The sequence below is a fragment of the Hevea brasiliensis genome, chromosome 17 (genome assembly GCF_030052815.1).
Source record: "Hevea brasiliensis isolate MT/VB/25A 57/8 chromosome 17, ASM3005281v1, whole genome shotgun sequence".
Taxonomy (NCBI): domain Eukaryota; kingdom Viridiplantae; phylum Streptophyta; class Magnoliopsida; order Malpighiales; family Euphorbiaceae; genus Hevea; species Hevea brasiliensis.
The window spans coordinates 42,192,530-42,264,618 of NC_079509.1; the positions used below are offsets into that span (position 1 = coordinate 42,192,530).

At 33.7% G+C, this 72,089-nt stretch overlaps 3 protein-coding genes and 1 long non-coding RNA gene across 7 annotated transcripts; 3 read left to right on the plus strand and 1 right to left on the minus strand.

Annotated features, from left to right (window-relative positions):
* Nucleotides 1-1,542: 1,542 nt before the first annotated feature.
* Nucleotides 1,543-3,347, minus strand: LOC131175527 (uncharacterized). Its single transcript, XR_009145714.1, has 3 exons — nucleotides 3,268-3,347; nucleotides 2,467-2,523; nucleotides 1,543-1,893 (listed from the first exon to the last, which is right to left on the minus strand). It is a non-coding gene; the product is annotated as an uncharacterized LOC131175527 (long non-coding RNA).
* A 9,648-nt stretch (nucleotides 3,348-12,995) lies between these two features.
* LOC110649716 (leucine aminopeptidase 1) lies at nucleotides 12,996-19,309 on the plus strand. Of its 4 annotated transcripts, XM_058139314.1 has the most exons (13): nucleotides 13,029-13,061; nucleotides 13,168-13,292; nucleotides 13,774-14,188; nucleotides 14,295-14,489; nucleotides 15,072-15,297; nucleotides 15,648-15,774; nucleotides 16,187-16,282; nucleotides 17,069-17,146; nucleotides 17,545-17,605; nucleotides 18,096-18,283; nucleotides 18,466-18,491; nucleotides 18,587-18,785; nucleotides 18,909-19,083. In XM_058139314.1, the coding sequence occupies exons 2-12, from the start codon at nucleotides 13,227-13,229 to the stop codon at nucleotides 18,741-18,743; spliced, it is 1,635 nt and encodes a 544-aa protein (XP_057995297.1). In that variant the 5' UTR covers nucleotides 13,029-13,061; nucleotides 13,168-13,226; the 3' UTR covers nucleotides 18,744-18,785; nucleotides 18,909-19,083. The 4 variants fall into 4 exon arrangements, 3 of the variants coding, with proteins under 3 accessions (XP_021660095.2, XP_021660096.2, XP_057995297.1); XM_021804403.2 differs by having other exon boundaries at nucleotides 12,996-13,292; XR_009145470.1 differs by having other exon boundaries at nucleotides 12,997-13,292; nucleotides 18,466-18,490; nucleotides 18,605-18,785.
* A 1,578-nt stretch (nucleotides 19,310-20,887) lies between these two features.
* Nucleotides 20,888-31,878, plus strand: LOC110649719 (uncharacterized). Its single transcript, XM_021804406.2, has 7 exons — nucleotides 20,888-21,270; nucleotides 21,563-21,604; nucleotides 22,302-22,384; nucleotides 22,492-22,593; nucleotides 22,722-22,936; nucleotides 31,140-31,234; nucleotides 31,311-31,878. Exons 1-7 carry the CDS (start codon nucleotides 21,129-21,131, stop codon nucleotides 31,565-31,567), a joined length of 936 nt encoding a protein of 311 aa, XP_021660098.2. The 5' UTR covers nucleotides 20,888-21,128; the 3' UTR covers nucleotides 31,568-31,878.
* Nucleotides 31,879-60,849: 28,971 nt separating this feature from the next.
* Nucleotides 60,850-65,394, plus strand: LOC110649718 (uncharacterized). Its single transcript, XM_021804405.2, has 5 exons — nucleotides 60,850-62,301; nucleotides 63,600-63,657; nucleotides 63,756-63,839; nucleotides 64,001-64,142; nucleotides 64,834-65,394. Exons 1-5 carry the CDS (start codon nucleotides 61,806-61,808, stop codon nucleotides 65,197-65,199), a joined length of 1,146 nt encoding a protein of 381 aa, XP_021660097.1. The 5' UTR covers nucleotides 60,850-61,805; the 3' UTR covers nucleotides 65,200-65,394.
* The last annotated feature ends 6,695 nt before the right edge of the window (nucleotides 65,395-72,089 follow it).

A 72,089-nucleotide genomic window follows, 5' to 3' on the forward strand; every position in this document is an offset into this window, starting at 1 on the left:
TTTTTAATCGAAATTAGGCACTCGATAATTAAGAAAACTTAGGTTTCGTGTTTACCTACGCTAATTCTGGTGCTTGAAACGCGTTCGGGGCATTTAGAAATGATGGGGTAGCTTATATCCTCAACCCAATTCTGAAGTATTATTAGCAGCCTATCTGCTCAACTTGAAATTACAGACCCAAGCAACTGTCGAATTTTTTTATACGAGGGTACCTACACGAAGCCCACAATGCCAGGACTTAGAAAAAATATTTACTGAATTAATTAAGCTCAATTTAAGCTCGGAAAAATAATATGAAGTTCATGGGACCCACCGAAATTTCGGTGTCAGAAAATTTTAAAATTTATATTCTCATGAAGCTCTTGTCGTGTAGAGCACGCCGATACTCTCAGATTTCCCGTGAGGTTTCCATTTTGGGAGAAATTTAATCCAAAAGTCTAAATGGAATAAAATTTCTTGAGCAAAAAATAGACAAAATACTTGATGAAAATGGGTGATCCTAGTGTCTATGGAAAGCTCTCAATGAGTAGAAGGTGTTTGGGACAAGATCCGATCCAATTGGTGGCCGGATCGATCAAATTTTGGCTGGAAAGTTGAAGGGTCCTGCTGCACACATAAGGGAGAAAAAGGCAACTTTTTTGGCGATCTGAAGAGCAGCCGGTGACGGGGAAGGGTGGAGGTGGTACGCCGGTATGTGGGGGAGGGCTGGGTGGCGGCAACCTGCGGTAGGGAGGAGAGAGAGAGAGAAATCGCGAGGGAGAGGGAGGGAGTGCAGGCGTGACACGACAAGGAAGAAGAAAAAGAAAAGGCTGGTCCGATTCGATCAGTCCGACCCAGTTCGGTTCGATTCGGTCGGTCCGATTTAGGATACCTAAAATTAAATTTTTACTCTGCTCTAAGACAAAAAATGAGGCCCAAAAATTTCGAAAAATTTTCAAAAAAGTCAAATATATTTTTAGAGTCAAAATATATTTTTAGTTTTGCAACGTAGTTTTAAAATTAATTTTTAAAAATTAACAAAATTTATTGACTTTGAAAAATCAAACTCAATTTCCAAATTCGAAAAATTCCAAATAAATTTCTAAAACTTTAACATAATAAAATATTAATATTTACATATAAAATAAGTATTTTTAAAAATTAGGGGTGTTACAAGAAAAATCCACAAAATCACTAGAATTTACGCTATTCTTTTTTCTTTTTCTAAATCTTTATTGTATTAGCAATATTGCACATTTCTCAACACATTATTATTACAATTTGTTATTTTCATTTTATCTTTTTAACTTTTTATAATTATAATAATCTCATCATTCTGTCATTTAATTTAATAATTATTTTTTAAAATTCAGATAACTTTATAAGTATTTTTATAAAAGTTATTAAATTTTTATTTTTTTTATAAAATTTATTAAATTTTAATTTGATTTCATAAAAATTATTATGATCAGAAATGTCACGACCCAACCTATGGGCCGGACCGGTACTAGGACCTGGGCCGGCATAAAGCCCCCGAGGCCCGTAGTAAGCCTTACTGTTCTCAAATCCATAACCAAGGCCCAAAAACTTAGGCCCAACATGTACATAAAATTAAATAAAATAAAATATTTTTATTCGGATCAACCCAACCCGATAGCCATCAAAAACTGAAATAAGGGGAGCCTCGCTCAACCCTGTTACCTCATTTACAAACTGTTTAAATACCATATAAATCTTCATTTATTAATCTCAAAATTTTAAATTAACACAATTTCTAACAAGGTATACACTATTACTAACACATGCGGAGTTCTAGATTTTAAATTTAGAAAAGATAGTAAAACAATTAAATAATCGACGTTAAACCTGCGAGGAAGAAAACAGGTTGCTCTGTAAAATAACTCCTCCTGTGGCCTGGAAAAATATTGAACAGGAGTGAGCGTTCGACTCAGAGAGTAAAATATCAATTTTAACTATAATCTCTATAACTATCTAAAGCTAATGCACCTTGTAGAGTGAAATGCAACATCAGCAATAATTTCACATCATAGCAGCAAAAAGGTAATTTGGAGCACTCACACACCCAGTAATATCAATCATAATATATGAGAGCTGATCCCCTATACAGCTCTCTTAAATCCAACCTGGTGCCAACGAAGAACTCAGCTCGGACTTCCACTTAATAACCAAATCGGGGTCCCAGCGAAGAACTCAAGCTGCGTCTACCCCGAACGACCGGGTCCCAGCGAAGATCTCAAGCCGCGTTTACCCGTCCTATCCATAGTCCACACCACATCACACGCACGCCAACCCATGCACACTGCTCTAAATTACCACAATAACATCCATGGCACTTTAACAGTTATGAATGCAACATAAATCGTGCCTAGAGTTTAACTACATAGATATATGCATATAAGTGATGCATGGGCATGCTTGAACATATAATAATATCGAAATTACAATTAAAATTAATATTTTACTCACAGTACACCGATGACTATTGTGGCTGCTCGATGCAGAAAAATAGCTGACCTCGATCACCTAATAATTAAATTATAAATTATTAGTACCAAGTTAGAATAAAACTCTAAAGAGGCAATAGGCAGCCTAATTTATGCCGGAAATCCGGCAGAGTTTTTCTTATACCTAGGACCTATCCAACCTGCAAAAAAGGCTCAAATAACACTTCTAGATTCTCAATTTTTCACAATCACATCTCATCAATATTACATGGCCCCTCCTGGGCCCTCCAATTCAGATAATACTCAAAATCTTAAAAATTATATTTTAGTCCCTATAATTGATATTTTGCAAAAATCCACTCAAACAAGCTCTAAAAATTCTAAGATTTCGCCCCGCGGTCCCTAATAATATTATAAGACTATTGCAAAATGAATTGTAATTTTCTAATCACCCATGAATATTTTATTCAAGAATTTTACTTGATTCCATAAGTTTCCAACATCTAATATATTCTTAATTCAACCCAATTCAATATTCACATATTTAAACCTCCATCCTCAAGCTTCAACCAATTATATAAAATTTAAATATCTTAATTTCAAATAATTTTATATGCCCATATGCTAAAAATCTAACTAAAATCCATCTATATTTCTCAAAAATATTCTACAATCACTCAAAAATTCAACTAACGCCATAGAATATCTCCAAATAATTTTACTTTCATCATATATTTTTCTTAGAATTTTTCTCCAATTTTTTCTGTTTAAGAAACACTGTATTTCTGCTCCACAGACAGAGAAATAATAAAAATAGTCTTACCCAAAGTTTATCTGTGTCTCAAAAATTCCAAAAATTTATGAGGAAGCCTCTGGAAGTTGAATCATCTCCATAGCCCACCGAGCTACCGCTTGAACCCATCACACACGGCGGTGGGCCGGTCGCCCGTCATTTTGACCATTGGATCGATATCACTCATATCTTTCTCCTCCTCCTCCTCTCCATATATGTCTCGATCCGTCGTCGATCCATCCGATCTCCAGATCGATCCGAAAAAAAAAAAAAAAAAAAACCTCTCTCCTCTCTCCCTCATTCTCTCCATCCCCCTCCAAAAAAATGTAAAAAAAAAAAAGAAAAAAAAAAAAAAAACAACGCACAATGACCGACGATCGGCCGACGCGATGGATGAGCCCGATGAAGCGCGCCAAGCCCAGCCCCTCCGCGCGCTCTCTCTTCTCTCTCTCTCTCTCCTTGCCGCTCGTGGTGCCGCGCTCTCGCTGGGGTGGGGGGGGGGGGCCGGGAGCCCCGAGGTGCGAAAGAAAGAAGAAGAAGAAGAGAAGAAGAAGAGAGAGGAGAGGAGAGGAAGAGAGGGGGGGAGGGGAGGGTTTTTTTTTTTTTTTTTTTTTTTTTTTTTTTTTTTTTTTTTTTTTTTTTTTTTTTTTTTTTTTAATTTTTTTTTTTATTTTTTTTTTTTTTTTTTTTTTTTTTTTTAAATTAAAAAAAAAAAATCAAAAAAAATAAAAAATAAATAAATATAAAAAAAATAAGAGAAGATTAGATTTATTTTTAAATTATTTATTTATATTTTATTATTTTTCAAAATATTATATTCTTCATTATTTATTATTTATTTATATATTTTTCATTCTATATATTATTCTCTACTATTCTCATCTTTCTCATCTCTTTTTCATCTCTCTCTTTTTTTTTATTTTTTCTTCATTTCTTTTTTTTCATTTTTTTCATTTTCTTTTTCTTCTCAATTTCTCATAACTTTCATTTTTTTTTCATTTAACTTTTTTTTTTCTTTTTTTTTTTTCTTTTCTTTCTTTTTTTCTACATGTCTCTTTTGTTTTATTTTTTTTTTTTTGTTTTAATAATCTAATATGTGTTCTATATTGTCCCTGATCCTTATTTATCTTTATCCCTGCTTATTATTTCCTCTCTTGCTTCTTCATCTCTCTTCTTTCTATTCTTTTCACACTTCTCCCTATTCTTCCTCCTTTAGTCTAACTCTCTTAATCTTCATTAATTTCTATTCTTTTTCTTCTCCTTCTTGTGTTTTATCATCCTACTATCCATCTTATCCCAATCCTCTATGTATCTTCATGGTAGTGTTGTCGTCATAATTATTAATTCATCAATCAACAAAACTCTTCTATTCTCTTCTCAAAGTCTCTTAATAATCCAACTATCAATTAAATCTTCTTCTATCCAATTTTAATTCTCTCTTTCTTTAATAATCTATATTCTTTCCTATCTTTCTTTCTAGTATCTTTAATTCTCACATTGTAATCTATTATCAGGCCACTCACTATATCCTATCTCCTATCATCTCATAACTTATTTTTTACATCCCTTTAGTGTGTTCTTTATTACTTTATCTCCTTTCTCCTCATCATATCAATCCCTCTCTTTCTTTTTATTTTCTTTCTCTCTTTTCTTTTTTCCTTTTTTTTTTTTTCCATTTTTTTTTTTTTTTTTCTTTTTTTTTTTTTTTTATTACTTTCTTTATTTTTCTTTTTCATTTTTTTTTTATTCTTTCTTTCCATCATTCATTTTCTTCTTTTTTTATTTTTATATTTATTTTTTATATATTTATTTATATTATTATTATTCCTATTATTAGTATTTACTATTTTTATTCTATTCTCTTTTTCTTTCTTTCTTCTTAATTACTTATAATTATTATATCTTTTTTCTTTTTTTTTCCTTTCTTTTCTTTCCTTCCCCCACATCCCTCATTCCCCTCAGCCCTCAATTAGGAATATCGGATGAATAGGATATATCAGCCTACAAAAAAAGGATCCCAATTAAAAAAATAAATCATGTGTAAATAATAAAATACTTCAAATAAAAAAAATAATATAATATATCATTTCATATAATTCAATATATCTTCCTATATATTTCCATACTCCAAATTAACTTTTTCCACATTTCACATTAACTTTTATTAAAACTACTTAAAAAAAACTCAAAACTAAAAATATAAAAAAATAAATAGTAAACTCAAGTTTAACTACCTCACTCTAACTACTACTATCTCTACTTCTTCTAACTACTCACTACTCTAATCGTCCTTTCATTATCATACTATATCATGAAATTTTTTATTTTCATCTATCAAGAAATTTTTTCTCTCCTCTCTGCCTCCTCTCCTCTCAAATAACTTTCACTCTCAACCAAAAAAACCCAAAAAACTTAAAAAAAAAAAAAAAAAAAAAAATAAAAAAACAAAACTAAAAAATTAATTAATTTATAATTTATTTTTTTTTTTTTTTTCTAATTTTTTTATTTATTTTTTTTCTTTTTTTTCTTACTTATAATTCATCATCTCATCTATTTTGTCCTCTTACTATCTATAATTTCTTATATTTTATTATTAATTATTATTTATTTATTTATTATTCATTAATTATTTATTATATTCTATATTATATTTATTTGTTTCCTTTCTTTATATATATTTTTTATTCTTTCATTTTTAATTTTTTAATTTTCTCTTTGATTTTCACTCTTACTTTTTTATTCTTTTGATTCTATCTTTACTTCTATTTTTGATTTTATTTTGTTCTTTGAACTTTCTTCACTTTTATCGTTTCCGCTCTCTCTTCATCTTGATCACACTAGTCTCACTTTGCTGATTCACATGAAAGTCTTTCCATTAACTAATTTATATGAAATTCAAAATACCTATAAACCTATTCACTATATCTATAATTCTCTAAACTATTATACTATCTATAATCTTTTATTTCATTTTCTTTCCATCTTCATCTTTATCATTACTTTTCTTTTTTTTTCTTTTACTTATTCTTACTCTTTTATTCATTAATTTCTTTTTTCTTTACTTTTTTTAGAATCTCCAATATCATCACTTCACTTCTTGTCTTCACATCTTATTTATTATTATTTCATGCTTCACTTTTGAACTAGAATCAAAAAAGAAGAATCAGTAGAAATATAGACTATCAGATCCACTTAGATAGATGAAGAATATCTAATCAATGATCATATGATGCCATCTATAATTATCACACTAGCATCACTATCATATATATCATATATCATTTTACTTATTACTTCTACTCATTCATTCATTATTTCCTTTCATTCTCCATTTCCCCTACTTCTTTCTTTCTATCCTACTTTTCACTTTATTCTACTTTATTTTATATATTATTTTTTTTTATTTCTTTTTTTTTTTTTCTTTTTTTTGTATTCCTCATTCTTTTCCTTCTTCTTCCTTCTTCTTAATCTTTCTTCTTCTATCTCTTTCATTTCTTCTTCATTACTATTCTTTTATCTTATACCACTTTACTTACTTTTAGTCCCTATATACATTACTATTTAGTTAGTTATATTATTATTTTATACTAGCTATCATACTTCAATTTCATTCCTTTTATTTATTCTTTATTTTATCTTATCCATTTTATTTTCTTTATTTTTATTATTATTTTTATATTATATTATTTTTTTTATTTATCTATAATTTATTTATTTTTATTTATATCTACTTATTTTATAATTATTATTTTTTTTATTTTTTTTTATTTATTAAATTTATTATTTATTTCTTTATATAAATATTATTATTTTTTTTATTTTTATTATTTTAATATATTATTTTTATTATTATTATTATTTATTTATTTTATTTATTATTTATATTATTTATTATTATTATTATTATTATTATTATTAATATTATTATTATTATTATTAATATTATTTATATTTTTATTTTTTTATTTATTATTATTTTTATTATTATTATATTACAAAATTATCCAATTTAATAGATTTATTATAACAAAAACATCATCTCCAATTCATATTTTTTCCATCCTTATGATCCTAATATATGATTCCTATATATAAACTACTCCCCTCCTCCTCCCTACTTATACTACTCTCATTATCACTACTCTACACTTCCTATCATTATCAAGACTTATTTTAACCTTCAACATCTCACCTAACGAAGATATACTTCTACCCCATACCAAACTACCTCTACTACTACTACTTGCCAAAACCACAACACTACACTACTCTCTTATCATACTGCAAACACCTTAAAGCGTCGTTTCACAGGCTATGAACATCATCCATAGCATCCTGTCTCCCTTAGGAGAGAAAAATCGTACCCTGCACCCTGTTGCTATACAAGAAAGATACTATTTTTCACTAAACTTCAGGCAAAAGGCCCATTACCATGCCAAAACTCTCTAAGACCCTATATCAAAGACCAAATGGCCTCACCCTATAGGTGTTACCTTTAATTTATAACTATACTGAAACCGCTAGTCTTTCAGCAATTCCTACTGTAACTATAGCTCATGTTATGGTAACTGAGTCATGGACTCTAGTTATCACCCAACTGTGATCTTTCAATATTCTAACTCTAGACCCCTAACCAGGAGTTTCCAACTCCTCTGCAGATATAAAACTTTGTTCTGGCATAACTGTACCAAAATAGAAGCCATTCGCAAACACCCTCATTATGGAGCACCACGGGTATGCATGCAGCTCTACACAATAATCTCATATCGGTACTGTAATCTGCAGCTTACAGAGCAGACATCGAGAACATTGTATAGTTACTACGATACGTCCTAACAGACTAGGTCTCCTAATTTCTTATCTCTCTTGAATCTTCCATTATCATAAACTTATTATGACTGGGTCATCCACTGATGACTGCCAGCAGTGGTACCCTCATCCTTATCTAGGGCAACTGTACTTTCAAGACTCACCTTATGTATTCATGCCTTGCACGAAATGGGCACACCATTTAACCCATACTGACAGAAACATAGCATTTCTTGGAGTACGTATCCTCATGATGGACCTCACATGTCTACTAACTCTATTTCACATTTCTATGTACTCCACGAAAATCAAGACACTAATTGAGAAACTTTTATATTTCCCGAGGTATAACGCAGAATCTAGAAACAAAGAATTACAGAAAAAGATGAAACAGAATCCTATACTCCGCATGTAACATCCTAACAAGACTCCTTTTACACTCCCAATTATATTATTTCCCATGAATCTAGAGCCTAAGCTCTGATACCAACTTTGTCACGACCCAACCTATGGGCCGGACCTGTACTAGGACCTGGGCCGGCATAAAGCCCCCGAGGTCTGTAGTAAGCCTTACTGTTCTCAAATCCATAACCAAGGCCCAAAAACTTAGGCCCAACATGTACATAAAATTAAATAAAATAAAATATTTTTATTCGGATCAACCCAACCCGATAGCCATCAAAAACTGAAATAAGGGGAGCCTCGCTCAACCCTGTTACCTCATTTACAAACTGTTTAAATACCATACAAATCTTCATTTATTAATCTCAAAATTTTAAATTAACACAATTTCTAACAAGGTCTATACTATTACTAACACATGCGGAGTTCTAGATTTTAAATTTAGAAAAGATAGTAAAACAATTAAATAATCGACGTTAAACCTGCGAGGAAAAAAACAGGTTGCTTTGTAAAATAACTCCTCCTGTGACCTGAAAAAATATTGAACAGGAGTGAGCGTTCGACTCAGAGAGTAAAATATCAATTTTAACTATAATCTCTATAACTATCTAAAGCTAATGCACCCTATAGAGTGAAATGCAACATCAGTAATAATTTCACATCATAGCAGCAAAAAGATAATTTAGAGCACTCACACACCCAGTAATATCAATCATAATATATGGGAGCTGATTCCCTATACAGCTCTTTTAAATCCAACCTGGTGCCAGCGAAGAACTCAGCTCGGACTTCCACTTAATAACCAAATCGGGGTCCCAGCGAAGAACTCAAGCCGTGTCTACCCCAAAGGACCGGGTCCCAGCGAAGATCTCAAGCCGTGTCTACCCGTCCTATCCATAGTCCACACCACATCACACGCACGCCAACGCACGCACACTGCTCCAAATTACCACAACAACATCCATGACACTTTAACAGTTATGAATGCAATATAAATCGTGCCTAGAGTTTAACTACATAGATATATGCATATAAGTGATGCATGGGCATGCTTGAACATATAATAATATCGAAATTACAATTAAAATTAATATTTTACTCACAGTACACCGATGACTATTTGTGGCTGCTGGATGTAGAAAAATAGCTGACCTTGATCACCTAATAATTAAATTATAAATTATTAGTACCAAGTTAGAATAAAACTCTAAAGAGGCAATAGACAGCCTAATTTATGTCCGAAATCCGGCAGAGTTTCCCTTATACCTGGGACCTACCCAACCTGTAAAAAGGCTCAAATAACACTTCTAGATTCTCAATTTTTCACAATCACATCTCAACAATATCACATGGCCCCTCCTGGGCCCTCCAATTCAGATAATACTCAAAATCTTAAAAATTACGTTTTAGTCCCTATAATTGATATTTTGCAAAAATCCACTCAAACAAGCTCTAAAAATTCTAAGATTTCGCCCCGCGGTCCCTAATAATATTATAAGACTATTGCAAAATGAATTGTAATTTTCTAATCACCCATGAATATTTTATTCAAGAATTTTACTCGATTCCATAAGTTTCCAACATCTAATATATTCTTAATTCAACCCAATTCAATATTCACATATTTAAACCTCCATCCTCAAGCTTCAACCAATTATATAAATTTAAATATCTTAATTTCAAATAATCTTATATGCCCATATGCTAAAAATCTAACTAAAATCCATCTATATTTCTCAAAAATATTCTACAATCACTCAAAAATTCAACTAACACCATAGAATATCTCCAAATAAATTTACTTTCATCATATATTTTTCTTAGAATTTTTTTTCAATTTTTCCTGTTTAAGAAACACTGTATTTCTGCTCCACAGACAGAGAAATAATAAAAATAGTCTTACTCGAAGTTTATCTGTGTCTCAAAAATTCCAAAAATTTATGAGAAAGCCTCTGGAAGTTGAATCATCTCCATAGCCCACCGGAGCCACCGTCGGAACCACCGCGCAAGGTGGCTGGCGGCCAGTCGCCGGCGACATTTGCCAGATCTGATCATACCATCATGGTCCTCTCCTCTTCCTCAGTCTATATGTAGTCTCGGATCGTCGATCCAATGGTTGGATCATCCTAGATCTGACGAAAAAGCTTGAAAACCCCGAAACTTCTCTCCTTCATATCTCACTCATTCGACCTCCATTTGCTGCAAAATTGGTATCAAAAGAAAGCTCTCGGAACAAGCTTTCCAACGCCACCTGAATCGCCTCGATTGGAAGTCGGATGAAGCCGGAATCATGCCGGAAAGCCGCTGCCCACTGTGCGCGCGTTTTCTCTCTCTTCTCCCTCCCTTGCCGCCGTTTCTGGTGGCTCTTGCCATCGCCGAAGGGTCGCCGGCCGGTCACCAGAGAAAGAAAGAAGAAGAAGAGAGGGGAGGAGAGGAGAGAAGAGAAAAAATTGGGGGGGGGGGGTCCTCCTCCTGTTTTTTTTTTTGAACCCTTTTTTTTTAAATGTTCGGCAGTGACAGTGGAAATCCACTGTCACACGCCAAACTCAAATCTTTTTTGTTTTTTTTTTTCTGGGTTGTTACAAGAAATTGAAGGCTTTTTTTGTTAACCTGTTGACTTGTCAATTATTTTACAAATAAAGTTATCAAACTTGTGATTGTTGGTGGAAAAGAAATAGAAAAAAGAAAAGAATTTGATAGCAGAAAAAGTAACTAGATGCATTATATATATATATATATATATATATATATATATATATATATATATATATATATATATATTAAATAAAATAAATTAATTTTATTTATAAAATAATTAATAGATTAGTTAATTAATTTAAAAACTTTTAATTTTCAATTAAATTTTTGTAAAATTAAAATATAATAAATTTTATAAAATAAATTAAAGTCTAATAATTTTTATTGGAACGGTAAATCACCTATGACATTTAGAGGGTATTTGGTTCATCTATTGAATGCAGCTGATAGACACTTAAACAGGTGAATTAGAGTATTTAGGGCCTGTTTGGTTTAACTGTTTAATACAATCGATAATCGCTACGATAGTCATATCGTTAATCGATGGCTAATAATTGTAGCCGATGGTGATAATCGTAATCGATGATAATCGATTTATGCTAAGTGTTTGGTAAAACTATATTTAGCTATTGCTGTTGATATATGAAATGACTAATAAGAGTATATATTATATAATTTATTTTATTATTAAAATAAATCTAAAATTACAAATTTATTATATTATATTATTTATTTTATTATTAAATTAAACATATAATTATTAAATTAATATATTATATAATATATTATATTATTAAAATAAATATATAATTATTAATCTATTATATTGTATTATTTATTTTATTATTGAAATAAGAAAATAATTAATTTTTTTAAAAAATAATTAAATAACTTTAAAAATATAGATAAAATAATAAAGTAATTATTATTGTTGGTAAAAAAATTTATTATTAATTTTAAGTTTTTAGATATAAATAAACATTTTATATTTTATGTTATTAATAAAATAATATTTTAACAAAATTGAAATACGTTAATTAAAATATTAAAATTATAAATAAAAAATATAAAAGTATTAATACTATTAATTTTTGAGTTAAATAAAAACGGATGGTATGGTCTAAATAAAAAATAAACTCAAATAAATTACTAAAAATAAAACTGATACAAACTACAGCTGATGGGTATTATATCAACTACCCATCAGTTATCAGCTTGATTTTTTTACGTTTACGCTCTAGTTCACCTATTTTGGTGTCTATCAGCTATCAGTTGTATTTTTAGAACTGTTTCTCGTCCGCTGATAATTTATTTGATTTTATTTTTTTATTTTGACCATATTATCTTCTTTCATTTAATTTAAAAATTAATATTATTAATACTTTTATCTTTTTTATTTATAATTTTAATATCTTAATTAACGTATTTCAATATTATTAAAATATTTTTTATTAATAACATAAAATATAAAATATTTATTTATATCAAAAAACTTGAAATTAATTATAAGTTTTTTATTTATCAACCATAATAATTATTTTATTATTTTATCTATATTTTTAAAGTTATTTAATTATTTTTTAAAAAATTTAATTATTTTTTTATTTTAATAATAAAATAAATAATATAATATAATAAATTAATAATTATATATTTATTTTATAATATAATAAATAATATAATATATTAATTTAATAATAAAATAAATAATATAATATAATAAATTTATAATTTTATATTTATTTTAATAATAAATAAATTATGTGATATATATCTTTATTAATTACTTTATATATTAATATTAATAATTAAATATAATTTTATAAAATACTTAAATGATTAGCAGCTATATCTAACAGCTACCTTAAACAGTCCCTTGATTTAAGCTAACAATATTGATTCGGTTGAATTATTTATAATTATTTTGTCTAATCTGTTGGATTTGAAATGGAATGGCGACCGTAAATGCACAAGTCATGACTCACTAACCCAAAACAATTCTCATATCTGAGGGTTCACTATAAATAGATTAGAGACTCCCACACCCAAAAATGGCAGCCGTAGTATCATCCTTGGCCGCCTCCATTTCTTCTTTTCTAGTTCCTCCTTTTCCTTCTTCTTCTTCTTCCTTATTTTTCACAAAATTCAGGTCAGCACCATTTCTTAGATTCTCTTTTGCAGTTGCACCCCTGTGTTATCGTAGCGGAGGAGGAGTAGGAGGAGGAGGAGCGGGGAAGCTCATGGCTCACTCTTTAGCTCGTGCCACTCTTGGCCTTACACAGCCAGCCAACGTCGATGTCCCCAAGGTCCCCCTACCTTTGTGAAAGGAACCCACTTACTTTTTTTAGAGTATTATGGGTTAGGATGTTTAAATTTTTTTAATTTTTGGATAATGGGTTCATCTTTTTTCCAAGTCATCTGTAGATTTGATTATGTATATAGGCATTTACGTGCTACAGATTGATGGTTTTATCGCTTTGTTTAATTTGCATTTGCTGACAATCGTTTTGTTGTTAATTTTGTTTTTAGACATATCAAGTTGTAGTTCTGATCTAATGTAATTGGCTGTTAGGCTAAATTCCTAATCATCTGTTTTTTGTCGGTGAATTTCTCCCTTTTTTTTTTCTTTATGCATTTATGATTTACATGGTCATCAATGTATGTGTATTATGTGGTATTTTTCATGTTAAACTGAGCTTTAATTGACGATTTATCTTATTTGAGTTTAGCTTGTGTGATTGTTTCTACTTTTTTGAATACTAAAAGTGTTTTCATAATGCTCCATAGATTTCTTTTGCTGCGAAAGATGTTGGTGCGGTGGAATGGAAAGGAGATATACTTGCAGTGGGTGTTACTGAGAAAGATATGGCCAAGGATGAGAGCACAAAGTTTGAGAACTCACTTCTCAAGAAGCTAGATGCCCATTTGGGTGGTCTCTTAAGTGAAGCCTCTTCTGAGGAGGATTTCACAGGAAAAGCTGGTCAATCAATTGTTCTTAGACTTCCAGGTCTTGGTTCTAAAAGGGTTAGCTTAATTGGTCTTGGACAGTCTGCTTCAACCACCTTGGCTTTCCTCAATTTTGGTGAGGCCATTGCTGCTACTGCAAAGTCTGCTCAAGCCAGTGATGTTGCTATAGTGCTTGCCTCATCAGAAAGTATCGCAAATGAATCAAAGCTTAATACTGCTTCGGCAATAGCATCTGGTACTCATTTGATGATTTAATGGCGTAATAATTGTTTAGTGATGAGTGATTTCATTAGCAATTACTGCTAATTTATGTGGATTGTGGAATGGTTAAAATTTTGTAGGAACAGTGCTGGGGATATATGAAGATAACAGGTATAAGTCAGAGTCAAAGAAATCAGTGCTTAAATCTGTGGATATTCTTGGTCTTGGAACTGGCCATGAAATAGAGAAGAAACTCAAATATGCTGAAGATGTTTCTTCTGCTGTAATCTTTGGAAAAGAGCTTGTGAATTCACCTGCCAATGTACTCACCCCTGGTTCGTATAAGTTAAATCGCCTTTACTATTGGGCGAATTTAAAAAACCCTGTTAATTTGGTAAACTTAACACATGAATTGTTGCTTTTAAAAAATTGAATTAAATGATCCTCGATTTTTACATTTCACTGCACTTTAGTATTTCAATTAAAATATCATATACTTTAATACCTAGAATGTTATTCAAACAGCATTTTAGTGCATCAGTTTTAAAATAAAACGGCTTTTTAATCCTCAAAATTTAGTGGGCAAGGAAATAAAATGTTATTTCATCTAAAATGGTGAGGGACTAAAATGCTATTTAACTTAAAGGTGAGAGACTGAAATGTAATGGAAGGACTAAACGTATATTTTTTAAAAATTGAAGGACTATTTAATTCATTTTGAAAACATAAGGATACAAGTGTAAATTTTGCTTAATATCAAGGTTTTTTTTTAAAATTTTTTATTTATCCTTTTCTTCATAATGCTTTTGTATATCATCTATTTGTATGTTTCATATATGGTGTGATTTGATGGTTTTGACGTTTAATTGCATGCAAAGTTTTTATGTTTAATTCTGTGTTGCTCTTTCACATTTCAGCGGTACTAGCAGAAGAAGCTTCAAAGATTGCTTCCACATATAGCGATGTTATTTCTGCTACCATCTTGAATGCAGAGCAATGCAAAGAATTAAAAATGGGGTCTTATCTGGGTGTTGCTGCGGCTTCTGCAAATCCCCCTCATTTCATCCATTTGTGTTATAAGCCTCCAAGTGGACCTGTTAAAACCAAGTTGGCCTTAGTGGGAAAAGGGTTGACTTTTGACAGGTGATAATATATTTCCAACCTGCAACATTTTCTACTAAAGTAAACTGGTGATTACCTGCTAGAACTTCCAAATTCGAAGTCTGACCCTCTAGTCATTTATGGAGTCATGGTTACTGTTATGATATATCTTGACTTTGACCTGTCAATGAGGGTGCTTCTGTTCTCACCATGTGCATTCTATATTGCTGTGTAATGGATGTGTTTTGATACATTGTCTTCCACATTCCAAATTTCCAATTGCTTTGTCTATGTCTCAAGTGTATTGGAAGTAGTACTTTCATTTGATGCTTTAAATTGTTTCAGCTTTGTGTCTTTAGAGATCATTAGTTATTTATCTTTTATGTTTTCAGTGGTGGCTACAACATCAAGACAGGACCTGGATGTTCAATTGAGCTCATGAAATTTGATATGGGAGGTTCTGCAGCAGTTCTAGGAGCAGCAAAAGCCATTGGTCAGATTAAACCTGCTGGGGTAGAGGTAATATGTTTGTGCTCCCTCTTCGCATCCCTAATCATTGTTACAAGGCATTTACTTGGTGATCTATTTGAGAGTTCTTTTCTTTCCTCCTGTGTACTAAATTTTTTCCCCGTTCGTGACACAATTACATCAAGTGGCATGATGGAACTAGAGTTGAATAAACGTAGGCCTTTTTGTCTTTGAGAATGAAAATAAAATGAGTGAAAAGGGGCTATAGAGGAAATAACTAATTTTTTCTTTGTGGGGCAGTATAATATTCTTGTGATTATCTTTGGATAATTGTGCCATATTGTGAATTGTAGAAAGTTTGTAGTGGCCATGGCCCTCCACAAGTAGGTGTGTTTGCCTGTCCTTCTTTCCCCTGATGACTAGGAACTGCTACTAAAAATTTGTTGTAATTTTGTATTTCCAGGTTCATTTCATTGTTGCGGCTTGTGAGAATATGATTAGTGGAACAGGCATGAGGCCAGGAGACATAGTCACAGCCTCAAATGGAAAGACAATTGAGGTACCCTATTCCCCCCAAAAAAACAAAGGCTTTAAATCAACTTGTGGGAGGCTTTGTTTATTTGATTGAGCTGTTATATTTTATGGACAAAACATGCATTTAGGATTTCCAGAACTTTTCACTTAAGCTCCTCTTTATTTTTCCTTTTAAGGAATGGTAACTTGTTTCTTTAAATTCCTTATGTCCTGCACTGTTGCGGTATTTTCTCTCAAGTATCATTTCAGCGTGTCATACCTTATTGTTGAGTGTGGAGCTAGCAATTGTCCTTGTTTTGAAATATTAGGTTCAGTTAGACTTGTCCAAATACCACAAACTTGCTATCCACCAATTTAACCTGGTTACGATCTGTCCTTATAAGCGTTGTGAAGTTTTCTATCATGACCAGCGCTATAATAGGATCTTTTTTCTTGCAACAGAAAGGTTTGTAAACCATTTGTGTTAACTTGACAGATTTGCCTTATCTGTTAATGGCAACAATGGAACAAATGTTGCTGTTCTGATTTTCTTGTCCTCTTCATGTTGATTCTTTTAGGTTAGGTAATTGCTTTTGTTGTTTATAAGGTGTTCCAGCATTTTTACTTTGATACTGTCAATGCACCTCGAGAAAGCTAAGTTCCATCTTTTTATAAGTTATTTTGTACATTTAATTAGAAAAATCAAAATTTTATGTGAAATAGCATAGAACTCGTTTCTCACATGAACTGTATATGGCTGGGTACCTCTCAGGATTCTTCATCAACAGAACATAATAATATTGATATATGTTGTTGGATGTACCTGTTGCAGGTCAATAACACTGATGCTGAAGGCAGGCTTACACTTGCAGATGCCTTAGTTTATGCGTGTAACCAGGGCGTAGAGAAGGTATGCTAGTGGCAACTGGCAAGGATGGTTGCAGATTTCTTTTTGCTGTTTTTAGTTATTTTTTATTCTGAATTAACTTATAAAATTTATGTCTACATTCTTGGAATGGTTATGTAGAAGATACATTTAGTGGACTGAAGCTTTTGAATTTTTTTTATAAGCCTGATATGTTAAACATTTTGGTTGATATTTGATTGGAAACTGCAAATAGTAGCTATATTCTGTAATCTATAGTATTGCCATCCATGATGAGGATATAGCCTGCTTGCCTTCTGATTATGAATTGATTGTCTCGTTTTTATTTGGAAGAGACTGCTCCTTTTTATTTGGAAGAGACTGCTCCTTGTATATATTTTTACTTTGAATTTAAAATTTGTGCTAACACCATTATTTTGCAGATAGTTGACCTGGCTACATTAACTGGTGCCTGTGTAGTTGCTCTTGGTCCTTCAATTGCAGGTACAAAAACATTTCATGATTATGCCGGTGATTGGAGTCTAAAGGGATCAAGCTTTGAGAATTTCTTTTTCCTCTTATCCCTTTTTTAATTTATTTTATTTTTATTTTTTTGGGTGGGGAGGAGGGGGTGTTTTGGGGGAGGTGTGGAAAGCATGGAACAAATATCCATGGCTGTGATCATATTTTAAGAGGTCCAGAGCTAAGGTCTGTTGAATGTCTTCAAATTAAGGGGGGATAAAAAACCCCAAATTGGAAAAAGGAAAAGTTGAGTTTGGAGCCATGTTGAATAAGTGTGGTCATGCATTTTTAGGCCATTCAATTTCTAGAACAGTATAAAATATATAAATATCATATCTGTGTCTTTTGGCCATTACAAGGTGGCAAATGTTGCCCATGGCATTTGTGGTATAAGTATTCATAAAACTGCTAAACTCTTTCAGAGTTTTGAGTATTTAATTGCCATTTTAATCAAGAGAAAACAATTTCTTAGGTGTCTTCACACCTAGTGATGCCTTGGCAAAGGAGGTTTTAACTGCAGCAGAGGTCAGTGGAGAGAAACTTTGGAGGATGCCATTAGAGGAAAGTTACTGGGAGTCCATGAAGTCGGGAGTGGCTGATATGGTCAACACTGGTGGTCGTCAAGGCGGTGCTATTACAGCAGCTCTGTTTTTGAAACAGGTAACTGAGCATATCAATATATTGTATGTGATAATAGCCATCTTTTTCATACATCGTCTTTATAAACTATCTACTACTTGCGTTGCATGGACACAATTATTCTGGTTTCTTGTGTGGGTATGTGTTTTAAGTATTGGACTCATCTGTATTCTGAAAATTTCCTATTATTTTGGATTGCCCAGCAAAAATTTGAAGATGTCAGATGCAGGTACTTCAATGTTGTTAATAATCTACTAAAATAGTGAATTTTTAAGGACTGCATATTGCTTTGAGGGGTTTCTCCATTTTTTTCATTTTGGTTAGGGGGAAATGGGGTTTGGGGCATGGGAGATTTGGAGGTTATGCATTCACCATGGTGGACTGTGCCACGAGACCAACTCTTGGTAAATCATCCAGAACCTCATGGAAGGCTGAAAAATTTTACCAACCAGTGATGAATAATCACTTACTGAGGCTTTAGTTAAGGAGCCAGATGCCTATTTTCAGCTTTAACATCTTAAAAGTAAATAAATCCAAATGCTACTATGTATTATCTTTTTGATAATCTTTTTATTCTCCCATATCCAAAATGCTTTCCTTACAAAATGCACTGCAAAAACCTGAAATTTTATCTGTAATTTTGCAGTTTGTTGATGAGAAGGTTCAGTGGATGCACATTGACTTGGCTGGTCCAGTGTGGAACGAGAAGAAGCGCACTGCAACAGGATTTGGCATTTCAACTCTTGTGGAGTGGGTCTTGCAAAATTCTTCTTAGATGCAACGAACAGTGTCAGGATCCTATTGGAGAAAAGACTAAAAGGAGACTGTGGCTATCATGTGGGTTGTTAGGTGCTGTGAAAAAGAAATGGAGAAGAGGTGGCAGTCTTATGGTTAGTAATTGAGCCTGGAAATTTTCAAAATCTGTCCCTGTACGTTAGTTTCTTTAATAATGAAATGGCTTTCTAGGGTGTTTGGTGGTAATATTAAATTCTCCTGTTGTGCTACTAATTCTTTAGCTATGTAAATTAGAGGTTTGAGGTGTGCAAATGGTCAGTTTGGTTTATGATAAATTGAATCCACAATGCCAAAAATAATCTCTCAACTCTTGACTTCAAAAGTGACTAGGGTTTCAAATTCAAACCAAATTGACACTAAAAAAAATATATACAAATTGTGCAACTCATTTCACAATCTCTAGGCAATGAAGGGGAAACATAAATCTACAAATCATTTCACAATTTGCACGCGGTAAAGGGTGAAATTTTTAGCCCTAATTTCGGTAACTACAGAGACGATGTCAAAGGCGCAGAGGTGAAATGCAATTCTCGCCTTCTCGCGATGGTGGATGGCTGGATGCTCTCATCTGCTCTCTGGCTTTGGCAAACAAGCAAGGAAGGAAGTTTTGATGAAGTCAGTTTCGACGGAGGAAATTTTGGGATGGGCTGGGCTTGAGATTGAGGAAAGGCCGCGCTTAAAAAAGCAAGGCGTAGAATAGGCTGGGCTTAGGAAATTTTGGGCTAGTAAAATGATTGAAAAATAGTATTTTGGGCAAATTAGCTCCAAATTATAAAGTAAAAAAAAATAGTTATAAGTTAATATTATAAATAAAATTATAAAAATAACTATAAATATATTAATTAATAAAAAATTTGATTATTTTGGTTGATTTGAATATAAATTAAGAATAACTGAATTAACAATGAAAATAAAAAAATTTTAAAAAATAGTGACAATACTGCCCCATTTCTTCCTCACTTGAAAAAGAAAAAGACCTGATTGGACCGCACGTTCTAGGATTCTCAGGTGGTGACTGGCGATCGTGCTGTGGTACTTCCACAATTCAAGGCATCTTTTTGTTTGTTTGTTTGTTTTTTTTTTTTTTTTAATCTTAAACTAGAAGATACAAATTTAATTTTTATTTTTTTTTATAATTATGTAAAATTTATTTTTTTTATAATAAAAAAAATCTATTTTTTATGAGAGAGAATATTATTTTTTAATATATTAAATATATTTAATAATTAATTAAATTTAAAATTTTAATAAAATTATAATAATTTTATTAAAATCTTTTATTTTATATAAATATTATGTATATATACTCTGCACGAGTTCCCTAAAAATCAGCCTTTGAGCACGGTCATCGCATACAGGTGACTCAATTTGACTCACACCTCATAAAATTCAGCTTCTTTTTTTTTTTTTTTTTTTTTTTTTTTTTTTTTTTTTAAATTTAAAGCACATATAAAATGCTCAAGAACAAAACTTAACATATTAATAAAATCGTGATAATTATCAAGATCTCTCACTACGCGCGCTTAGACACACTCAACAGCTAATATAATTGCGAAGTTCCTTTGACTTGGCATTTGCAAGGCAAAAACCTAACTTGCAATCCTAAAAGAAATTATTATTTAAAATCTTAATTTAAATAAATTTAATTATTTAATTTCTTATTTTATAAAATATATTAATCAATTTTTATATATTTATTCTATTTATTTCTAATCATTTAATTATTTTTAATATTAATTTAAATTTTATTTTTAATATATTTTAAAATAAAATAATTAATTTCACTGAAAAAAAATTTTAAATAATAATTTTCCCTCAATGAAATGTTATGAGTCAAGGAAAAATGGTTACAGTGCACTGCTGCAATTATAGTACCAGCCGTAGAACACTGAAATCCAATAAATCAAACACATCTCTAAGCTCCCAAGAATGGAATCTACTAAGCTTATTATTTACTATTAGCTCTTTTCATCTGTAATCGTGTTTTGGTTGGTTTGTTGAAGAGAAAAAGGAAAAGGAAAAGAAGCTGAGTGAGCAAGCTTTATTTTTTCATTTTTGCTTGTGAAAAACAATGAGTGTTTCTTTGACTGTCATGACCTTTAATCTTCATGAAGATCAGCCTGAAGATAGCCCTAATTCTTGGGAGAAGAGGAGAGATTTATGTATAAGTGTTATCACCAGTTACTCACCTTTGATCCTTTGTACTCAGCAAGGTTTGCTTTACCCATCTGTCTGTTCTGATCTTGTTTCTAGTTGCTTTTTCCTTCAAATGTTTGATCTGGGTCTCTCTTAATTTGTGTTTTGGAGATGGGTTCTTCTTTTCTGCTCTTTTCTGGGGATTCCTTAAGCTCGATTTTGGGTTAGGATTATATTTATTGTTTGTTTGTTTTTGTTTGCTAGTGTTTACTTCTTCTTATTTATGTGAGTGTATTCTGATTGATGTGAGTAGTTTCTGTTGTTGTTTCTTGTTCATGATTTCTGCCTTTTATTTTGTTGGTGATTCAGGTGTGAAATCGCAATTGGATTATCTTCAGCAGGGCTTGCCAGGTAAATTTCTCTAATAATTCATCAGTCTTCTTCTTGCGTACTGATAATTAAGAAGTTTCTTACTGCATTCTGTTGCCAGTCAAATCTAGTTTAAGAAAGATTCTGTTCATGTATTCAACTCCCGATGTCGGTGACATGAGCTTAAGGTGCAAATCAGATGTTCATAGTAAATACCTTTTCTGTTTTGGGAATACAATGATGATCTTATATACTTTTCTAACTCCTGTCAAAATGATCATATTCATTTATCAACTACAATAAGGAATCATTTAACTTCCCTTGGTAACCAAATGCCTTATTCATCAGGTGGTTACTGTGATTTGCGAGTAAAACTTTGGGGCTGTTGCTTGATGCAATGATATATGAGGTGAAAGCTTGCCCTCAAAGTTCCTAAGGTATATGCTTGTGGGCATTCAGAAGAGCTATCCATATTGTATAGCTCATCCAATAGACAAATTAAAAAATGAATTGGGGCATTGTCACTTGTATTTTGTTTTCAAAGCTAAGTAATATTTGAGTTTGATTACCATATATTGCTTGATATCATTAGAGATTGAAATTGAGTTTCACTTTTCCAATTATAAGATTATTTGTGTACTTGTGCTTGTATTGTGGTTTTTCAGTAAAAGCACTCTCTTGCTCTCATGAACCTTGAAATTGAGCATTGCTTCTTTATTTTATTTTAATTTTTTTTCAGGCTATGATCAATTTGGAATATCAAGAAAAGGATCTCAAGACACTTCAGATGAACACTGCACAATCTTCTATGACAAGGAGAAGGTATGAAATCAGTTCCTTTCTGATGTGGCTGAGCATTCACCTTGTGTTTTGTATAAGATTTTCAGGCAATTTGAGCTTTCTTCATGTACTTTGGTTTTTCAATGAAGGTAGAGCTACTAGAAGGTGGAACATTTTGGTTATCAGATTCACCCTCTGTCCCCGGAAGCATGTCGTGGGGTGCGGCAGTTCCATGTATTGCAACATGGGCTATATCCTTTGAAGTTACAACTACTAGTTTTCCAAATATTATATCATTTGTCTGCTGAGTTCTCCTGCCCTAAGTTTTGCGTTTGTGGATTGTTTTAAATATGACTTGTTTCTTTGACATGATGTCCACACATTCCAATTTAAAGGGGTTGAGCCGCCAGGATTTTCATTTCAGATAGTGAATACAAACATGGATGAGTTCAGTCCTCGGGCCCGTAGAAGAAGTGCTTTACTCACTTGGCAACATATTGCATCCTTACCTCCAAGCTTGCCAGTTGTGTACTGTGGAGGATTTAACACGCAAAAGGAATCAACTACAGGACGTTTTCTTCTTGGGAGATCAAGGTACCTTTTGGAACATGGTAATGATGTATACATTGAGATCAAGGGCATTCAATTCTCTGATGTTTTAATTGTTCTCTTGTCATAGTTATATTGTCCTTGTTTAAGGCCCCATATTCTTGTCTCAAGTTTGAACATTTTTCTCAAAACTTCTACCATTAATCAATTAGCTGAAATGACAAAATAATTTCTTTGTTGTCTTTTCCCAAGAATGAGATGCTTGTGTTTGCAAAACTGTCATGATTAATGATAGAATTTACAATTTGAACTCCATTTTCTTTTCCTGCTGCTAGTGGTTTTATTTTTTATTTTTAATTTTATGCTTTTTGGCTCAAGAGAGGGAGCAGAAATAGGGATAATAATTTTAGTTCAGAAACTGGACATAACTGCCTTAGTAACTCAAAATTCAAACTGCAGTTCTTTGGTGGTTCTCTTTCTCTCTCTCTCTCTCTCTCTCTCTCTCAAATCCTGCTTGTTTGTTACCTGAACTGCAGCAGCAGTTTATTGACATACTGCTGCCGACTATTATCAACCTAGCTAGTTCTTTATAGCAGAGGATAGATTGATATATTTATGATGTTAATTTAAGCCAACCTTTCCCCTTCTTCCTAGGAAAACTATAAAGGGAAAAAACGTGCTTGATTTACAAGAGCAAACAATCTACAACCTGTGTGAAATACATATTATTAAATATATATGTGACTGATGATTTTATCTCAGTCCCTTAGTTTTTTAATTTTTCTTAGAAATGCTGATGGCCGTATGGTTTCTGTTTGTCACTAGGTCACAAAATTTGGAAAACTACTGTGAATCAACTCTTTGTACCTAATGAGGCTGAAACTGAGAAAGGAAATATTTGATGTTGGTCTCTGAAAAGCTGTAGTATTTTTGGATATGCTATCTTTGTTTTTGTTTTATTGATTCTTGTTTCTATTCCAAAAATGAGAAATTGGCTTGGGCTTTGAATTTTTTGGTTGGAAAGCCTAGACTGGGAGTTAAAAATCAGTCTTGAGATTTTTAGAGGACTTGTATAATGAAGTTGAATAGCGTTAGTACTGTTAATGTGGTAGAAAACTGATATGTATTTCATCAATAACAGGTACAAATTTATATACAATTATTCCTAAATTCAATCTCTATCCTAAAATTAAGTTAATTCCAATTTATTTCCTATCTTACAACAATTTTCTGTTCCATAACAAGTACCATTGTCAATGATGTAAAACAAAAAGAATTTTTTTTTTTTCTTTTTTTTTGGGGGGGGTCGTGTGTTGGTGAGTGCTGTTGTTTCATGTTGTCTTTCTATTGAGCTTTGGGCAAGGGAAAATTGGTTGATGGTGAATTCAACTTTACTTGGAAGATCATTTGGAAGACGAAATTCCTTCCAAGGCATTTCTCTTTTGCACAGAAAGCAACAGTCAGAGGATTCTAGCTATTAATTGATAATCTCCAGAAGGAAAGAAAGATTGTAAAAATCTTATCTAAAGAAAGTGCTGAACTATTGGCCACCTCTTATTGTTCTGTAGCCACCTCAAGAAAGTTTTGAGAGTTGGCTTGCTAATGCATGTTTGAATAATTACATGGGAATTTAAATGGAAAAGGAAGTGTGCTTGGTGGGTACCTATGCTTTTGCATGGACAAATAATATGTTACCTCGACCCTCCAGACATTTTTTTAGGTTGTGTGAAGCGGCAGAAAGATGAGGACATTTGAAGGAGAGAAGGTGATGCAACATTGGAAGAGAATTAAAATTAGGAATTGTAGTCATTGTAGAATTAGGAAATTTAAAGTTTTATGATTTAGGAATTTTATTATTATTAGATTAAGTATTTTATTTAGGAAGTTTGTTTAATTTAGTATTCCTAATTAGTTTCAATCAGGGTTAGTTGATATACATACACTATAAATACCAATGGCTAGGCATTTATTATTTAACTTTGAATATTATGATTATTACAAAGATTAATAAGAGTTATTGAGAATTTGTTTCTCTTCCTTAAATCTTGAAAACTTTTTGCTCTTGATTTTGGTTTCTTTCTGGTTTTATATCAATTTGGTATCAAAGCCTTCAAAACTCTTCCCTTCCATAATTTTCCTTTGAATCTGCCATAGTTTTTGTCTAGATAAAAAAGGAAAAAAAAAATCCTTGTGAAAATAAGACAAGCCTTTGCACAAGACACCCTAGCCCAATTGTTCCCTCTACCCTACCTCATCAAGCCCTTGTAAGTCCTTGCCTTTGTGTTAGTAGAAAGAGATGATTCTCATTGATTTCAATTAATCTGTACATGGGTATATATATATACAATTGATTCCTATAATTGTGTTCTACTAATTAGGAAGAAATCCTAAATAAGAAATCCTAAATAGGAATACAGAATACAGAATATATAAAGAAATAATATAGTGATTGACTTTCCATAACATAGTGATTGACTTTCCATAACACTCCCCCTCAAGTTGGAGCATAGATGTTAATCATGCCGAACTTGTTACAAATGTAGTCAATCCTAGCTCCATTCAGAACTTTTGTGAAAATATCTCCTAACTGCTCTCCAGTTTTGATGTGTCCTGTTGAGATGATCTGTTGTTGAATCTTTTCATGAATAAAGTGACAATCAATCTCAATATGTTTGGTCCGCTTATGAAACACTGAATTAGAAGCAATATGAAGAGCAGCTTGATTATCACACCACAATTTTGCAGGCAGGGAGGTCTTAAAACCTGTCTCATCTAGTAATTGAAGTATCCACATTACCTCACATACTGATTATGCCATGGCTCTGTATTCGGATTTAGCACTAAATCGAGAAACTACACTCTGCTTCTTGCATCTCCAAGACACCAAATTTCCTCCAATAAAAACGCAATATCCAGTAGTTGACCTCCTGTCAACCTTAGATCCAACCCAGTCGGCATCTGAAAAACATTCAACATTCAAATGCCCATGATTACCATATAGCAAACCTCTTCTTGGAGCGCCCTTCAAATAGCACAAGATTTGTTCCAAGGCTTCCCAATGAGCAACAGTTGAGGAAGACATAAACTGACTTACCACACAAACGACATAAGCAATGTCAGGATGAGTGACTGTAAGGTAGTTCAATTTTCCTACCAATCTCCTGTATCTCTCTGGATCTTCAAACAACTCACTATCCTCAACTGCTTGTAAAGTTGGAGTCATTGGTGCGCTACAAGGCTTAGCACCTAATTTTCCTGTCTCTGTCAATAGATCGATGACATATTTTCTTTGAGACAAGAAAATACCCTTCGTACTTCTCATAACTTCGATACCCAAGAAATACTTTAACAATCCCAAGTCTTTGGTCTGAAACTGAGTTTGGAGGAAGGTTTTAAGAGATGAAATACCTGCAGAGTCACTCTCAGTGATGACAATGTCATCCACATAGACTACCAACAGAATTAGACCAGCCTCAGATTGCCTATAAAATACTGAGTGATCACACTTACTCTTTTGTATACCAAATTCCTGTACTGCTTCACTGAATGTCTCAAACCATGCCCTAGGACTTTGTTTCAAGCCATAAAGAGACTTCCGAAGCCTTCAAACTTTACCTAACTCCCCCTGAGCAACAAACCCAGGTGATTGCTCCATATACACCTCCTCCTGAAGATCACCATGAAGGAAAGCATTCTTGATATCCAATTGATGCCGGGGCCAATCATATGTAGCTGCTAAAGAGATAAACAAGCGAATAGAAGTAAGTTTAGCTACAGGAGAAAAAGTATCAGAGTAATCAACCCCATATGTCTGAGCATATCTTTTTGCTACAAGGCGTGCTTTTAACCTAGTCACAGAACCATCAGGATTTACCTTTACTGTAAATACCCATTTGCAACCAATAGCTTTTTTACCAGTGGGCAAAGGCAATAGTTCCCATGTACCATTAGCATCTAAAGCCTCCATTTCCTCTTTCTCAGCACGGTAGAATGTCTTACAAACATCATATATACGGGAGATATTCCCTTTACCAGAATACAGAAAATCTAAGTAATCCATCAATTCCTTAACAAATTCACAGTGATTAATTAAACTAATTACCTCACTATGAATCGAGTTTCGAAGCTGCAAAAACAACCGAGCATCCTCCCTTAGCCAAGTTTGTCGTGTATCATCAGTGGGTGAATCTTTAGTAAGGTGATCATCCTTATCAATGCTACGCAAATAGACCCTAATAGTCTTACTCTACTCTAGTTAATTCGAACTATTAAGTTTGTATTCCGTGATCTTAGTCATCACCGGAATCACATCAGAAATAACATTCTTATTGTTTGCCATTTGTTGAGATAAAGAAAACTAACTGAAACGCTAATCCAAAGTGCTTATAGCAGCAAAATAACCCAAAATAACAAATCAAGCAAATACCGAAATAGGATCTGAGAGCCAAACCTCAGAAGTCTTTTAATGGTATACTAGATCAGGCAACAGAACACAGTGGTGGAATGAGGGGGTTGAGGTAACGCCGGCGATGTTGATCGGGGTTGAAACGGCCGGTCGGCGGCCAAGGTCTCTCCTGAGCTGGGTAGTGAGAGCAAATAGTCACCCTAGATTGATGACCTGCTCTGATACCATGTAGAAAGAGATGATTCTCATTGATTTCAATTAATCTGTACATGGGTATATATACAATTGATTCCTATAATTGTGTTCTACTAATTATGAAGAAATCTTAAATAGGAATACAGAATACAGAATATACAGAGAAATAATATAGTGATTGACTTTCCATAACATAGTGATTGACTTTCCATAATAGTTATTAAAAGAAAAAACCCAAAACAAAACCCAAAAAAGCATTGCAACAGAGAGCAAGAGGAGAATAAGAGTTGTTGCACCTCCTCTCTCCAACTTTGTCATCTTTCATCACCAGACAACCGTGAAGCCGCTGCAGATCAACCGGTTGGCTCCGGCAATCCCAAATTTCGATTGCCTGAGGTGGTTCAGTTTCAAAGATCCATCCAAGTTAGACTTTGACCCAAGTTGAGACCTTGCCATAATTCCATTCTTTCTAGCAATTGAACCTCTGTTGCACCTTGCCGCACGCTAGAGACCGTTTTCATAGTCAAAGATCGGTTTCAGTGCCCATACAGCTAGTAAATATTAGGTTGAGTTTTCTAATCCAATGTTTTGGGCAAACAAGCACAAACTGCTGCAATGTGCTTGGTTTAACCTGATTTTGGTCCCTGTACAATGTACATACTGACATCACGACAACGTTAGGGACACAATAAGATCATCTCGCCACGTCAGCACTAGGTTAGCTTGACATGTCAACTCTTTTGTTTCATATTAAACATCAGATTGGCATGAAATTGCTACGTCGGCACACAATGTCCTGTCAACATTGCCACTGTGGTTTTAAATTGCGGTTGCAGTCACAGTCGCAAGTGACAGAAACAAAAGGGTAAAATTTGAGTTTTCTTCACTGAGTATGCTTCTTTAATTTGAATATCATGTTGTTGACTCATATTGAGAAACTAGAAGATGAGATCATTACTATAGAATTGTCATTGAACAACTATGTTATGAATTCAGATACCATAAGGGTCAATTACTTTCTATATGTCATTGGATAGATAACAATAGCCGTGATTGTGAATTATGTTCTTACTTACAAATCAATATAAAGAAATTACATAAATTTTACTAGAAAAAGAAATATAGGACTGCAACAGATGTTTTATGTGATCGGAAGATCTTTAACTAAGTGAAAGGTAAGTTCTATAGGACTGCGGTCAAACCAGTTATGTTGTGTGGAAGTGAATGTTGGGCATCTACAGTACAACATATCCATAACATGAGTATGGCATAAATGCGGATGTTAAAATAGATGATTTGGTCATGTATAGATTACGAATGCCCACATTTGCCAGAGAATGCATATAGTACATAATGCAGATAAAATAAGAGAGGTTCGTTTAAGATGATTTGGTCATGTACAATGCAAAAAATCAAATGTCCTATGGAAGTGTGATAGGCTAGTAGGGGAAGGAGGGAGAAGGGAAAGGGGGTGGCCTAAGATGACGTGGAGGGAAGTAGTATGAAAAGATTTATAAGTATTACATACTGTTGTGGATTTGGTATCTAACAGAGCTGAATAGTGAACAAGAATTTATATAGCTGACCCCAACTAGTTTGGGATTAAGATTTAGTTGTTGTTGTTACTAGATAAAGAAAGGGAATACCAAGGTCTCCAACAATTCTTATGAGTCAAGGAAAAAGAACTTGAAACATAGAAAAAATAATTTGTGATCTCAAGGTTATAAAAATGAAAGCAAAGTTTCGTGAATTGTCAAGAGCTTTTAAAGATTTAGTGCAAGAATATCTTGAATACGAGAAGCAATTTGAAATTGAAGATGAACAAGAATTTGAAGAGCAACTTGAAGATGAAAATAATAAACGAAAAAAGCAACCTAAAGAACCTAAGCATGAAGGGTTTGAGCTTGACAAATTTGAAGTTTTTGTTGAGCATTCACATGTTAAAGAACCTCTTCTAGAAGAAGTTGATGATAAGAAAGAAAAGTTTGAGGAAACTACTCTAAAACTCAACTCAACTCAACTCAACTAAGCCTTTATCCCAAAAATTTGGGGTCGGCTATATGGATTCGCTTTCTCCACTCTGAACGATTTTGGGTTAAATCCTCAGAAATGTGTAATGCTTCTAGGTCATGTTGTACTACTCTCCTCCAAGTCAATTTAGGTCTACCCCTTTTTTTCTTTCTATCCTCTAACCTAATGTGCTCTACTTGTCTAACTGGAGCCTCCGTATGTCTACGCTTTACATGACTAAACCACTTCAATCTCCCTTCTCTCAACTTATCTTCAATTGGCACCACTCCTACCTTTTCTCTAATACTCTCATTACGGACTTTATCTAGTCTAGTATGGCCACTCATCCAACTTAACATTCTCATCTCTGCAACTCTTATCTCAGATGCATACGACTCTTTCAGTGCTCAACACTCACTACCATATAACATAGCCGGTCGTATGGCTGTACGGTAAAATTTTCCTTTCAATTTATTGGGAATCTTACGATCACATAAAACTCCCGTGGCACGTCTTCACTTCAACTATCCGGTTTTAATCCTATGACTAACATTCTCTTCACATCCCCCATCTACTTGAAGGACTAAGCCTAGATATTTAAAGTGATTACTTTGGGGCAGTATCACTCCATTCAAACTAACTCCTTCCCTAAAAGTTGAAGAAAATCCAAACATGGAGATTTTATTGGAAATTGAAGACAATCAAGCTATATGGAGACTACAATGGAAATTGAAGCTTTATCTAATTCTCTTGCTCCTAGTGAATTGGATGGTCTTTCAATTGCCGCTATGATTGATTTGATCTGTCCACATGTTTCTAGGGATGCAAAGGAAAGTATGAGATTCTTATGTCAATTTTGTTGCTATTGTCCAAGAAGATAACAATGTGTGTTCTCCTAATGTAGTTTCTTATTCTTCTGCACTTCAAAAATCGAGGTTGAGTTTTCTCCAACTAGGGGAGAATAATACAATATTGGAAGAGAACTAAAATTAGGAATTTTAGTCATTGTAGAATTAGAAAATTTAGAATTCTATTATTTAGAAATTTTATTATCATTAGATTTAGTATTTTATTTAGGAAGTCTGTTTAATTTAGTATTCCTAATTATTTTCAATTAGGGTTAGTTGATAAACTATAAATACCAATGTCTAGGCATTGTATTGTTTAGTTTTCAATATTATGATTATTATTGTTTATTAGCAATGGTTATTGACAATTTGTTTCTCTTTCTTATATCTTGAGAATATGTTTCTCTTGATCTTGTTTCTCCCTGGTTCTACATCAGAAGGGCTTGCTTGATATTCTGATAGATGGATGCAAACCGTACTTTTTGGATGTATAGAATGTTCTTCATTTTGTAGATTCAGTGTCTTGTAAAAAAAAAAAAAAGAAAAAAAAAAAAGAAGCTTTTAATACATGGTTGTCACCCTCATACTGCTGTTAACTCCAAACACAAAGAAAGTCATTTTGCTTTATATTGTTAAGTGTAGAAAGTCATTTTTTTTTCTTGGAAACAACTGATTGATCAATTGTTCCAAGTTTTACTTTTAAATGAAAAATGGTTTTTCCTTGCTGAATGTTAACGCTGCCTCTCTGAATTTTGGTCCAATAGAGTGAATATGTGTCTTTTCCCTTCAGAGAGCATGGAGTAGTGGGTGACATGAGGGATGTGTGGCCCAATGCCCGAGTGAGGAAAAATGCTTCCCTCATTCACACTTATCATGGATTCAAAGGTAGAATCTTGCCATTTCTGTTTAGGTCTCTTAGCATGATATAACTATCCTCAGTCTTATTATCTGATGCTGTCAGGTGACAAGCAAGGAGCTCTTGAATTCCTCAAGTTGATCTTGAGAGCACTCTGCCTCTGCTGGGATCGCCAAACTCAGGATTTACATGTGGATTGGATTCTTTTTAGAGGTAGATCTCTGATTCCTAGTTTGTGTGAAGTGGTCAATGATAATATTGATGGTTATTATCCTTCCTCGCACTATCCAATATTTGCTGAGTTTATGCTTCCTCGCTCGGTGAGACTGATTGAACTGCCTCCAAGTCAAGAAGATACTTAATTTGACATTTGATTCGGAGTTGACCCATTGCCTCTTCTTCCTGTGGGTTCTTTAGCATTCAAACTCTAAGATTATTGGTTGATTTTTGTGAGTATTTAGGCAGCTATTTCAAGCACAATATTTGGTCTGGTTATACAAGAATCTTCAAGTGAATATTTGGTTCTCATGTAATCTAAATCTGTGTAATCTTTATCTGCCTACTTCCCTTCAAGAATTATGTAGGGGGAGAGAAATTTTCCATGAAGTTCTATTGCATGGCAACATTAAATTTCACAAAATTGATTATTATTATTAAATTCTAATTCTCTTTTCATTTTTCCCTGGCAAAGTTTTCATCTTTATCGAGTTTTTCTAATTCTCCCTTTCTGTAAAACGATTTGCTATGCCTTTCATGAGATTTTTATGTGCTTTGGTGATGATGCTAGTGCTATGAAAATAGCCTCATCATGAGAACTCAAATTTGTTTGATTTCAATTTATGCATGATTGACTTCATTGCGTTGAGTAATTATCATTGTGCTTAGTGCTTTTAATTATATGGCTAATAATTAATTGAATTGAAGTTCATACTGAAATTGAGAAAATGTATGAAATTAGCTTCTTATGATAATTTAATTGGCAACATAGTCTTGGCAGAATAAATTAAGAAGAATTGAGTAGGATTGATGAGGTGAAACTGAAATGAAAAGCTTTAGTGTTCGTGACTTTTGCAGTTTTCTCTGTTAGTTTCTAGAAATCTGATTAGTTAATTAGTTGATAATTAATTTACTTAAATAATCTAAAATTTTAATTAATATTTGTCTGGATAAAGTGAGTAATTAATTCATTGGTAATTAAATAACAATACATGTGGAACCATGTTCTAGTTATTATTATATTATAGTAACGGTGCACAACTTATCAGGATAAATACTTCGTCACTAATTTTATGAATATTTTTATAAAAGTTATTTAATTTTATTTTTTTTATAAAATTTATAAAATTTTAATTTGATTTTATAAAAATTACTGTGATTAAAAATTAAAGGTTCAAAATTAATTTGCTGACCTATTAATTATTTTACAAATAAAATTATCTTATTATATATATATATATATATATATATATATATAATGCATGCAACACATAAAAATTACTGTAATTAAAAATTAAAGGTTCAAAATTAATCTGCTGACCTATTAATTATTTTACAAATAAAATTATCTTATTATATATATATATAATGCATGCAACACATCCGGTTACCCCCTAACCATAAAAGCCTTTCTCTTTCTCTATTTTTTTTCTCTACTAGTAACTATTAGTTAGGTAATTTTATTTAAAAAATGATTGACATATTAGTAAATTAGTATAAAAAAATTTTAATTTCCGATCATAGTGATTTTTATGAAATTAAATTAAATTTTAATGAATTTTATGAAAAAAAAAATTAAAATTCAATTTCTTTACTTATTACTTTAAAACTGTTATTTGTTTTTGGTATCGTTATTGTATTTTGATTATTAATTCCTCATTGTGTTTTACTTTGATTTTATTTTATAGTTATTTATTCTTATTCCAATGTTATTCATGCATATATATTAGCCAAGTTTACAAAGAGAGTTAGAGGATATGAGATAAAGGAAAAATAGTAAATTGTGATTAGAGATTAGTAGCACGTTATGGAAAGATAGTAGCAAGTATGGCGGATATGATTTCATATTGTAGAGTTATGAGAAATATTATGAAATTGTGGATTAGTGTGATGATTGTTTAGCTACTTTGGATAGCAATGAATTTTCATTTAGCACAATTATGTTATTTGGAGATTGTGAGTTTGATGGTCTATGGTTTTGATAACTCTAATATGCCTTCATATCACTATGAGATATTAAATTATATTTGGCATATTTGCTCCCGCTAGAGGGGTGTCAGTAGTTTAATTTATTACAATAGGAAATGGTTGCCCATAGAGACGTGAGATCGCCATTGTGAGGTTAACACAAAATGGATATGATTGTGATATTTATTTTGATACTTTGGCATATCTTTGGATGTCAAGAGCTAGTTATTGATATTTTTTTTATATTTGAGGAATGATTGGAGACCAAAAGGAGTATGTTTTAAGAATGAATTTAGAGATTTTGCTATTGCATAGCATGTTGAAATTGATTGTCTAATTCATTCAGCTTGTTCTTAAAATTCTAATTGTTGAGTTTGTTCATTTAGCTTGATGATTAATCTTCTAGCTTGCGTATTTGTTTTTCTTCTTTATTGCATGATGTCTATTATAAATGTAAATTCACTGAGTTTTTCTCTAGATGTTCACCCCTCCTAACTTACCAATTTTGTAGATAATATAAGGTGAATGTGAGCATCAGTTTAATAGATATTAGAGTTTCGATTGGCTAGACTCCACGATCTTGGAAAGCAAAAATAGTACAAAATTGTGAAATGATGTAAATTCGCTATCCATATTATCTATAAATCAACAACTATATTTGACAATATGATATAAAAAAAATATTTATTAATAATATGCTTTGTCAGTGGATGTCGGGCTAGCATTTGAAACATAAAAATAACAAAAGGAAAAATTGGTTAGTTGAAAAAGTAAGATAAAAAAGAATCCTTGTGAATATAAAGAAAAATCAATATAATTTTTAAAATTATGAAAAAGTTGGTTATTTTTTTTATTATATAATAGTAAGCAAAATTATGAAATGATATAAATTCACTATCCATATTATCTATAAATCAATAACTATATTTGACAATATGATATAAAAAAAAAAAAAAAAATCCAGTTGACGTGCTTTATATATTTAGCTTGTCACACCTTACCCCTCTGTAACGCATAACATGATCTCGTAGAGTATCTAATGAACTACCGAACTTCACCTACCGATAACTCATTAAGTACCCTACAAGAGATTTTAAAATTATTTTCTTACTTTTTTGAAGTGGTGAGTATTTTCTAATAGGTATTAAAACATTAATTAAAGTTTGTAAACTAATTAAAATTTTTATCCCTTTTTATTTTTAGCAAATTTTAAAAAAATTTTGGCAGAGTACCATCTGTATTTTGATAAAACAGTTCTTCAAATACCTGTGAAAAGCACTTCCAATGATTTATTTCATCAACTTCATCAAATCAACCTCCATCACAACCAATTTCAACATCATTTCTCAAATTCCAAAAATTCAAATCAGTAATTTCTAATTCAAATAACATTCAAAATAATACTAAGTAATTTCATTCAAATTAAAACAAAATACTTTCATTCATACTTCATTAAAATTAAAACAAATTACATTCATCCAAAATTTACATTAGAAAAATTCAAACTAATATTATTACAAACTTTATACAATTGCTCATGACCATTTTTTACATTTACATACATCAACATAATTTTTATAATCAGGGTATAAAATATACCCGATAAAATTTCAGGGAAGGTGACTCCACAATCCTTAGCAGCTCACTCTGTTGCTCCTCTAGTCTCAATATCTGCAACAGGAATAACAGTCATCGCTGAGTACTGTGACTCAGTGGTGCACAACATACTAAAATAACATTTATGCAAAATTTAAATCATATTTATTCAAAAATTGAACTGAATATGAAAAATAAATACAAAACATGATTTATAAGCTTTTAATCCAAACAATTTCATTTCGAAAGTCTCAAAACAAATTTCATCAAAACACACAGTTATATCATGCTATTCGAAACAATAATCATCTCAATAGCCAGAGGCTTATGAGAAGTCACATCACAATGCTAGCTAGCTCAAATATATGGAAACTCATTCTTTTTCTTTTTCTACTGGCACACACCTCAACACTTCAGCCAGAGAAGGAATCAAAATTCGAAACTGATTTACGTCACTAATCATGCTAGTGAGGTATTCAAATATATGGTCATGACAATGTGGTTTTAAAACTATCTTAATAATTTACTAAATATTTATTGCCATTTCAAACACAAACAATTAATCTTTCAACAATTTAAATCAAAAGCACAATAAACATTTCAATCCAATTGTGTCACAATTTAATATCTCAATTCATTCAAAAATAATTTATAGAAGAAAATTTACAGAAATTCTATGTTGTGCACAAACCTTATACGAGTCGCCTCTTGGCCTTGACTCGATGCCTCGAGTTCTTTCTTGGTATTCCTTTCCAATGAAACACACAGTTTCACAGTGTTTCAATATCACGATTTATCATAACTCCAAAAATAAATTCAAATCTACTTATACCTAGCTTTAATATGCTAAACTTGACGTTCTTTAAAATTTGTATTTTGGGTTACTATTCATGACACTATTCAAGTCAATTTGTTGACTTTCTAATGCTTAATAGGTATGGAAATTCTAATTTCAGTCACATACCACATTTTGGTTACCTAATTTGTTGGTTTTGGTTGTTTTCTCAAATTTTAAGTCTTTTAGGCAAAATTTCAAATTTTTAGTTTTGGTGTCCTATTTTGCATTATTCCATTGGTCATCTTGCTGTTAGAATTTGGCTAAGTTTTCTTCATAGAAATTTTTTCTTATTGTCTTAACTTTATTTCTCTTTTTGAATCACTCCATTTGGAGTTTTGTAGCCCAAGTTATAGCCATTTGAATATGGTTGGCCGGATTTGGTTTTACCCTAAATTCTATGCAAATTCTCGTTCTGGCAGTTTTGGGTCGCTAACTTTGGGTGGCTAAATGACTTGGTTAAGAGCATAATTTGGACTTATGTTCTTCATGAAAGTTGTAGGGTTATGTCTCAGCTTTCTACTGGTAAACTTTCAGGTCATTTGGACCTGCCTAGCCCAAGTTATGGCCAAATGAATAAACACTGTTTATTTAGTTATTTTTGTACAAGTCAGATTGCCTAATCCAGATTTGGCTAAGTTGTTTACTATGCTATGGTCACTTTCTAGGCATGATTCCTAAATGAAAAATGTGTCATTTTGTGTCTAGTTTCATTCTCAATTAGCCTCACACCAATTGGGTTTGTAAATTTTCAGTTTTGGTCCCTGAAAGGGACCTTGGTCATGCTGCCTGCAGAATAACCATATCCAATCTGAATTTCAATTTGATTCTAACACTTCCTACACATCACAATTGGTCATACATGACCATTTTTCAACTCAAGCAAGGTCAAACACATCATTTGGCTAATTCTTATATTTTTATCTCCCAAACCCTAGGTGCCAAAAACCCAACTCATAAAATTCATACCTAATACATTCTAAACATCTATCCATAGTTTACATACTTAATTCAACCTAAGCAACCATTCAAATGCATCAAATTCACCCATTTCAAACCCTAACTAAGACTGGCCGAAATTCATGTTTGGTCCCTCAACCATGTTTTCTTTTGATGTGTTTCAATTTCTAAGTTTATTAAAGCATATTTGCATAAAATTTAAAGAAATAAATTAGAGTTTATTACTAACCTTTGTGTAGCAATCTCCAACTCCCCTTTTCTCCAAATTGCTTTCTATTTCTTGCTCCTCTATACTTTTCAAGATGCAAGGATGAGGTTTAAGTTGATAATTTAGAGAATTTAATAGAGATTTGAGGGTTTTAAAAGCTTAGAATTAAGCTTTAATGGAAGTGGAAAATGGAAAGAGAGAGAAGTGAGAGAGGGAGATATGGGGTGGCTCAAATGAAGAAGAAGAACCATTTTTTTTTCTTTTTATTTTGTCTTTTAATTATTAAGATTTATCCCCAAATTTTCAATTATTTAAATATTAGGTTTATTGCATCATGCATGATGTCATGCATGATGTAATAACCTTTTTCAACCTTTTTTCTTTTTCTTTTTTTTTTTATTTATTTTTCTGTAGTTCTTTAATTTAATTCTTGATCCCGAAATTTTCTTTTCTCTGATTTTATTGGACAGTTAGGTCAGGAGTCAGCTCTATGGGTGAATTGACCAAATTGCCCCTCGCTGGTTCGATCTGGTTTGCAAATAATTCAATATTTCTTCCGAATCTCTAACCTAATTATTTGACCTGCGTAACAATTCTTTTTCGTTATTTTCTCTTTTTTGCTGTGTTCGTAATAGTCCTAAGGACCGCAGCATCACATTTTACGATTTGAAATTCGAGTTTAAATCGACATCACAGTCCTTACCAAGAAGGTCATCCATCGTTGTGACTCTCGGCTCATTTAACTTTTTGTGTTCTGTTTTTCTTATTTATACTTAACTAATTGACAAGTACTAATTATTTGTGTTCAGGGCTTCTCTAGGTGTCTTAGATGTGGTTCTACTTCTCTTAATTATCCGGACCAACACCGGTCATCAGAACAGTGAAATATACCAAGCTATACAAGTAGGGGTGTTACATAGCTTGTAATCAAGCAAATATTATAGATAAGAAGCATTTATATTATTTATATTAAAAAAATCTATTAAATTCATAATTTCAAAATCTTATGTCAAATTGAGATTGAGAAATTAAAAAAAAAAAAAAAATATATATATATATATATATTTAAAAAAATTATTTAAAAAATAATTTTAATATATTGTTTAATAATTTTAGAAATCATTACTTAAAATATATTAAATATAAATTTAAATTAATTTTTAATAATGTTTAGGTAATATTTTAAAATTATTTTTTAAATATAGTTTAATTCAAACAGTTTTAAACTATAAAATTCAAAATATATCAATATTAAAATTTGCTTGAAGATGTTTATGCAATAAATGTAACACCCCTAATTTTTAAATTTATTATTTTTGGGTAAATATTGATATTTTATTTTATTCGAATTTTAGGAAATTATTTGAAATTTTTTGGATTTTAGAAATCAGGTTTGATTTTCCGAAAATATAAACTTTGATGATTTTTAAAAATTAATTTAAAGACCACGTGGCAAAACTAAAAATATATTTGGAGTCTATGCATTTTTCTGAGCTTTCTGGAATTTTTTCGGAATTTTTGGACCTCATTTTCGATCCCAAGGCAGAGTAAAAATTCAAAATTTTGTATTCTGAATCGAACCGGACCGGATCGGATCGGTCGAATCGGACCGGCTTCTTCCATTTTCTTCCTCCCCGCGCGCGTCCTGACCCCTCCTCTCTCTCTCTCTCTCTCTCTCTCTCTCTCTCTCTCTCTCCCGTTTTCTCTCCCACCTCCACTACCGCCCGCTCCCCGACACTCCTAGCCCACGGCAATCGCTTCGCCACGGCCGCGCTGGAGCACTTGCAATCGTCGCACGCAATGACGCGGTGTGCAAGCACGCCGCTTCGTCTTCCCGATCGAAATCTGGCCGATCGGGCCACCAATCGAACCGGGTCTTGTGTCTAAATCTATATACTCGTCGAGAGCTTTCCATAGACACCTAGAACACCGAAATCCATCGAGCGGTTTGTCCAATTTTTGCCTGGAAAGTTTTAGCCCATTTTGACTTTTGGGCTAGATTTCTCAAAAACCGTGAACCCCACGAGAAAACCGAGAGTACCAGAGCGCTCCACTCGTCGAGAGCTTCGCGGCAATATAAATTTCAAAATTTTCCGACACTGTTTTTTTGTGAGTCCCACAAAACTTTGCAGTGTTTTTCCGAGTATTTAATGAGTTTAGAAAATTCCGTAAAATTTATGTACTAACCTCCGTGTTGTGGGCTTCGTGTAAGTATCTTCAATTCGCGGAAATTCGACAGTTGTCCGGGTCTGTGAATTTTCAGCCAGACAAACCGGTTACCGAAAAAGTCTCTGAATTGGATCGAGATTTTGGCTACTCTACTATTGTTAGATGTCCCGAGCGCATCCCCAAAGTCGGAATCGACATAGGTAAACCCGAACCTTACTTTTTCGTAATTTTCTAGTGCCTAAATGAGATTAAAAATCCGTAAAATATTCGTGGTAGCTCAGAAAATTATGATTCTTTTTGCATTAGCCTAGTAATATTGCTAAAGACCGCGGGGCAAAGTTTTAGAATTTTTAGAGTTCATTTGGGTAGTTTTTGCAAAAAGAGTCAATTATAAGGACTAAATTGAAATTTTACATATTGTGATGGATGAGTGTTTGGATGGGCCCAGGAGAGGTTGTGTGATGTGATTGAGTCATGAATATATGGATTTTGAATATAGAAGTGCGTTTTGAGCCCTTTTGCAGGTTGGGTAGGTCCTAGGTATAGGGGAGACTCTGCCGGATTTTCGGCACGACTTAGGACGTATTTGGTCTTTTCTTAAGTTTGTATTGAGTCAAATTTATTAAATGATTGTAATAAAATTGTCAGGTAAGCCAGGATAGCCTTCTTCCTTCGCCCAGTCGCCACAGTGATTGCTGTCAAGTCCGTGAGTAAAATATTAATTTTAATTGTAATTTCGATATTATTATATATTCAAGCATGCCCATGCATCACTTATATGTATATAGCTATGTAGTTAAACTCTAGGCACCTTTTATGTTGCATTCACAACTGTTAAAGTGCCATGGATGTTGTTGTGGTAATTTGGAGCAGTGTGCATGCGTTGGCGTGAGTGTGATGTGGTGTGGACTATGGATAAGACGGGTAGACACGTCTTGAGATCTTCACTGGGACCCGGTCCTTCGGGGTAGACACGGCTTAAGTTCTTCGCTGGGACCCCGATTTGGTTATTAAGTGAAAGTCCGAGTTGAGTTCTTCGCTGGCACAGGTTGGATTTAAGAGAGCTGTATAGGGGATCAGCTCCCATATATTATGATTGATATTAATGGGTGTGTGAGTGCTCCAAATTACCTTTTTGCTGTTATGATATGACAATATTGCTGATGTTGCATTTCACTCTACAGGGTGCATTAGTTTAGATAGTTATAGAGATTATGGTTAAAATTGATATTTTACTCTCTGAGTCGAACGCTCACTCCTGTTCAATATTTTTCTAGACCATAAGAGGATATTTTTGAGGTTAACCTGCTTTTCTCCCTCGCAGGTCGTCTATTCATGTTTATGTAATTCTATAAACTTCTAGAATTTCTGCATGTGTTAGAAATATTTATTTGTATTGGGTCTGTAATATAAATTGTTATTTTGGACCTGTAAACTTATTACTTTATGCATGTTGATGGACTGGATGAGGGAGCTAAGCTCCTGTTTATTTCTATGTTGTATGAGTATGTGGAGGGTGAGCTGGGCTCCCCAAATGATTATATATTGTGTTTACAGGTCGGATGAGTCAAAAACTCCCCGTTGAAAGGTCCATTTTATGTAGGGGTGTGCAAACGGTCGGTTCGATTTCGAACCTAACCAAACCGATAAAACCAAAAAATCAAAAATCAAAAATTTTAAAAACCAAACCGAACCGATTGATAAGAGAAAACCAAACCGAATCGAACCGATAAATATTGGTTCGGTTCGGTTCGGTTTTAAACCGATCAAACCGAAATTTATAAAATTTTATATTTTTAACATTAAATCTAAATAATAAAAACATAAAAACAAAAAAAAAATTAGAAATCAAAACTCAAAAATCTTAAGGTTTGGTTCGGTTTTCTTTGATTTCGGTTCGGTTCGGTTCGATTCAATTTGGTTCGATTCAATTCGGTTCGATTCAATTTGGTTCGATTCAATTTGGTTCGATTTTTTATTTCCTATATATATTAATAATTCCGGTTCGGTTCGGTTTTTTTAATTTTTTTATGAAAATAACCGAACCGAACCGATTAACCAAAATTATTAAAATTATAAACCGAACCGAACCGATTGAATTTTAAAACCGAACCGATTGAACCGAATTCAATCGGTTTGGTTCGGTTTTTCAGTTTAAACCAAAAACTGCTCTCCCCTAATTTTATGGCCGGACTCTGTCCGGTTGAATTCTTGAAATTGGGCCCAAATGGGCCTTAGAGTTGGGTTAATGAATAGTTAGGCTTACTATGGGCCTCGGGAGCTTTAGGCTGGCTCAGGTCCGAGTGCCAGTCCGGCCCATAGGTTGGGTCGTGACAATAAACAGTCAAAGAATTGAGTGAGCATGTATAATAATTACTCCACTTATCATGACTCCTATTAATCACAAGGGATGCATTTTCATGTTTGTTATCTGGGAGTATTGTCAAATAATCATAAAAAATTTAATCCAATGAAATATTTCTGAAAAAGGAGTTAAATTAAGATTAATTTAATGGTAAGAAAAGATATTACATCACATTAATTTGTTTGTTAACTACTCAGTTATGTCTACGTGATTGGACATAATTACAAAATTAAAATATTTAAATGAAATCAAAAGAGAATTTAATATGATAGATGATTTAGAGTATTATATACTACATTTATCCTATGCTTCATGGATCAAGATACTATATACTTCTAATACCACACGGTATTGTAGAAAGCAAGAAACTATTGCATAATAAGAGCATATAGTTTATCAATTCCTAAAAAGGTAATGGAGCTCTTGAAGTATGCACCGGTAAAGGGCTCTATTTCTTTTCTTTTTCTTTTTTTTTTTTATCCAGTTTTCTCTTAAAATAGTCTCTCCTCTTCTTGGTCTAAAGGGCTATCGCCGACCTTCTTTAGCTATCAATATCCCTTTCTCTTTCCTTTTTCCTTTCTTAGTCAATGAGGGCTGTCCTTTCATATCCCTAAATTTGTTCATGGATTTAGCTATCTTTTGCTCATACAGTCGAGTTTTTGGTTTGGTATGACTTTTATTTTTGTACTCTTATGTGGATTTATCTGTTTTGAAAGATAATTATCTTTGTGAGTTTTTGAAGATTTGTCTCATCCTATTTGATGGACAAGATAATTTTTAAGTAATCATAAAAGGTGAGCTTTTGTGATGCTATCAGTTTGTAAACGATGGTAAACCTTTAGACCGATTTACTGAAGAATCAACCCGATTCTCATTCTTCTATAGCATTTGTGTATGCAAAGATTAAAAAAAAATATATATTCCCTAAATCTTTTTAAGATGTGTATCTTTGCTTCTTCAAACTTAGTTGATGAGCATAGATATAGGTAGGAGTGGCCACGGTTCAGGAACCGTCGGTTCTGGTTCCTAAACCATCGGTTTAGGTTCAATAAAATCATGAACCTGAACTAAACCGCCAGGAGACGGTTTGGAGGACGGTTCCTGTACCGCCGGTTCCGGTTTGAGTCCCGGTTTAAAACGGTTTGAAGGGCAGTTCGAAAAAGAACGGTTCAAAACAGTTTGGAGGACGGTTTTTAAGCGGTTTAGCGATGGTTTAAGGGTAGTTTAGATAAAAAAAATTAGAGAAAAATTTTATTGATTCAAAATTTAAGTTATATTTGTAAAAATATTTTAATTTTTCTTAGAAATCTTTCAATCAAAATAAAATAAGAAAAAAGAAAGAAATAAAATAATTTATCTTTAAGAAAAATTTAATAAATAAAGACTTAACTCTGATTAAAAAACTAGAGATAAAATTAATTTTTTTTAAAGAAATTAGCAAAAAGTGTAAGAACTTAATTTTGTCTATATATCCCTTTAGGATTTAGAGGAATAAAAATTTCTAATTCTATTACTTGCCTTTTTTTTTAAATTATATAATAATTGATAATTAAAAATTATAAAAGAGAAAAGAAATTAAAATAGAGGGTATTGGTAATTTTATTGAGGATTTAAAGTAATAATAAAGTAATTGAGATAGTATTAAAAATTTCAGTAAGTATATAAAATAATAAAGTAGAAAAATTGAGAGAGTATTGGAAATTAAAATGAGTGTAGAAAATAATTATTTAGAGAATTTGAGAAAAATTAAAAAAATATTAAGAATTAAAGAAAATGCAGAGAATAATTGTATAGATAATTAATGATATATATAAATGAATTAGGAATGACGTAAAATATTTATTGAATTTTTTTATATTTAAATCACCGGTTTAATCCGGTTCGAAATCGTCGGTTCAATCCGGTTCGGAACCATCGGTTTACGGTTCTTAAAAAATATGAACCTGAACCAAATCGCAGAAGGATGGTTTCGGTCCTGTTCGAAGTCAATTCCAGTTTTGGTTCCATTTTGACCGAACCGATTCCGGTTCGGTTCCGATTCAAAACCGGACCGTGGCCACCCCTAGATATAGGAGCATATTGATATATTTTATAAATTTTATCCCATAGATTATTTGAACGAAATCTTTCTATTTTGGAAAAATAAATATGTATTGATCATACAATCTATTTGTTAAGTATAAATATTGTAAAAATTTGCAAAGTGAATTGATTCATGTGAGTGGTAAATAAAGTTAAACTGGTTGAGTGGGTCAACCCAAACCACAATTTTTTATATTAAAAAAAAAAGATGGCTGCTTATGCGTGGGCAGTGTCAAAATCAGAAAATTTTTGTTGGAGGAGCCAACTTAAGATATATATATATATATATATATATATATATATATATATATATATATATATATATATATTAAAAGATTAATTATTATAATAATTTTTATTTATAAGAAATAATAAATATGATTTATTATTAATAAAAGAATAATTTTAAATTAAATAGTGTTAATAAAATCATAAAAAATTAGCCGATATCAATTTATTATACTAAATTCTTACACAAAATTTATAGACCCAAAAACTAAAAAATAAATATGCACATTAAATGGCTAGAATATATGTTATAATAATATAATAATAAAAAAATAATAATCATTAACATTAAAGAGACAAAAAATTATAAATTAATAAAATAATAAAGTAAATATATAAAACAAAATAAATTAATTTTATTATAATTAATCTAAAATTTACGTAAGAGTTCATATCACTAGTTTTGTCTATTTGTACAAATATAAACAAAATAATTTTTAAATTTGACTAATATAAAGAATAAAAAAACTAAATGAGAGGTAAGATAAAGAAAATTTTTTTATATATACTAATAAAAGGAGAGGGAGAACAAAAAGATAAATTTTAAATTTTAAACATATCTATCACGACCCAATCTATGGGTCGGATCGACACTAGGACCCGGGCTAGCTTAAAGCCCCCGAGGCTCGTAGTAAGTCAACTATTTCTCAATCCAATTCTAAGGCCCATTTAGGCCCAATTTCAAGAATTCAACCGGACAGAGTCCAGCCATAAAATGTACCATTCAACAGGGAGTTTTTGACTCGCCTGACCTGTAAACACAATATATAATAAATTGGGGAGCTCAGCTCACCCTCCACATAATCAAAATGCCATAACTCGAATGGGAGCTCAGCTCCCTCATTCAATACCATCATGCATACAGTTAATAATTTTAAAGGTCCAATATAACTTTTATAATACAGATCTAAAATAAAAATAAGTACTTTTAGCACATACGGAGTCTAAAATTTAACTCAATTATATAAAATACATTAAATACTATTAATGGACTTGCGAAGAAGAAGAGCAGGTTAGTCACAATAAATAATCCTCCTGTAGCCTGAAAAAATAGATGAACAGGAGTGAACGTTCGACTCAGAGAGTAAAATACCAATTTTAACCACAATTTTTATAGCTATCTAAAGCTAATGCACCATGTGGAGTGAAATGTAACATCGTTATAATTTTCATACAATTCATATCATAACAGCAAAAAGGCAAATTTGGAGCACTCACACACCCAACACTGTCAAGCAATACAGCCCTCTTAATGGGAGCTGATCCCCTATACAGCCCTCTTAATCCAACCTTTGTCAGTGAGTGTCTCTCAAGCCGGACTTTCACTTAATAAACCAAATGTGGGATCCCAACGAGTTTCTCAAGCTGTGTCCACCCTGACTTATCCATAAAGGACTGAGTCCCAACGAGTGTCTCTTAAGCGGTGGCCAGATTGGTCAGATTTTAGTAGGGAAGGGGAAATGGCTCGCGCGCACTGGGTGGGTTTCGCGCGATGTTTCCGGCGGCAGGGGAGGGGCGGGGGAGGTGTGCCGGCGAGCTGGGGAGGCTAGGGCGGCGGCTGGCCAACGAGGGGCGGAGAGAGGAAAGAGAAAATGAAGAGAGAAGGGGAGAGGTCGGGATGCGCGGGGGAAGGGGAAGGGGAAGAGAAAAAGGAAAGGGCAGGTCTGATTCGATCGGTCCGATTCGATTCGGTCAATCCAATTCAGGATACAAAAATTTGAATTTTTACTCTGCCTTGGGACCGAAAACGAAGCCCAAAAATTTCGAAAAAATTCTAGAAAACTTAAAAAAATTCGTAGAGTCCAAATATATTTTTAGTTTTGCCACGTGGTCTTTAAATTAATTTTTAAAAATATCAAAGTTTTATATTTTCAGAAAATCGAACCCCATTTCTAAAATCTGAAAAATTTCAAATAATTTTCTAAAATTTAAATAAAATAAAATATTAATATCTACCCATAAAATAATTAATTTAAAAATTAAGGGTGTTACATTCTTTCCCCCTTACAGAAAATTCGTTCTCGAATTTTACACAAGGTAGAATAAAAGATCAGAATTACGCGTTGAATAAATAAGGGTACTTGCTACGCATGTCCCGCTCTGACTCCCAGGTGCACTCTTCCACTGACTGGCTCCTCCACAAAACCTTAACCATAGGTATCTGTTTTGATCTTAGCTGCCTCACTTGGTAGTCCACTATGGCTATAGGTTGCTCCTCAAACATCAAGTCTTCCTTCAGCTCTATTATATCCGGCTGTAACACATGAGAAGGATCAGGTATGTATTTTCTGAGCATGGAGATGTGAAATACCAGATGAACATGAGAAAGGTTGGTGGGTAACTCCAACCGATAGGCAAATGCTCCAACTCTATCAGTAACCTCAAAAGGTCCAATATACTGAGGTGCCAACTTGCTCTTCTTTCCAAATCTCATGACTCCCTTAATCGGAGAAACCTTCAGGAATACGTAATCGCCTACTGCAAACTCTACATCTCTTCATTTGGGATCTGCATAACTCTTCTGCCTACTGAAAGTTGTTTTCAATCGTTCCGTGATTAAAAAAAAATCATCTTTCAAGTGTACTACACTAGGTCTATATTATGCACCTTCGCTTCTCCCATTTCCGTCCAACACAGAGGAGACCTACACTTTCTGCCATATAGCGCCTCATAAGGTGCCATCCCTATGCTGGAATGATAACTATTGTTGTAGGTAAACTCCACCATGGGTAGCTGGTTATCCCATTGATCTCCAAAATCCAGAACACACATGAGAAGCATGTCTTTCAGTGTTTGGATTGTCCTTTTGGATTGCTCATCTGTCTGAGGGTAGAAGGCAGTACTAAAGTTTAATTGCATGCCAAGTGCCTCTTGCAGCATTTTCCAAAACCTAAAAGTGAACTGGGGCTCTCTGTCAGATATTATGGAAGTAGAAACTCCATGAAATCTTACTATTTCTCAAATATAGAGTCGGGCGTACTGTGCAATAGAATATGTTGTTTTCACAGGCAAGAAATGGGTTGATTTAGTCAGACGATTTATAATTACCCATATCGAATCATATCCCCGCGTGGTACGAGGCAATCCAGTTATAAAATCCATAGTGATCATTTTCCACTTCCATTCTGCGATAGGGAGCTCTTGCAGCTTCCCTGATGGCCTCTGGTGTTCAAACTTCACCTTCTGACAAGTCAAGCACTTGGACACAAAGTCTGCTATATCTCTCTTCATGCCATTCCACCAGTAGCTATCTTTCACATCATGGTACATCTTGGTGGAGCCTGAATGGACATTGTACAGTGTATAGTGTGCTTCTCGCATGATTTCATTTCTGAGATTGTCCACATTGGGCACACATATCCTGGAACCTTACATAAGGGCGCTATCATTGGCAAATCCAAACTCACCACCTTCACCCTGATGTACTGTTTCTATGATCTTCATCAATTGCTGGTCTCTGTGCTGGGAAACTCTAACTCTGTCTCACAGGTCTGGTCTCACTGAAAAATGGGCTAATAATACCTTCTCATCTGAAAGATCTAAGATTAGACTTTGATCCATCAACTCATGTACTTTCTGAATCAACGGTCTCTTCTTCACTAATATGTGCGCCAAGCTGCCAGAAGATTTTCTGCTCAAAGCATCTGCTACTACATTGGCCTTCCTAGGGTGGTACTAGATGGTACAATCATAGTCATTCAGAAGCTCCATCCATCTCCTCTGTCTCAAGTTTAAATCCCTCTATTGAAAGATGTACTTCAAACTCTTGTGGTCAGTGTATATCTCGCACACTTCACCATACAGGTAGTGTCTCCAGATCTTTAGTGCAAAGACTACAGCCACCATTTCTAAATCATGAGTGGGGTAGTTCTGCTCATGCCTCTTTAGCTGCCTTGAAGCATAAACCACTACTTTTCCATTCTACATCAAAACACACCCTAAGCCAACTTTGGAGGCATCACAGTACACGGTCTATCCTTCACCACTCATCGGTAATGTCAACACAGGGGCGGTAGTTAGACATTCCTTAAGCTTCTGGAAGCTCTCCTTACAATCATCTGTAAAAATGAACGGAACATTCTTCTGAGTTAACTTAGTTAGGGGAGCTACTATCCTGGAGAAATCCTGTACAAAACGTCTATAGTAGCCAGCTAGGCCCAGAAAACTTCGCACCTCAGTGACTGTTGTAGGCCTAAGCTAATAAGTTACAGCCTCAATTTTCTTGGGATCCACTTGAATGCCTTTACTAGAAACCATGTGTCCCAAGAATGAGATGCTTTCTAGCCAAAATTCACATTTTAAAAATTTGGCATATAGCTGGTGCTCCCTCAAAGTCTGCAACACCATCCTCAAATGTCACACATGTTCTTCCTCGGTCCGAGAGTATACCAAAATGTCATCTATGAATACGATGACAAAATGGTCCAGGAATGGCTTGAACACCCTGTTTATCAAGTCCATGAAGGCCGCTGGTGCATTAGTGAGTCCAAAAGACATCACCAAGAACTCATAATGACCATATCTTGTCCTGAATGCTATCTTGGACACATCCTCATTCCTTATTCTCAACTGATGGTAGCCTGATCATAGGTCTATTTTGGAAAAGAATCTAGCCCCTTGGAGCTGATCAAACATATCATCGATCTGAGGAAGTGGATACTTGTTCTTCACAGTCACCTTGTTCAGCTGTCTATAATCAATACACAACTTAAAGGACCCATTTTTCTTTCTCACAAATAGAACAGGAGCATCCTAGGGTGAAGTGCTTGGACGTATGAAACCCTTGTCCAAAAGCTCCTGTAGTTGCTCCTTTAGCTCTTTTAATTTTGCTGGTGCCATCCTGTAAAGCGGCATTGATATGGGGTTTGTACCTGGCATAACATCAATGCAGAACTCTATTTCCCTTCCTAGTGGCAATCCTAGAAGCTCCTCAGGGAAGACATCCATAAATTCTTTGACAAAAGGAACATTTTTAATGTTAACACCTTCTACAAATGTATCTCTCACTAATGCCAAATACCCTTGACATCCACGCCTCAACATTTTTCTAGCGCTAATTGCTGACACCAAGTTATATGGAGCCACGCTCCTACCACCATCAAAGCTAAACTCTTCTACACCAGGTATATGAAAGTACACCCTTTTGTTCCTGCAGTCTAAAGTGGCATAATGAGTTGCTAACCAATCCATTCCCAAAATTACATCGAAATCCATTATTGGTATAGGAACCAAGTCTGCTGAGAGGATCCTTCCGTCCACTACTACTGGGCTACTCGGAAAAATCATATCCACATCTATGTTGTCACTAAGTGGGGTAGCTACAGACAAGGAGCATTCTAAAGTTATAGGGTTCCTACTCAATCTCATGGCAAAAACTGGGGAGACAAATGAGTGCGTAGCACCCGGATCTATCAAAACACGAGCCTCATAGGAACAAACTAGAAGAATACCTGCCACAACTGCATTGGAAGCCTGAGCATCCTGGTGGGTCAAGGTAAAAACCCAAGCTTGACCGCTACCCTACATTGCAAAATCCTGAAATTGACTTCTACCTCCTGACCTGCCTCCAAATCCACGTCCTCCTTGTCCTTGGCCCTATTGGCCACTAAACTGACTGCCTGCCATGCTGGAAGCACCAGGATACAATTGACGAGGAATATTTGCAACAGAACCCTGTGACCCCATCTGTGGCTCACTGAACACTGGACATTCTTTAGCAAAATGACCCTACTGGCTACACTGGAAACATACTCCTAAATCCATCATACAAGGTCCTAAATGTCCTCTTCCACACTATGTGTAAGGTGCCAAGGAGGATCCTGAACCAGACCCAGAACTGCTGTAACATGAACTATGACCACTGCTGGATCCATACCCTGGTCTGAATCCTTGAGATTTGTGTTTAAAACCACCCTTCTTGTTGCTTCTATCTCTTCTTCTGTAATGACTTTGGCTGCCACTATCCGTGGTACCCGTGTAGGGAACACCTAAAGAACCCTCTGTTCTATTCTTCTTTGTCCTTCCACTGTCATCTCCTGTATAGCTGATTTCAATCTATCGGGCTCGATCAACTACCACATCAAAAGACTGATCAGACATCATGGCCAGGTTTGCATACCTCTTGTCCAGCCCTTTTAGGAACCTTTTTACCTTTATACTTTCTGTAGCCACTATTGTAGGGGCATACTTGCTCAGTTCCAAAAATTTTGTAGCATATTCATCTACGGATCTGTCATTTTGCCTTAAGGCCTCAAAGGCCTACTACTTTTGATCTCTGAAGCTTTCTGGCACAAACTTGTTGATGAACAGTTCCACAAATTGGGTCCAAGATAGTCCCTCAATACGAGGTAGTACGTAGTCTGTCATCCACTATCTTGGCACTGGCCCCAATACATGCTGCACACACTCTATAAGCCTTTTATCAGTCAACTGCAATTCCATCCCTGCCTATTTGCAGGAGTCCAAAAACTGATAGGCATCATCTGACACATCATAAGTACCAAGCACCAACTTCTTAAAATTTATTATTTGTTTGTAAGGTTCCCCTCTTGGTGCGATGGAAGGTGGACTATATACTGTGCCATCATATCAATGGTTCTTTGCAATCCGGCTAAGGTAGCCGCCATTGGGTCCATGGGACCCTGGGCCATAAAAGACTGTTCCTGAACTGGTGGCGGTTGCTGTTCTACTTGAGCAGCTCTGGGTTTCCTACCCCGCCTCCTCGGGGCAGGCGCCTCATCCTATGCTGACACCTCGTTTGGCACATCCCGTTCTGGTGTAGTGGTAACTCTTCTACTTCTACACATTTTCCTAAAATTTAGCAGCATTAGCCCACAAAAATTCAAAACGGCATGTTACACAGCTCTATAGACTCATATTTATATAAAATTATATAAAGTAGAAACTAGAAGCAAATATGATAATGCAAGACGAATGTGGACCCTATTCTCCATATGTGACTCCTATTAGACTCTTCTCAAAACTTTAGACATAATTTCCCTATGAATCTGGAGCCTAAGCTCTGATACCACATTTGTCACGACCCAACCTATGGGCTGAACCGACACTAGGACTTGGGCCAGCCTAAAGCCTCCAAGGCTCGTAGTAAGCCTAACTATTCCTCAACCTAATTCTAAGGCCCATTTGGGATTTCAAGAATTCAACCGGACAAAGTCCGGCCACAAAATGGACCATTCAACGGGGAGTTTTTGACTCGCCCAACCTGTAAACACAATATATAATAAATTAGGGAGCTTAGCTCATCCCCCATATAATTAAAATGCCATAACTCGAATGGGAGCTCAGCTCCCTCATTCAATACCATCATGCATACAGTTAATAATTTTACAGGTCTAACATAACTTTTATAATATAAGCTTAAAATAAAAATAAGTACTTCTAGCACATGCGAAGTCTAAAATTTAACGCAATTGTACAAAATATATTAAATACTATTAATGGACCTGCGAAGAAGAAGAGCAGGTTAGCTACAACAAATAATCCTCTTGTAGCTTGGAAAAATAGATGAACAGGAGTGAGCGTTTGACTCAGAGAGTAAAATACCAATTTTAACCACAATTTTTATAGCCATCTAAAGCTAATGCATCATGTGGAGTGAAATGCAACATCGTCATAATTTTCATACAATTCATATTATAACAGCAAAAAGGTAAATTTGGAGCACTCACACACCCAACACTGTCAAGCAATACATATATGGGAGCTGATCCCCTATACAGCCCTCTTAATCCTACCTCTACCAGTGAGTGTCTCTTAACCCAGACTTTTGCTTAATAAACCAAATGCGGGGCCCCAGCGAGTGTTTCTCAAGCCGTGTCTACCCCGACTTATCCATAAAGGACCAGGTCCCAGCGAGTGTCTCTCAAGCCGTGTCTACCCATCCTGTCCATATCTAATACCATACCACACGCACGCCAACGCACACACACTGCTCCAAATTACCACAAACAATATCTATAACACTTGATCAATTTAGAATGCAATAAAAATCATGCCTAGTATTTAACTACATAGATATATATTTATAAGGATGCATGGGCATGCTTAAACATATAATAATATCGAAATTACAATTAAAATTAATATTTTACTCACAGACTTAACTGAAGTCACTGCGGCGGCTGGGAGGAGGAGAAAGGCTGTCCTGGCTCACCTGATAATTTCATAGCAATTATTTAATATATTTGACTCGATACAAGCTTGGAAAAGACCAAAGACACCCTAGATCATGTCGAAAATTCGGCAGAGTCTCTCCTATACCTAGGACTTACCCAACCTGTAAAAGGGTTCAAAATACACTTCTATATCCACAAATCACACATGAACAACTCAATCACATCACATGGCCCCTCCTGAGCCCATCCAAACAATCAACAATCACAATATTAAAAATTACAATTTAGTCTTTATAATTAATGCCTTTTACAAAAACTACCTAGTGAGCTCTAAAAATTCTAAAATTTTGCCCCGTGGTCCTTAGCAATATTACTAAGCTAATGCAAAAGGAATTATAATTTTCTAAGCTATCACGAATATTTTGTAAATTTTTAATCTAATTCAAGCACTAGATAATTAAGAAAAGTAAGGTTCGGGTTTACCTATACCGATTCTGACCTGGGGAACGCGTTCGGGACATCTGACAATGGTGGGGTAGCCAAAATCTCAACCCAATTCTGAGACTTCTTTGGTAGCCTATCTGCCCAGCCTGAAATTCACAGACCCGGGCAACCGTTGAATTTTCGTGAATTGAGGGTACCTACACGAAGCCCATAACACGGGGGTTAGTACATAATTTTTATGAAATTTTCTAAGCTCATTTAGTACTCAGAAAAATACTACAAAGTTTCATGGGACCCATCGAAAAATGGTATCGAAAAATTTTGAAATTGGTATTTCCACGAAGCTCTCTCCGAGGGGAGCACTCCGGTACTTTTGGTTTTCTTGTGGGGTTCATGGTTTGCGAGAAATTTAACCCAAAAGTCGAAATGGGCTAAAACTTTTTCGGATAAAAATTGAGCAAACCGCTTAATGGATTTTGGTGTTCTTGGTGTCTTTGGAAAGCTTTCGAGGTGTAGATGGGTTTTGGCACAAGACCCAGTCCAATCGGTGGCCGGATTGGCCAGATTTTGGCTGGGAAGGCGAAACTGTGAACATGCACTGGGTGGGTTTCGCGCAATGTTTTCGGCAGCCTAGAGGCTTGCCGGTGGCAAGGGAGGGGCGGGGGAGGTGCGCCAACGACCTGGGGAGGCTGGGCCGGCGGCTAGTCGGCGAGGGCTTGAGGGAGGAGGGAGAAAATGAGGAGAGAAGGGGAGAGGTCGAGAGGCACGGGGGAAGGGGAAGGGGAAGGGGAAGGGAAAAAGGAAAGGGCCAGTCCGATTTGACCGGTCTGACCCGGCCCAGTTCGATTCGATCTGTTCGATTCAGGATATAAAAATTTGAATTTTTACTCTGCATTGGGACCGACAATGAGACCCAAAAATTCCGAAAAAATTCTAAAAAACTCACAAAAATTCGCAGAGTCTAAATATATTTTTAGTTTTGCCACGTGGTCTTTAAATTAATTTTTAAAAATCATCAAAGTTTTATATTTTCAGAAAATTGAACCCAATTTCTAAAATCTGAAAAATTTTAAATAATTTTTTAAAATTTAAATAAAATAAAATATTAATATCTATCCATAAAATAATTAATTTAAAAATTAGGGTGTTATATTATCTATCTTCAATAAAGTTTCCTAATCCCATAAAATTATAATCAAAGTCAAATAAACTTTTTAGCTCTCCCATGCCAGTAATTATACCCATTTAATAGAAACAGTCCCTTGAACCATTTTTCCCTCACAATTCCACTATTCATCTTCTTCAACTTTCCATTTTCTCTCAAAGAAACTCAACATCTCCACAACCAAAGCTATACACAATCAATATATCTCCTTCTAATGCCACTAAAATCATAAAACCCATTGCCATTTTCCCTTCCTTCTCTCTTTCCCTCTTTCTTCGACGTGTTCTTCCTTTTCACTGCATGTTTTTAATGCTCGGCCATCACCACACCACTGACAATTGGTCCACCGCCATTCAAGATTCCCAATCGTCGACAAGCCTTGCCATCAGTGCAAAGATCTGAAGGCCTACTCCGCACAACACAACGCTATTTGCACACTCCTTTGACCATACAATGTTATTCTAGTATTCTTCTACTTCAATCTTCTTGTTTCATGGTTTCTTTAACCATTTCTTGGCTCTAATAGCCATTTCTTTGCAAAATAGTAATGGATCTTATTTGGGCATTGTTAATTTTTTAAGAATTTGAGGAAATTTGGAAGAAATTGTAGGTATCTTTAAATCTTAACATTCTTGAATAAATTTGATACCTTTTGGTGTTTTGAGCTTAATTGTGCATTTGGGAAGTGTTAGGTAACCTATTGATATTTGTGATTGCACTTAGATTTGCTATGAAAAACATCTTCGACCTCTTTTAGTATGGCACCTGTTAAGGTACCACTGTGACTCTTACTATGGCACCTAGTATGGCACTTAGCACGGCACCTGTGCTACAACACCAACTACCAATACTAGTGTGACCCCTCTTTTAGTCATATCTCCTCTAAGCACTTTTGTACCAGGCTTTAACTCTTCTTCTACATTAAAGGTCTTTGCACCACTAAGTTTTTGGATGTCCAACATCAACCCTTTCTTTATAGTAGCCAGAGGTAGTTCTTTTTACTGAACCTATACCTAAACCTGCACTACACCTAGGTTGAATTGTGTCATTTTAATGCATATTGTGCTTCTTTGTGTGCTATAAGTTGTGTGTTTGTTACTTTTTAGAAGATTGGCCTTAATACTTGATTAGCCAATTTTTTGTACCCTCCCAATGCAATGGAGACTATCAAAATTTTTTTCCCAACCAAGTGCTTTTGCTATTTTTATAGGTGCTTCTCCTTTAGTATTTCTGCACATGCTGGCCTTTATCTTTCTTTGCAAAACCTTTACATGGAGAATGTGATTGTTGGTCCCTTGGCACTTTTCATCAGGTGTCGATACCACCTTTCTCCTTCAAAAATACTGGGGAATTGTCATCTAGCCTTGTTTCAGAGCTACCAATTGACTCCAAGCTTTCTCTAAGGATTTTCTGCATTCTGAAATCATCAAATTTCGATGTAATGAATTTAGCATACATTTGAACACTTAGGTACTTGTTCAACAATAAGCCATGTTTTGGCATTCTAATTTATGAATGATAGTGGCCATGAGCCCTACTTGCTACATTAGCCTTTTGTTTGGGTGCATATGAATGCTTTAAAATGTTAGTCATTGTATTAGCTTTGTCTATTTCACTTCTATAGGGATCTTAAGAAAAGCCATAGGGTCGGCATTAGCTATTTTACGCTTAGTGTTATCTCATCGATGGCTTTGGATTTGCGGAATCGCATCATTAATACTACTACCTAAAGAACTGGAGCAATTGAAACAATTATATGTGGAACCTGGACTATGGGATCACTAATTCCTCTGATAATGTGATTGCCTCCTGAACCTAGAGTCACCAGGAAAGTTAATGGTACCACTAGAACAGGAGCTATATGTATACCACTATCTAAGGGACTGGTGCAACTGTCTGGAGAATCTACATAGCAGATGTAGTAGTTTCTTTAAAGTTGCTACCCCCTAAGCTTAACATCACCTAGGGTGTCTACACTTGTTGAGGAACTAGTACCAACTGAGGACCTATAATTGCCTCTACATCACAAATACTAAGGTGAGTTGCTAGGTTAGTGCTACTAAAAACTTAGGTAGGAACAATGGTCCTACCATTGGGACGGCTAGTTTGCATTGATGCTATTGATTGTTTAGCCACTAGTTTTTCCCTCATGTGAGATGGTTGATACATTTATTCACTTTGAGCTCGGTTTCCATCATTACTGCCCTAGGAAGTTCATGTCAAAGGTTGCCCATTGAGCTCCCTAGCATTCCTTGATACAAAATCAAACTCCTCTAGCCTAAGGACTTGGCCATTATAAGGTAATTAAAAAAAATCTAAAATTTTCAACCAACGACTAAATTCGTGCATTAATTTAGTTAAAAGTTGTATCCATCTACCTTTTTATGCCTTTTTCCAAGACATTAGCAATGGTTAATGCAAAACTCCTTCCATTAACAAAAATAGAAACCAACCCACCTTGTCCTTGGGTTGGAGCATTAAACAAGGTATGTACAGTCTTTATAACATCTGATTGTACACTTCTTCTTCATGAGTAGCTAGCTTCTTTTCAAAATGTTCCACCATGAGGGGAACTTGAATGTTCGGACCAATTGAGTTCCCTTCGTGTTCCAAGACCCAGTAGTTTTTTTACTTTTGGATTTTGAAGACATGGTGTTGCCTGCAAAAACAATGTTGTTGAATGTTGAAATGAGACCTTGGTCTTATTAGGCATGCAAAAATTTGTTTGCAATTTTTTGTTAAGAACCATGGCAATTTGTGTTGAAATAAGACCTTGGTCCCACTAAACATGCTAAAAATTGTTTGTAATTTTTGGTTAAGAATAGTGGCAATTTGTGTTGAAATGAGACCTTGGTCTCACTAGGCATGCAAAAAATTATTTCCTTAAAAAACAATTTCGGCTAGCTAATAGCTTAGGAAAGTGCGGGCATACCAGATACTGAGTATATCGGTTATTTACTTTTTAAATTCTATCAAACGGTTGTAGGAACTTGTCTAAACTGAATGTAATTTCATCAAAATCTCATAATAAATTAGACAAAGAACTGAAGAGAATTCGTATTGATTACTTGAAAATTGAGTACAATGCTTTGAAATCGAGTACAAAGCTTGGAAATCAAATGCAAAGCTTGAAAAATTAAATAACATAAAATAAAGATAGATAAACTGTTGAAGTCTGTTGTTGGATTGATTAGTTGATTGGTTGATTGGTTGGGTGGGTCCCTTCCTATAGCACTGCAGAAGCTATTTATAGTTGCACTTGCTTGACTTTGTAAGACTTCGATACGTGCTCTACTTCACATCTTGCATGCACGACAGTTGCTATCCACTACTAGTAACTGCTTGTAACTTCCGTAAAAATTAATTTTTATCATATATCATGTTTGTGTATTGTAATTTTAGGGATTTCAATATTATCATGTGAAACCCATAAATTGACATATAATAAAAATTAATTTTTAATAGGCCACATTAACTTTCTAAACAATGATTGCCTAAAAGTGTGTTTAGTAGAATGTTAAAAAATTAAGAGTTAAATATTACTTTTATAAGTTTTAAACTTTAAAGAGAGAATTTATTAACCTAGACCCATAAGGGTAACATTTAACTCCTTAATAAGGTATAAATTTAATAAAGTAAAAAATTAGCCTAGTCTTTTTAAGTATTTAAACAATATTAATAAGGGGTTAAAATTTACAAAAATAATAATTATCCCTTACTAACCTCATACCAAACAACCCCTAAGCATTAATAGTATTATATTACAATTCATCTAAGTGTGAAAAAAAAACCCCTTAAGTTCTAATTAATAAAAATATAAAATTACATAATTTTTTTTATAATTTTTTTAAAAATTTTTTCGAATCATTATTAGAAAAAAGTTTATATTTTCAGTTTCCTCTATCGTTGAATATCATAGCCTTTTCTGAAAAATGAAATAAAGGATTTTTTTATAGTCCAAAGACTATTTATTTCATATATATATATATATATATATATATATATATATATATATATATATATATATATATATATATTGATATTGGGAAGTTGGATGAGTCTTGATTATACAATAAAAATAAGATTTCTTTCTTTTTCACTCTTGATCTCAATTCGAGCAATCTCCCATTGAATAGAAAAAGTCTAATCCAAAATACTCAATTGACACAATGCTATCACCTACTAATCAATGATTTAATAAAAACAATTTGCAATCTTGCTTGACATTTTTTTTGGGGGGGCCCTTTTGCTTGAAGATTACCTTGCATTTTGTCCTAAAATGTATAGTTGGGTAATAAGAATTAGGCACTAAAGATGCATTAATTGACAAGACAAATGAAGAAGTTAGCTCACCTAGCCACTAATGCCTTTCTTGTAGCAGTGAAAGGAACATTGAAGCTTGTTTGTATTTTAGAGGTTGTTGAAATAGACAAAATAAAATTCTCCCTTCCTTTCCACCACTTTAGTTTACCCATTTCCATCATCGTAAATTGTTGCGGTTTGCAAGTTGGTTTCTCATTAACTTAATTTTCTTTTAAAATAAACATTTCTAAGTTGGTGAATTTTTTTTTATAATTTATTTATTATATAAATAAATTTTAAATGTGTTTAAGTTGAAGAGTCAGAATGTCCGATAACACTTAACTGAAAAATAAAGGAAATAAGCTTTTCCTTACAAAAAAAAATTCAATTTTTGATATATTATTAAAACCCCTTCATTTTTTTAATTAATATATAGTTAATTTCTCAATTTTAATTTTTAGCCATTAATCCATAAAATATAAAACTCTCATATTTGTATCTGTTTAGAATAAATTTAATTTATCTTCTTAAATCTTTATCTGTTAAAAACAAATTTGAAATTCTCTTTTAAACATTGAGCTATTATTCTTCTCATTATTGGAGTCTTTCTTCCTTTGAAGGGGTTTTGTTTTATTTTTGATTTTTATAGTATTTAATAGATTTTTTGCCATTTCAAAATACAGTGTGAATTATGAACACCTTTTAATCGGAGATTTTAAATTTTTATGTATAGGTGATAATTCCTCCATTAAAATTTGATAGTTTAAATTATTTTACAGTCATTAAGATAACAAGTTCTTAAAAAGGCAATGTTACTAAAAGATATTTTTTTTATCTAAAATAAAAAAAATCAATTAATAGTTAAAGGATTATTTTAAATTCTCCACGTTTAAATTTTTTCTCTTACAAGAAAATTATGATGCTTATGATTTTATTTTAAAAAACTTTTTATTGAATTTCAATCTCTATATTTTAAATTTAAGAATCTATTGTATATTTCACCACTAAGCACAATGTCAAATAATTTGTTTATATGTATGACATACTAAACTTATCTTTCAAAATTCTGACAGACAATTTCAACTATTTTTTTTTTAAATGAAGAATACATTACAGCAATTTGGAGAATAATTTTATAGTTGTATTATTTCAAGAAAGTTTTTTAATTATTTTAAAGTAACTTCTTTTTATTGTACATATTTATATATTAAATTACAAACATATATGTAGACTTGTGTAAATTCAATTTGAATCTTTAAATTAAAATATTATCGATAAATTTATATTATATTTATTTAATAATTTTTAATGATAATGAGGCATATGTGTCTCTCATTATAATATTAAAATATTAAGTGGTGTGCTATCACATTTCTCTATAAATTTAATTAAAAATTAAATAGTTTTTTTATAACTTAAAAAAAAAATTACTATTTAGTCTATATTTTTTAATAAATTAATAATTTAATTTGTATATTTTAAAAAATATATTATTTAATTCATGTATTTTACTTTTATCACATTATTTAATTCCTCCATCAAATTTTTCATTAATTAAAGGATTTTAATGCCAAACACACTAATTATTTAATTATTATATTTTAGTGAAATTAATTAATTAGTTCTTGTATTTTGAAAAATATATTAGTTAATCAATATAATTTAATTCTGTTAACTTTTTAGTTATTCATATTATTTTTTATACCTAAACAGTTCTAATTCTCTTTACCTTATTTCTCTCTCCACATATATTTTTTTTTCATATTTCTTCTCCTGTGCTCGCACATTTCTCTCTCTCATTCTTTATCTATTTTTCATATTTTAATAACAATTAGTATAAATTATATGTGTAAAAAAATTAATCAATTTCCCTATATCTTTAAATAATTAGGTCAATAATCTAAAAAAATTATTTTCTAATAAAAAAGCACAAAAATGATACGTAGGGATTTGACTGAAAATACTTTAACAATTTAAAAAAAAATTAACTTCATATTTAGTCTCCACACAATAAAAATTTCATTTTTATTTAAAAATATATTTTTCAAAATATTTTATTTTCAAAATATATTAAGTAATTAATTATTTTCACTAAAATAGATAGACTAAATAATTATATTTTTTTAAAATATAGAGATTAATTAATTAATTTCACTAAAATAAAGTGATTAATTAGTAGTTTGATAGATATTGATTAAAGAAAATTTAACGAAATGATTAAATAATTTAATGAAAGTAAAATATAAGAAATAAATAGTATTTTTTACAAAGAATATAAATTAAATAATTAATTTAATTAAAATATAAAATTTAAATAATAATTTCCCCTTTTAAATATTAGAATATTTTATAAAAATTAGAACTTTTGAATTACCAATATCAAGAAGTGCGAAACACATTAATACTTTATGTGATTAAAAATTGGCTCGATCCATCAATATAGTTATAGATTTGGTCTTGATATACATAGAATGACTAATAACCTTGCCTCACAGTTTTGTTATATATAAAAAAAAAATAGATACATAATTTAAAAATATATTTTCCTAAAATATTTAAAATAAGATGAATCAATATAATATTAAATTTTGCAATTTTAGTAATATATAAAATGAATTGAGAATTAAAAGAATATCAGAAATTTTTAATAAAAATAAATTATTAAAATTTAAATTTCTAAACCTTATAATAAATTGATTTTAATTTGGCGGTTATTTTCATTTTTTTTAAAAAAATAAAATAATAAAAAGAAGGTGCGTCATATTTCCGACTTCTCTTTTGCCCCTGACTGGAGTGTGAGACAAAAGGAAAGCGCCGGAGTTAACTGGATATAGCCGGTAAAATACAGCTGCCAACCGACTGTTCCAGTCAACATCACTCCATAAACAAAATGCCCAATCTTCAACCCCTCTTTTGCTCGTTTGCTATTTACTCTCTCTCTCTCTCTCTCTCTCTTTCTCTTTCTCTCTCTCTCTTATTCACATTTGTACACCGAAGGCAGAAGAATTCAATTCCTTTCTCTTATAGATCCACTTCAACCTCCGAGCAGTCGCATTTCTTGGCAGTTTTCTCTTCAGTTTTCTCGGGAAAAAGGAAAAAAGAGAAAGCAAAAGAAGCCATGAAAACTGTAAATTCCATAGGGAATGTGTCAGCTTTAGGTATCCTGTGAAGAGACTGAAACGACACAGTTTTAAAAAAATCCCACCTTTATGTTCGTTTTGGGAGGCAACAGAGCTTTTCTCTAGGACTATCTCGTTCTTAACAATGCAGAACGGGATCTTTATATTTCGAGGTTCTCTATTTTTCTCTCTTTTTTTTGAATATAAAATAATATATATTTTTTAATTTCTTTGTTTTTGATCTTTTGAGCTGTTTATAAAACCCCTAAGCTTTGGTCAAAACTTGAAACCATTTTTCTTGTCCATTTTGATGAGGTGCTTTTATATGGGTTTTTATTTTTTCGGCTGATTAGAAGACACGGATGGGAGGGTTTTGTAAATGTGGGTATTTTATTTTGAGCTAATACTGGTGGAATTAGTAGTGTAAATTTGAGGTGCTAAGTGTTAAAAGCCAAGATCTGTGTTGGTGTAGCTTCAAGATTATGGTTGATGAATGCAGTTTACTAGAACTAGATAACCCATATATGGTTTTGATATTTGAGCCTTTGGTGCTGATTTAATGTGCAGCAACTGACAGAAAAAATGGGGGTCTTAGTGAATTCCCTAGGTGGATGTTTTGGGGTTCGTTCAATTTTGGGGAAGATTTGAACGAAGTGGGAAGTAGTTAAGTTTGCAAAATTGGGGTACTTTTGAGGTAGGGAGCTCAAGATCTCTTGAAAATCATTGTTGGGTATAAGGTGTGTTGACAATGTCAGGAGCTCCACGAGTGAGGTCAATGAATGTGGCTGATTCTGAGACCAGGCCTGTGTTAGGACCCACTGGAAACAACAAGGCAGCGTCTTTGAGTGCACGGAAACCTGCTTCCAAACAATTGAGAAACGTTGAAATGTCGCCTGAGGAAGTTGCATTAGGTGAAGAGAAGAAGGCACTTGTGGTGTCTACTGTCAATACTCTATCGCCCAAATCGCATTCTGTTAGTGCTTCTTCTGTGCTTCGTCGCCATGAGCAGTTGTTGCATTCAAATTTATCACTGAACGCTTCTTGTTCATCTGATGCCTCCACGGATTCATTCCATAGCCGAGCATCTACAGGGAGGTTGACACGGTCCATTAGTTTGGGAAGTAGGAGGAAGCCATATGCTTCAAAACCAAGAAGTGTCGTCTCTGATGGGAGTTTAGAATCTCCACCACCTTCCTGCGGTTCACAGACCAAGAAGAGTTGTGCATGGGTAACACCAAACACTGGTGCGTTCTTGATTTTAGAGTTATTCATTGGCATCATGTGGTAGCATACATAATAAAGATGCTCATATTAGTGTCATAACATGGCATTTAAGTTTGTCTTTGAAAACAATATAAAATCTGAATGGGAGTGTGTTTGAAGATCAATCTTGTTAATGGTAGAATAGGACTTAAGTGGTTTCATTTGGAACTTGGAAGTGCTGTTATGCTTGCCTCTTATGTTTCACAATCCTGAAAATGTAAAGTTGGGTCTGGTTAGTATGATACAAATGTTATGGGACTGGCAGATCTTTGTCAATACATATTCTAATTAGGTCGTTTTGTTTGGAACGGTTTGTTTCTTTCATCAGCCCTTAAGTTAACCAACCTGTCTAGGATCTTGTCTTGTTTTTTCAATTCCCCCAAAACAGAAATGTTTTTAAGTTTTGATGGCTTAAGGCCACTAGAAAAAGCCAGCTAAAGTGTTTCTCTATTAGTTAGATTTTAACAGTATTCAGGAGTCAGGACACTCTGTGGCCTGATGCAGGTCTTGTTTAACATGTAATTTATTGAAGTGTACTTATTAATTTAGTACAATTTTATATATATGCATGTGATCATATGGAGCAAGGTGAGGCGGTTACATGAATATGATGGTTTATGGTGGAGGCTAGGCCTGTGTTTTATGCTGTTTAATATACTTGTTGAGTTGTTTCATGTTTCCAAAAGGTATTTTAATCATTTTGTTAACCTGGAGATTGCTGTAATTTTTGAAGAACTGAGCTAAACCATCAAAAACTGGGTCAAGTTAATTGTCCTGTTTTTCTAAAACAAATTCACAATGCCACTGCATAAGAGAACAAATATAATTTAATGCATATAATCTATCTAATTTATAATGCTTGTGAAGTGCTATTTGTAATAACTTTTATTTTGACATTTTGATATATAATAAGAGATCCCAAAGCCTGATAGCTGGTTACTTTACTCCTCATCATGTCAATTCATTGACTTTGGATTTTTTTTTTCTTTTTTTAAAATTTTATAATGCATTTCTCATAACCATCTGGAAACAAGATGCAAGTTGTGAGTCTAGCCAAAGTCATTTCCTGATTATGGTATTCTTTTGTCGGAAATTAAGTTAAACTGAATGTGCAATTTGTGCCTTGAGTTTTGTCTAAGGAGTGAATATTTTGAATAACGAAGATACACCTCTGTCCAATAAGTAAATGAAATAAAACTCACCGAGGCTTACCCAGATGCTTCAACTATGGCCATTATAGGTGATTATTACTAAGTAGTTTGTTATATTTTGAAATCAGATCCTTGTTATGCTGCGTTCCATGATGAAGAATGGGGAGTTCCAGTACATGATGACAAGTATGTGGTTGCAAAATTGTTGGCATTTGTCAACTTTCTTTCCTGACACAATTCCCTGTTCTAAAATCTGTTTGGTTGATATTCTTGTCAACATGCAGGAAATTGTTTGAGCTTCTTGTTCTTTCAGGTGCTTTGGCTGAACTTACTTGGCCTGCCATTCTAAGCAAAAGACACATCTTTAGGTAATATTTCTATTTAATCATGCATTCATCTGTTTACTGAACTCATCTATGAACTAACTGTATACCTCATCTCTAGTCATATTTTCCTCCCCAAATCAAATTATTATTCTCTAGATATTGCTCATTTTCATATATTATGCATTGACAAGATTTTTATGCAGGGAAGTTTTTGCAGATTTTGATCCAGTTTCTGTCTCGAAATTTAATGAGAAGAAGATAATAGCACCTGGAAGCACAGCTAACTCCTTATTATCAGAAGTTAAATTGCGTGCAATCATTGAGAATGCTCGCCAAATATTGAAGGTAGCTATTCATTTTCTTCAAACTTCTTTTTTTATTCTTTTCAGCAGAAGATGCTGAAATTAAGTGCACTGCAAATTTTTTATTTCTTGAAGTACAGGATAAAAACAGCTGACTGTATATTTATATGCAAATTTATTTATTTGTTTTTTTTTTTTAAAGTTACCTCAAACTTAGCTAAATGTCAATTCTAATTGGTAGTATTTTGCAACTTTGTTTTTTTGATGAGTGGGGTTTGTTTAGTATTCATATCATTTTGCTGATACTTTAATTGGACCAGTGCATTCATATTTTGGTCTTAATATGTCTTCTTGTTTGTCCAAGCATTTAAACAACACATGATGTGTGATTGTTGATCCTTTGATCAGATAGGTTTGGTGAAAAGTAGTTGAATGGTGGTCCTGACCTCTCTGCATTTGTATGAACCAAATAGGATAAACTTATACTATTGATGCCATGCAGCTAGACCTTATTTTATTCATCTTATGTTAGGAGTTTCTCGTACAACCTAATTATTTCTTTTTCTTCAAGATGACAGCTTGCTTTTTTGGTAATTCTCACAAATCGTCAGACTTAAAGACATGCAGTCATTAACCGCTAAACTTTGTCACTGCATTCAGCACCATGATTGCATACTCCACACTTGCTAGGATTGTCACTGTAGCTAACTTTTTGCAGGTTTTATTGATGACAGGTGATAGATGAGTTTGGGTCATTTGATAAGTATATTTGGAGCTTTGTAAACTACAAGCCTATAGTTAGCAGATTCCGGTATCCTCGTCAGATTCCTGTCAAAACTCCAAAAGCAGACGTAATGAGCAAAGATCTAGTGAGAAGAGGATTCCGCAGCGTGGGGCCCACAGTCGTCCACTCATTCATGCAGGTGGCAGGGTTAACAAACGATCATCTCACCAGTTGCTTCAGATTTCATGAGTGTATAAATGCAGCAGAAGGGAAGGAAGAAAGCGGAGCCGTCAAGGTTGAAGATAAGGTAACAGATGGTGTCATGGAATCCAAAATGTCCATAACCATGGATGAATCAAGTTTCTCCTCAGAATGATGGTGGCACACAGGGAACAGAGCAGCAGGTTCAGTCATCAGTTTATCCTAGTAACTAATTCACGGCTGCCGAGGTAGCAATGGTCTTCTTGTGTATAAAATTTCATGAATTCGAGAATTCCTAGATTGTGAATTAAATCAACTGATGATTGTTCTGTTGAGAGCCTTGAAAATTTAATGCCAGATTTTTTGTACAGTTTAAAGTGTTGGTAATCTTTATAACCAAATTTTTATCTATGGAATCATCTTTAAAATCCGATTGCATCAACTTTTAAATCTAAACTTGCTTTGCAAATGGCCAATATAGATATCACAAGAACTGTAATATTGCGAAAATCATACTAAAATGGATCATAATTATCCAAATTAAATTAATTAATAAACTTGGATGATATTTAATTTTGTAATAATAATAATAATTTGGTAAGAGTACATAAGTTTATTTTCGAATTTAAAAAAAAAAATTCTTGTAATATCTTGAATTTTTAAAACATCTTTTAATATATCTCAACTTTTGTAAACTTTTGTAAATGTCTCATGATAGTGGAATTAAGATACATTTTAATTTACTAATATGGCAGCTAATAAAATCTGAAAAGTATCTTAATTACACTTTGCAAAAGTTGAGTTGTATCATTAGATGTTTATTGTCATGACTCAACCTATAGACCAGACCGGCACTAGGACTTGGGCCGATGTAAAGCCCTTAAGGCCCATAGTAAGATTTACTGTTTTCAAACTTATAACCAGGCCCACAATTTAGGCTCAACATGCATATAAAATAATTTAAATTAAACTATTATAATTTTATTTCGGACCAACTTAACCCAATAATTATCAGAAACTCAAATTAGGGGAGCTCATCTCAACCCTATTACATCATTTACGAACTATTTAAAAATCATAAAAATGTTTCATTTATTAATATAAAAATTTAAATTCATACAGTCTCTGACAAGATTAATGCTACTGCTAGTACATGCAGAGTTTTAAATTACAAATTTAGAGAATAATAATAATATTAAGTAATTATTGATAACATGTGAAGAAAGAAATAGGTTATTTTGAAAAAATGTGTCCTCCTGTAGCCTAAAAAAATAGGATGAACATGAATGAGCGTTCGACTTAGAGAGTAAAATACTAATTTTAAGTACAATTTCTATAGCTATCTAAAACTAATGCATTTTAAAGAGTGAAATGCAACACTATCATAATTTTCATATAAATCACATTATAACAGTAAAAAGGTAATTTGGAGCACTGACACACCTATATAATATTCAAACAGTACGTATACGGGAGCTGATCCCCTATACAGCTCTCTTAATCCAAACTCTGCCAGCGAGTGTCTCTCAAGTCAGAGTTTCACTTAATAAACCAAATGCGGGGGCCAACGAGATCATCTCGAGCCGTGCCTACCCTGACTTATCCATAAAGGATCGAGTCCCAGCGAGTCAAGCTCCAGCCGCATTTACCTGTCCTGTCCATATCCAATACCACACCACACGCACACCAACAAGCGCACACTGCTCCAAATTACCATAAAACAATATCCATGGCACTTCATCAATTAATAATACAATAAAAAACATGCATAGCATTTAACTACATAGATATATATTTATAAGTGATACATGGGCATGTCCGAATATATAATAATATTGAAATTATAATTAAAATTAATATTTTACTCACAGTATATCAGATACTACTGTAGAGGTTCGGTGAAGGAAGATGGTTGACCTTGATCACATACATAATTTTATTATGAATTTATTGGTGCTAATTCAAATAAAAATAAATTTAAAGAGGCAAACACAACCTAATTTATGCTGAAAATTCTGCAGAATTTCTCGTATATCTAGAACCTACCCAACCTGTTAAAAGATTCAAATAATACTTCTAAATCTCAATTTCCACAATCGCATCTCATCAACATCATATGGCCCCTCCTGGGCCCTCCAAATTAGACAATAATCATAAACTTGAAAAATTACGTTTTAGTCCCTATAATTGACATTTTGTAAAAATCCACTCAAACAAACTCTAAAAATTCTAAAATTTTGCCCCGCAGTCCTTAATGAGGTTATAAAGCTACCGCAAAAGGAATTGTAATTTTCTAATTATCCATGAATATTTTATGAATTTTTATTTAAGAATATTACTCAATTCTATAAGTTCCCAATAGCTAACATGTTTCTAATTTAACCCAAATCAACATTCACATATTTAACTCTTCATCCTCAAGTTTTAACCAATCATATATAATTTAAATACTATAAATTCAGATGATCTTATACGCTCAGATACTAAAAATCTAACTAAAACCCACATATATTTTTCAAAAATATTCCACAATCACTTAAAAATTCAAAAAATATCATAAAACATCTCCAAATAATTTTACTTTCATCATATATTTTTCTTAGAATTTTTCTCTAATTTTTCTTGTTTAAGAAACACTGCATTTAAGCATCGTAGACTGAGAAAATAATCTTATCCACAACTTATCTGCGTCTCAAAAATTCCAAAAATTTATGAGGAAGCCTCTGGAAGTTGAATCATCCCCAAAGCTCGCCGGAGCTACCGCCGGAACCACCGCGCACGGTGGCTGGCAGCCTGCCATCGGTGACATCTGCCAGATCTAATCATACCATAATATTCCTCTCCTCTTTCTCAGTCCATAGGTGATATCAGATCGTTAGTCCAACAGTAGGATCGTTCTAGATCTGACCAAAAAACTTGAAAAATCCGAAATTCTTTCCTCTATATCTCACTCATCCAACCACCAAATGCTGTAAAATGGGTATCAAAAGAAAGCTCTCGGAACAAGCTTTTCGACGCCACTTGAATCGCCTCGATTGGACGTTGGATAAAGCCAGAATCGCACTTGAAAGTTGGTTGCCCTGCGTGCACATTTTTCTCTCTCCTCCATCACTTGTAGCTGCTTCTGGTGCTTCTTCGGCTAGCTGGTTGTGCGCCAGTGTCGTGGGGTGGTGGGGGAATCCTTGCTGGTAGTGGTGGTGGGTGGTGATCGCTGGCAGCTGCAAAAGGAAGGGAGAGAAAAGAGAGTGATGGAAGGGAGAGGAAGAAAGTGGGGGAGAAAGAAAGAGAGAGAAATTCTTTTTTTTTTTTATTGCCTGCAATAGCAGCTGATAGTGGGTGTAGCCCACTGCTACACGCCATTGTCACTTCCCTTTTTTTTTTTTTTTTAGTTATTACAATCTTCCCCCCTTAAAAAAACTTTATCCCCGAATTTTCAAACAAATAATAGGAGATAAAGAAAAAGGGTTATTGGGATAGGTGCGAGCATTTACTCCTCCAGCTAAGCAAATATGGTTAAAACACTTTGTTCTTCAAACTCATCATACACTGTAGATCACATTCTACTACTCTCTGGTTCTACTATAGAGCCCTCACTGTCATCATTTCTTCCTAGAGGGGCTCTTACTTCTTAGCTATACATTGATGTATATTTTATTATTATTATTATTATTATTATTATTATTATTATTATTATTATTATTATTATTATTATTAGGCGACCGCAAAATCCCTTGTGACAGCTTGGCGACTCCACTGGGGACATTCTAATAGAAGACTGACTTAACCCCGGTCTAGTGGTCCAAAAGTAGATTTAATTTTGTCAGATCAAATTATAGTTAGGTGGGCTCATTCGGCGATGTTTTATACGTTAATTATTATTGCTACTAACTATTTTGTTTGTTTTGCCTGTTCTATTTCCTACAGTGCTCTTCATTTCAAAAAAAAAAAGAGGAAAAGGAAAAATGGAAAAATAAATCCCCCTGAATTGGGAAGAGGTAAAGGTGTCCCTTCACACACTGAGCACTCACACAATGTCCTCACACACTTTGATCCTAACCCGGGCTTTCTTACCCTTTTAGGAAAGTAGGAGGGGGTCATGTAGCGGTACCCGTGGGTTTTACCCCGTTAGTATCCGTGAAGGCTTCTGCTCAAATTGAAACTCGTTCTATTCACCGTGATACCCGTGGAATTTTCCCGACAATATCATGGGGGTAGAATGGGGCTCTACTGTTTACAGTAGGGGCAATTTGGGAACCTGTGGCTTTTAGAAAAATTAGATCCTGAGCTAAACTATCACAATAGCTGAAAGCCGTAGTAAACTACCTTATAAGATAGAACTATCCAGATAGGTAGCGCTCATCCGGTATTAGGAGTCTCCCTACTATAGGACAAAAGGGGCATACTTACTCTTATCCTGTTCTGCTTTAATTTCCTTTTGTTCATTTTTTTTTTTTAGGGTAATCTTGAATCCTACTAAAACACCTACACATTTTCCTACTTTGATAAATGTGTACGTGTCACCCTGTCAACAGTATGATTCAAAATTACCTAATTTATCTTGCTAACGAATTTTCCCGCAGGCATTACCAAACCAAGAGTCTGTAAAAGGATAGGCATCATTTTTATCATGGCATCCTCGAGTCAGTCGGCAGAAAAGGTTCAGAATGCTAAACTTTGGTCCAAATCAGCTCATAATCCGGTACCCTCACAAAATGATGTTTCCGAGGCACATGCTAGCTTACTACCTTCACTAGATCTGAATAAAATAGAGGTCAGAATGAACGACCTCGAGGGTCTGTCTAATGGATGGAGATCGCTTCCCGATCAGGTCAAGGCACGATTTGAAGAGAAGTACGGGAGGATTGCAACCTTAATGCGAGTCAAGGTCCAAATCCCGGCATTAAAAGCCATGTTGTCGGTTTGGAATTCTAAGTACGGGGTATTCTCTTTCAATGACATTGATACGGTTCCCACTATGGAAGAATATTAGGCATTGCTAGGGATTCCTTACTCATTGCAGAACCGGATCTACCTACACCTCGAGCATAGGCAGACCTGGAAACGACTGGCACATATGTTGGGTACTCCCCCAGAAGAAGTGAAGTCAAAAGAAACCGCCAAAGGAGACACGCATGGTTGGTATTGGAAATATCTCCAGAAATGGTTAGATCAATGCCTCCGAGAGAAATAGTGGGATCAAGCTTCGGTAGCACTCGCCTTGGGAATCTATGGTCTGATTTTGTTCCCGGGACCATTGGGAATCATAACTTGCAACGCGGTGGAAGTGTTCTGGACAGTAGAAAGGCAGGAGATCAATCCAATACCGGCGATCCTTGCGGAGACTTTATTAACCCTTACCCATCAGAGACAACAGGGCAAAGGGTCCCTTAAGTGTTGTTCTCAACTGTTATACCTCTGGATTATCAGTCACGTGTGTCCCGTGGAGACAAAGGGATTGACTTGGTACCTTGACCAACCTCCCATCGAGAGGATGACCCGGTTAGTAATCAGTCTGAAGAATGAACAGCAGTGGTGGGAACGGATTTTGAGTTTCAATGGCCATAATTACTGTTGGAGGAAGCTGTGGACGTCAGGCCAATCCGTTCTGATCGGTACAGGGGGTAATCAGTCGGTGTCCCTAATTGGAATAACCGGATACACAAGTTACACTCCGGCATTGGTAATGAGGCAGTTTGGCTCAACACAGTCCGTGATCAACATTGAAGAATACCACCAAGGTCACTTCTACCATGAGCTCAAGGAAGAGGAAGGGCTAAAAATGGCTGCCAGTCTTGGGAAAACATCACTCTGATGGAGAGATCACCTAAAGGCCCAAATGCCTCGGGCGATTATCTTAAATGGAGAGCTGACAGGGACCGAGAACACTCTCAGAGAATTCCAGACAAGAACCTCGCCAAAGCGCCCTATTAGAAGAAGGCGATGATTGCTGGATGACTCGCTACAGAAGGCAAATACCGAGAACTCACAACTGCAAGAACGAATGAAACAGTTGGAGGACCAACAGCAAAAGCTTAAAAGAAGAGTGAGAAGACTCAAGGAAGAGGCAAGAGCCGAAAGGATGGGGTTCGAAAAGCAAGAGGTACAGTGGGAAAAGGAAAAAGACTCTCTTCAAGCTGAGGTCAAAGAGATGAAAGGGCAGAATAGTAAGCTTCAGGAAAGGATGAAATACCAAGAGGTACTCATTGAAGAGTATAAGCAAGAAAACAAAAAGAAGAAGCTCGAAACAAAAGAATAGGCACTACTCATCAACGATATCTTGAAAGAGTGTGCTAAGGAAAGGAAAGAGAAAGAAAACAAGTCGCCTCTATCAAGAACTGAAAGAGAATGTTGACCAGCTGGAGAGAATGATAGCACAGGGAAAACAAGAACTATTACCTGAATCCGAGTATGCTCTGAAAGCATTCGATCCTGCCAAGCAAGAAGAAAGGTTATATGAGTATCTCAGAAAATGTCATCTCATTATAAAGAACCTCCCAGAGCCTAGGCCGATGTAAAGAATATGGTGTACAAATTATTCAGTTAATGAAATGATTTTTGGACCATTGTTTAGTAAATTTGTGAATGAATAATATGACTCCCGTAGGAACTCCCTCGCTAGGGTTATGTGAAAAATTGAATGCGCTATATGGACAGGTATCATAAATGCGCATTCAATCCCGTCATTCACGGTCAGACCATCGAACGATGCCATGATAAAGTTGATGCGATTATCCTTTTACAGATGACAACCTGGCTCTCAAATGCTACTGTATCCTTCGTCCAGATCAAGACTTTTAGTTTCTTTGCAAAATTCGAAGTTTATTTAAAATTTTCTTTTTTCTTTACCCCTCACAGGAAATCAATATTGCTTCAAACAAGGCAAGTCTGACCAAGCACACGGTTCAACCCAAACGAGTGTACTTAACAAGATCTCGAACAAGGAAGATAATGGAAGATCAGGAACAAGTGCAGAACCTACAGGGACAGGTTTTCGATTTAAAGGATCAGGTCTCAGAACTTATGAGACTAATGAGGGAGATGTCCCAGAATAAACCCACAGCAGAG

What these genes read in the sequence shown, in the direction of transcription:
- LOC110649716 (XM_021804403.2), top strand. Translation starts at nt 13,038, where the DNA reads ATGGCAGCCGTAGTATCATCCTTGGCCGCCTCCATTTCTTCTTTTCTA. An exon ending in CCAACGTCGATGTCCCCAAG is followed by an intron (nt 13,293 to 13,773) that starts GTCCCCCTACCT and finishes AATGCTCCATAG; the next exon opens with ATTTCTTTTGCTGCGAAAGA. An exon ending in CAAATGGAAAGACAATTGAG is followed by an intron (nt 16,283 to 17,068) that starts GTACCCTATTCC and finishes TACCTGTTGCAG; the next exon opens with GTCAATAACACTGATGCTGA.
- LOC110649719 (XM_021804406.2), top strand. Translation starts at nt 21,129, where the DNA reads ATGAGTGTTTCTTTGACTGTCATGACCTTTAATCTTCATGAAGATCAG. An exon ending in CATGTATTGCAACATGGGCT is followed by an intron (nt 22,594 to 22,721) that starts ATATCCTTTGAA and finishes CATGATGTCCAC; the next exon opens with ACATTCCAATTTAAAGGGGT. An exon ending in TTTCTTCTTGGGAGATCAAG is followed by an intron (nt 22,937 to 31,139) that starts GTACCTTTTGGA and finishes TTTTCCCTTCAG; the next exon opens with AGAGCATGGAGTAGTGGGTG.
- LOC110649718 (XM_021804405.2), top strand. Translation starts at nt 61,806, where the DNA reads ATGTCAGGAGCTCCACGAGTGAGGTCAATGAATGTGGCTGATTCTGAG. An exon ending in AGCAAAAGACACATCTTTAG is followed by an intron (nt 63,840 to 64,000) that starts GTAATATTTCTA and finishes ATTTTTATGCAG; the next exon opens with GGAAGTTTTTGCAGATTTTG. An exon ending in ATGCTCGCCAAATATTGAAG is followed by an intron (nt 64,143 to 64,833) that starts GTAGCTATTCAT and finishes TATTGATGACAG; the next exon opens with GTGATAGATGAGTTTGGGTC.